This window comes from Lepidochelys olivacea (assembly GCF_965140295.1).
Source record: "Lepidochelys olivacea isolate rLepOli2 genome assembly, chromosome: 7".
NCBI lineage: Eukaryota > Metazoa > Chordata > Testudines > Cheloniidae > Lepidochelys > Lepidochelys olivacea.
The window spans coordinates 106,926,012-106,986,959 of NC_140417.1; the positions used below are offsets into that span (position 1 = coordinate 106,926,012).

At 41.9% G+C, this 60,948-nt stretch overlaps 1 protein-coding gene across 1 annotated transcript; it reads right to left on the reverse strand.

Annotated features, from left to right (window-relative positions):
* Positions 1 to 4,768: 4,768 nt before the first annotated feature.
* Positions 4,769 to 55,628, reverse strand: HTRA1 (HtrA serine peptidase 1). The gene is made up of 9 exons (XM_084634146.1): positions 54,852 to 55,628; positions 27,108 to 27,207; positions 26,510 to 26,714; positions 13,769 to 13,963; positions 13,002 to 13,034; positions 10,649 to 10,763; positions 10,449 to 10,506; positions 9,930 to 10,025; positions 4,769 to 5,914 (listed from the first exon to the last, which is right to left on the reverse strand). The coding sequence occupies exons 1-9, from the start codon at positions 55,312 to 55,314 to the stop codon at positions 5,746 to 5,748; spliced, it is 1,434 nt and encodes a 477-aa protein (XP_084490272.1). The 5' UTR covers positions 55,315 to 55,628; the 3' UTR covers positions 4,769 to 5,745.
* Positions 55,629 to 60,948: the final 5,320 nt, after the last annotated feature.

Genomic DNA, 60,948 nt, shown 5'->3' on the forward strand with positions numbered 1-60,948 from the left:
TTTAATCCAAACATTTTATAAGATATCCATAATGGAGTCAAAAAGCTTTTGACTGCAATACCACTTTCTCTTTTTAGACTTCTTAAACAAAGAACCATTCATCTATCACAATTATGAACAGGATTAAATGAATAAAATGTGTTTTTGCAAATATGATGGAACAGGATTGCTAGATGATAGACCAACCAACTTGCCACTAGGTGGAACTTATAGGATGCAGCTGCATTTAATACAGTATAGCAATCTCGTCACAGTCCATTAATTTCAATGGTGTGGGATGAAGGCCTTTGAAATGAGGTGCATTTTCCCCTCCTAGGATCCATATGCAAAGGGGACCTCCTTCCCCTGCACAGATACGCCTCATCTCATAGCAGTAACTGAAAATGGGAGACAAAGATGTGTTGTACGCTTCTTACAATTGCAAGAACATCAGGAGGGAGAATTATCTAGCAAGAAACCAAAACAGACCATGTCAAGTGATCTGCATATTAAAAGAGTGACATGGGTAAATTGCCACCAGTAATAGAATGGGGTTAACTTTGAATTTTTGAAAAATCCCTACCAGCTCTGTAAATTATTCAGCGATGTGTATGGTATCAATTGTTACATATGGAGCTCTCTGACTTTGAGACCTAGAGTTGCCAACTCTTTTGGCATTATTCAGTTTCACCAGTTTAGGGTTTTTAAAAAAATAAATTTACTAATGCTGTAACAGTAACCTCCTCTGTTCCCCAGAAATGATTACCATCTCACTATTTTTTTCTTCAGTGAGACTGAAGCCACAGGCTTCCCTCACAGTCAAGATGACTACATTTACAGATGGAAGTGAGGTTGTCTCTAGTAAAAATGGCCACCATCTCCCATTGTTCTTAGTAGGATAGAAACAAGTCTGTCCTCACTTAAGATACTTACCTCTTCACCGTATGTGGCTCCAGTCAAGAGGGTGTGGAGATCCAGAAAAGGAGTCGGAAGAGGAGAAGCGTAATAGGCATACTTGGAGGCCTAGGGAGGAATACTGCAGGGACAGGGGCTCTACATATTTTGGGGGATTCTGAGAGGTAGAAGATTGGGGGATAAAAGAACATCTAGACACTATATGGGAAGGAGAGAGGGCAGAATACTACAGGGCAGGGCTGAAAGAGGGGAAGGGAGGCAGGAAAGTGATCTGATAGGAGATGGGAATGGATTTAAGCTTCCCCACCCTAAATGCTAGGAGATGGTAAGTGGAGTGCTCCTCTGAGAAACCAGAGTTTGGGGGGGAGCCTGCATTCTTGATTGTAACTTTTCAGCCTGAAATGATCACACAAACTGATCATTGCTTCTCCTCAAAGGAAAAAATAAATATCAGGAGCCAGAGCAAAACCCATTATTTGTAATCTCCTGATTTGTAACACAAACTCATGATTTTGTGGGTCTGAATCATGATTTCTGAATTTGTATTAGGGTTGGCAATACAAAGTTCACTAAAGCCAATGTATACACAAGAGAGGAAGTGACAGTGGTTGGGGCAATTACACTCCACAAACTACAATGCTTAGTAGTTTCGTGGTACACATATAAATCTCAGCTATTGTGTGGATGATTCAAGGTTTACTTTGGAGAAAAAGGCATGGTTGGAGTTGGGGAGGAAGACAGGATATGCTAAATAGCTTTAATCATTGCTGGTCCCATATGATCTCACTCCACTTTTCATAGGACATGTACTACCTGCAAATCTCTCATCTATTACTTCAACGGGAATCCAGCGCATGGATGAATGTCAGTGTAATTATCCAGTATCAGTGGAAATAGAGTAAAATGCAAACCAGCAGGAGTAACTGCCATCTGAAATTCTTTCCACCATTGAGCTCCAGGGTGCTGCAAAGCTACGGCACATGCTTGGCATAGTTAATGATTAAGACAGATGCCTACCAAATGAGTAATTTCTGATCCACCCCAGTGACTGACAAGTCGGAGAGAGAGATAATTGGATGTTGGGTCATGTTAAGGAGCAGGCTTTTGACAGAGACACAAAAATGAGCTCTGCACCTGTGTTATCATTCTATCATGTAAGAAGATCCAATGTAATAAGTGCTGATGCAGTTTTGGGATATAAGGATTCATCCAGCAACAGGATATTCCTTACAGTTGTTTTGTCATATGCTGGCTGAAACGGAAAAGAAATACATCCACTCAGAGAAGGAACATATGTCAGAGTTGTTGGTTTCGGAGTTTCTCGTTATAGTTTCAAAGGCTGGCATTTTTCCATTTGTTTGAAAATCATAAAATTGCCAGATAAATCACTTTTTGAACATCATTGCCTCTCAATAGAGCTCTTTGAGTTCACTAAGGCAGAATATGTTTAGGGACACTGGTCATTGGATAACTATATGGTTAGACCATGAATTTAATGTTCTTCATACATAACTTGACCACGAAAATCACAATCCACTGTTTGAATCCATTGTTTGCCTCTGAATAGCACATGGTCATCTGTGGTTGGACCAAGTAATACCTTGATGGTCAACCAATTCCTAACCAATGTCCAAACTTGAACTGTAAGTGTACACATATGTAATTATTTGCAGTGTGGTAGAGCCCAGATGCCCCAGAACTAGGGCCCCATTTGTGCTAGGCATTGTACACATACAATAAAAAGATGGTTGGTACCTACCATAAAGAGCTTATAAACCATTTATATGATGAGAGACAAGAGGTGGATACAGGAACAGATGGAGGGAGCACCAGATTAGAAATAATGATATTAACTATTATTTAACAGTCTATAAGTATCTACACGGGGACCAAGTATTTGATAATGGGCTCTTCAATCTAGCAGAGACAGGCATAACTGAATCCAATGCTTGGAAGTTGAAGCTAGATAAATTCAGACTGGAAATAAGTAAATTTTTGACAGCAAGAGTAATTAACCACGGAACAACTTTTCAAGAGTTGTGGTGAATTCTCCATCACTGACAATTTTTAAAACCAAGACTGGATGTTTTTCTAAAAGATATTACTTCTGGGGGAATTCTGCATGCACAGAATTTATGTCCCCGGCAGATTTCTTTGCTTTCCTGCAGAAAAATTATTTTCTGATGGGGAAGTCAAGGGAAGCCATAACAGCAGTCATGTGACCCTCCCCAGCAGTATGTTTTGGGTGCCCAGGGCAGCTGGCAGAGAGGTAAATCACTGTGTGGTAGGGAGCAGGACTGGGGAAGAGCCAGCTGGTGGGTCTTACCCTGCACCAGGATCAGCTGCTAGTCCCGGATGGGCTGGAGAGGACGGCACTTCCTCTTCCCCACTGCAGCATCCGGGGAAGTGTCAGACCTACACCCAGATTTCTCCCCTGACTGTAGGAAGCTCTGCAAACACCCACCTCCCCGCGCTTTCTGCGCCTATCGCTCCTCAGCTGCAGGGGGAGGGATCACTGTACAGGGAGCTGCTCCCGAAACTGCCCAACCCCTGTGCATCTAGACCCTCTCATACCCAGACCCTCATGCCAAGCCTCACCCCCCCCCACCCAAAACCCCCTCCCCATGGCAAGTCCCACTCCCCCTGCAGCTGTACCTCCCTGACGAGCCACCCACTCCCAGATCCTCACCCTACCAAGCCCCAACCAGCTGCACCTGGAATCCCACCCCACTCCCTAGCATCTGGATCCCCCACACTCAGATCCCCCACCGAGCTCTATCCTCCCCCACACCCGGACCCCCCTGCGGAGTCCATTACTGTTGCACCCAGAATACTCCAACAAGCCCCTGTGCAACCAGATCCCTCCCGCACCCAAATCCCCCACTGAGCTGCCCGCAGGCAGACTGCCCCACACAGAACCCTCTCAACCCATACCTGGATCCCCCCCACACTAAGCCCCTCCACAGGTGGATCCTGCCTGCTCACACCTGGTGCTCCTGGCATCGGGGGGCAGGGCCCTTGGGTGTTTCTGAGGCAGGCCTGGTCCTTGTGCTGTGTCAGGCTTGGGGGCAGCCACACTGCTGAGTCTGTGTCCCAGGGGTAGGGGGGAGCTGCACAATGATCTCTCACCTCTGTGCAGCCAGTGGCCTGTGCTCCCCAGTGCCATGCTGGAGCCTTCACATTTATTTAACAAATAACATTTGCAGATTTTTAAAATATTGTGCACAGAATTTTTATTTTTTGGTGCAGAATGCCCTCAGGAGTAAGATATTGTGTAGGGGTTATTTTAGGGAAATCTATGGCCTGTGTCCAAACATGGAACATTATGATCAACAAGGGTGGATGATTCAAGGTCAAAACCTATTGCCTAAATAGGGGTGAACCCAGTTTAAATAATATTTTGCACCTAGTCGTATGTCAGGGGTTACAGAGAAACTTTTTAAAGTGAGGAAGGCAAACTACTGCAGGGGCAGAATGATCCCTTTATTGACCGTCAAAGAGAGAACAGTGTTCTACACAGCTCTTGTAGGCCAGTGGTTCATTTTCCTAGCTTTCTCAAGATCCATCCACAGACTGTAATGAACTCCCCCAAGTACTATGGATCATCGCAAACCTCGCCACCTTTCACTCCAAATGCAAGGTATATTTCTTTGATCTTTCCTTCTCTAACATACATACAGTAACATGTGTATGTATTAAAAAAATTCCAAAACAGTCCACTGCACACACTGGGGAGAGAAGAGAGCAAAAAGGTGACAGATATAATAACCTATACAGAATACACCACATCTTAACAGTGTCCCATAAACCACCTCTTATTCACAACCACAAGCAGCAGAAATTGCATACTTGAAAAAGCAGTATTACGAAAATATTCCATGCATTATAGCAGTCTTTTATTCAAATTCAGCATCTGGAACAAGAAGAGATAGCAAAATGAGACCACATAGCTATACCATCACTGGTCCATGACTCACAGATTAGGAACCTCTGCTGAAGGAGAAGTGTTTCAGACACTGTTTGCAGTATAATTTAATTTAAAAAGAGGAGAAAATGTGGTAAAAAATATAATTATACATGGAAGCCTGCCCTCCTAGGATAGCTGAGATACTATAGCTAAAGACTAAGCTAAGAAACCAGAGTGCAAACGCTAGGCTTTGTTTCCTTCAAATGTTTACCTTAGACTTTGGTGATAGTACATTGAAAAGTAAAAGGGATTTGGCTCAATGACAGAGGAGATAAGTACATTGAGAAATAGTTTAAGGTAGGTATTTGGTACATTTCAAAAGTAAAACATCCAACAACTTCCATGAGGCAAAATGAATGACACCAGAAAAAAAAATACTGTAGAATTATTTTAATAACACTAGGAAAAGACTGAAGTAGTAAAAATTTGGCATGGATTCTGAAAGGTTATTTTGTGTTTTTGTTTACAAGCCAACATTTTTCCAACTGTGTTTTTATCCCACAATTCTATTACAATGGCATTTTCCAGTTAAAGGAACAGCTATCCTATTTATACCTGAATACCACAACACACATTGTGTGCATGAGTTTTGTTTTGTTGAAGTCTTAGCTGAAAGAGTGACACAGAGGAAAAAAAAATGTTGACTGTTTAAGCAGTAACAGTTGTGTTAGCCAGTAAAGAATATATTGCATATATAAAATACAGAAGGAAAATATTATCATCTGGAATATCTGTGACATTACATTGGTGTTGTTGGCCAATACTATTCTTTTGAACAAGCAGAATGTTGGTCAAAAGTCTAATGTTTCCTGTACCAGCACAGACATAATGTAAGCAGTCCACTGTTGCTAAAAGAAAACATGAAATCCAGCTCATGTTTCTGATTAAGGGTCAATTTCTTCAGGAACCACTGTTATCATAATATCTTCATTGCCCCTGCGTACAACCATGTTCAGAGTATTGTCCTTTTTAATAATGTCACTGACATCACTGGCTGAGATTATTCCCTGTCCATTGATGCTTATAATCACATCGTTTTCTTTCAGACCACCACTAAAATACAAAAAAGGGATACGTTATCGCAACTGCCATTTTATCCTCCTCATAATGCGACTGAAGAAGAGAACTGAATGCTCACAATTCACCAGTACTGACATTCAAAGGACTGGATTCTAATCTGAGAGGCATAGAAGCAACAACAGGTTTTATGAGTTATGTGGTGACATGTATCAGATAGTTAAGACGAGGGAGTTTTATTTCAGCACGGAAACCTTAAAACCTTTCACTCAATTATACAATGTAAGAGCAATTCCATCGGAGCAACACTGTGTACAGTGGCAGGCACACATGGCATACATTTCAACCCACATTTCAGCCCACTCCAGTAGGGGACCTGTACCATTTAAGAGAACTGTATATTTAGCATCCCACACTGTGCTCTATACATAGCTGTCATAAATATAAAGAGAAGGGTAAACACCTTTAAATCCCTCCTAGCCAGAGGAAAAACCCTTTTAACCTCGCTGGCATCTGACCAAAATGACCAATGAGGAGACAAGATACTTTCAAAGCTGGAGGGGGGGAGAAAGAAAGGTTCTCTCAGTCTGTGAAGACTTGTGAACTACCCTGCCTTTAGGTAGAGAAAACTCCAGTTCACAAAAGACAATTCCCTTTTGTCTCTGCCCTGGCTCCCAAGCAGAGACAAAAAAACCCACTAACTGCTTTCAGCTTAAAATCTGCTTTCCAGACACCCAAAGGGAAAAAAAAATGTCCTTTTAAAATCTATGCTTCTGGTTCAAAAAATCTCAAATTGATCTCAAAATGATTTCCAGTTAATCCCACCGCTCTGCCACCATGTCAAGGTTCCTTCCCCACTCTGAACTCTAGGGTATGGATGTGAGGACTTGTATAAAAGACCCCCTAAGCTTATTCTTACCAACTTAGGTTAAAACTTCTCCAAGGTACAAAATATTTTACCTTTTGCCCCTGGACTTTATTGCTGCCACCACCAAGCGTCTAACAAATATATAACAGGGAAAGAGTCTGTTTGGAAACATCTTTCCCTCCAAAATCCTCCCAAACCCTACACCCCCTTTTTTCCTGGGGAAGGCTTGATAAAAATCCTCACCAATTTGCATAGGAGAACACAGACCCAAACCCTTGGATCTTAAGAACAATGAAAAAACAATCAGGTTCTTAAAAGAAGAATTTTAATTGAAGTAAAAGAATCACCTCTGTAAAATCAGGATGGTAAATACCTTACAGGGTAATCAGATTCAAAACACAGAGAATCCCTCTAGGCAAAACCTTAAGTTACAAAAAGACACAAAAACAGGAATATACATTCCATTCAGCACAGTTTATTTTATCAGCCATTTAAACAAAACAGAATCTAACACATATCTAACTAGATTGCTTATTAGCCCTTTACGGGAGTTCTGACCTGCATTCCTGCTCTGGTCCCAGCAAAAGCAACACACAGACAGAGAGAACCTTTGTTTCTCCCCCCCTCCAGCTTTGAAAGTATCTTGTCTCCTCATTGGTCATTTTGGTCAGGTGCCAGCGAGGTTATCCTAGCTTCTTAACCCTTTACAGGTGAAAGGGTTTTTCCTCTGGCTAGGAGGGATTTAAAGGTGTTTACCCTTCCCTTTATATTTATGATAATAGCTTAGTTGGCTCAATTACATTTCAAATGCAGCTCCATTATGACTCAAAAGTAAAGTGGAAAATAATGTAGATCTATTACACATGGACTCTGTAGGATGCAGTTTTATTCCACCCATTGTTATTATTTTTATTGCAAATAACACTTTGGAGTACCAATTATGGACCAGGACCTCTGCATCCCAGGTACTGTAAAAACACAAAACAAAAAAAGTGATCCTTGCCCCAAGAGCTTACAATGTAAAGAGACAACAGCTAGATACAGATAGGTGGGGACTAGATAAGTCAGACTGAGGCTCTTTCTACTTCAGATCCTCCACATTCTGTGCCGAGTCTCTTTCATATTTTATACACAAGAGCTGGCTAAGACTGCAGCTGGGACTGAGGAACAGGAGTGGAAAGGGAAATATTGTACATACCAGATTGGCTTGCCCAGTCATGCACAAAACTCTGGCACCAAGTCATGGAAATACTAACACAAGTAACCAGATCAGACATGATTCAACCTCTGAGCATACTCTTTACACAACCACACAGTAATCATACGCCTCTTCCAGTTACAGAGAAATGTCTTGCCCAAGTGCTTCTCTCAACTACATGCCTTGGCTAAGATTTCTGGTGCCCTACTCAGGACACCTTAAATGGGCTTTATTTTCAGAGGCCAGGTGGCTCAGCACTTTCTGAAAACAGACTCCTTTACGGTGTCTCAAGTTGGGCAACCAAAAAATCACGAATCAGACTGGAATATCTTGGTCCTTGTGGGTAGGTGCAACAGGACCCTGCTCTCAGTTAAAAAGTCTGATAGAATTTTGTGGCAGCAAGAGCTGTTTTGAGATGATATCATACACAATACAAAATGTTGGTGAAAAACCCAGCCCTAATCAAAGTTTGTACAAATTTCATCAATAAAGTTGTCTGTGGGAGGGTGTGGGTGGGTAACAATGATCAACATGTTAATATCAATGTGACTCTGAACTCCTGAAGCATTCAGATTCTGAGTGGCCTCACTTCCTAAGTGCTAAATTACATTACTTGTCTTCTACCTCTCTTCTGTCCCTTCTGTCTCTTTGCTAACTGTGTCACTCCCACACTACAGAACATCTTTTTTTGCATGGTCTCAAGATGCAGGCTCACTTTCTCATCCCAAATACAACCAAGTGTTATCCACTCAGGTCAAGAAGACAAGTACAAACCCCACACTACAGTACAAGGAACTAGATTATTCCTGCAATCATTTAAGGGGAGGCTCAGGTTGCAGGCACCTATCAGTGCTTTGAATGAGCGTTACCTTTCAAAAATGTTAGCTACAGAACAAAAAGTACCTGCAACTGCTTTCACTCCGCTCCACAGAGATGCCAGCCAGCCCTCTTCCCCTCTTCGAACAAAGATTATTAAAAGTGTGTGCCATGAAATGGTAATTTTCCAATGTGTTTTACACATACATGCCTCTTACCCTAAGTGTGCTGCACAGTAACCTTTGCTCTTTTCCTAGAAGATCTCTAATTTCATGTTTTGGATAAACTCTCTCCTCACTCACCTGAATTAAGTACTTTATGTATGTATGTATTTTAAATTAACCAAAAAGAAAAGGAGGACTTGTGGCACCTTAGAGACTAACCGATTTATTAGAGCATAAGCTTTCGTGAGCTACAGCTCACTTCCTCAGATGCATATCGTGGAAACTGCAGCAGGCTTTATATATACACAGAGAATATGAAACAATACCTATTCCCAAGACAGTGGGGTGGGAATAGGTATTGTTTCATATTCTCTGTGTATATATAAAGCCTGCTGCAGTTTCCACGATATGCATCTGAGGAAGTGAGCTGTAGCTCACGAAAGCTTATGCTCTAATAAATCGGTTAGTCTCTAAGGTGCCACAAGTCCTCCTTTTCTTTTTGCGAATACAGACTAACACGGCTGCTACTCTGAAACCTGTAAATTAACCAAGTGAATCATGGGAATTAATTGCCCATGTAAGGTGCTCGATGGACACATCCTCTGACCATGAAACACATAATCGCACAGGAAGCAGAAACACAAATTTCCCCAACCTGCCCTACCAATGTGTACCCCAATCGTGACCAGGAGAGATCATCTCTAGAAGTGAAAGGATGATTTAGCCAGCATGTCCACTCCATGCTTAACCTCTCTGCTGAGATCTGTGACAAGGGCTCCACTGTGATCATCTTTTTTGTGATACAGAGGGCTGCCCACAAGGGACTTGACTCAACCCACCAACTCCTTTCATGTAAGCAGCCAAACAGTTGTCAGATGGCAATAGTTTGGTTGATTTTAGAATAGTCAAACTTGTTGTAGGGGTGAAAGCATCTCATTTCCAATTAGTTACGCTGATGGTTGCTGTTAGAAAAAAAAATAAACGAAAAAAAGTCCTTTCACTTACGCTTCAGCTGGTGTATCTGGAATTACTTCAATAATGTAGGCCCCAGAAACAACATCAGGAAAGTCTTTATGGTGTTCCTTCAGCTCTTTAGCTTTGCTGGAAGAATTGACACCAATTTAAAATTATTTAGACAGAAGGTCATTTCACTTATAAGGAAGTTAAACTGCAAGGATTGAAAAACCTCAGTCACTTAACCTTGATTTGCTATGGTATGTTATACATACTGAGGTCACATATGGTACAATTCAGTTCAGATTCCTAAAGACTTGACAAGATTTTAACACTTTACACTTATTTTACAGCATACGGATTTCTTAATACTGATAAGTATCTTCCACTGGCAATAAATAGATGAAAACAAAAATAATGAAAAAAATCAGGCCATTATTTTTAGATCTTCAGGTGCTCCTTGAGAAGCATATTACAATAACCCATTTCAAGGTGACAGAAGCAAAATTTGTGGAAATGGCCACACCTAAATAAAATTACAGGCGGAGGAAAGAATTTATCTTTACTCACCTAGGAGTGAGTGAGAGCATTCGAATGCCAATGTATTTCTTTTTAGTTATTGCTTTTCCTGTTAGAAAGAGAAAAGAAAATCTTGACTTATTGCTCTTACCAGAAGTCCTGGTGGACTTAAACACAGAGATAACCAAATATTTTGATGTTGGTTCCCTACTGTGTGACATGCCCATTTTTTAAATAGTGCAGTACAATACCTTTAGCTTGCCGGTCATGTGATTCAGTTAAGAACTTTTTAATTTTATCAGATGGAATTGCAAACGAGATTCCAGCTGTAACTTTTAAAGTGTTAATTCCAATCACTTCACCATCCTGGAGAAATAAAAAAAGTATGTTAGTAAAGATGAAACACCATGACGAAGAAACAATGCAAGGGAAGATTTTTCTGCAGGAAGTCACAAAGAAAGTTAATAAGGTGTATGCAAAGTGTTTTTAAGCTAATTTATTAGCCACTAAACTTGGCTTAAACTCCTTTTTTCAAGGTTTTTTAACTTTATATTTTTAAGTTTAAACAAAGATTTTGCCATAATTAGAAAAGTCTGGGATATAAAGTCTGATATAAATTTCACTGCTGTAAATTTAGAGTAACTACATTAAAATCCAATATAACTACTCCAGATTTACACCCGTATAGCCAAGATCAGAATCTGGGAATGCTTCTACTTGCAATAAACAGCGCCTATTGCACAATTGGTCCCATATTTTCAATTTGCTTATTTCAGTGGCACCCTAAATTCACCATGAGTAACTTTATCGGATTCTGGGCCCTTAAATTGAAATACTAAAATATCAGACAATCATTGCTGAACTTGTACAGTGTGGTAGGCCAAAAGTAACTTTAATATTCTATCAGTCTTGTTGCATCTTTTTCAAGGCAAAATTCTCCTTTCTGATGCAGACTAAGTAGTTTCTCCATAGTGAGGACCTCCAAGCATACATTGTCTGGTGTGACAGACTCAGACTAGAAGAATATAAGAGTAGTTTTTTTGTTTTATTAGAAAAAATACTCAGGCAAGGTCTACAATCATCTGTCAATTATAGATGACTTACAAGAAACTCATGAAGCAATAAAATTAAAAAAATACAAATACAAACAATATCTGAAACACTTAGAAGGCAGGTATATCAGCTTCAGAATGAGCAGGTCGCTGTTCCCTGGATAGCCAAACAAACGCTACTCCAGGCTAATCAAGACACCTGACGCCAATTAACCAGTTAAGGTAGTTAGGCTAATGCCAGCACCTGACCTGAATTAACTGGTAAAGGGTCAGTTAAGGCCGTTAGGCTAATGGAGACAGTTGGAACCAATCAAGGTCTCACTCATACTCCTTAAAAGCTCTCCTTTCCAGCCCCCTTGGGGGAGGCCCCAGGTGAAAGGAGATGGAGGAGAGGAAGCACTGCTGAATCCTGAGGTAAAGGTGAAGCTAGGAAAAGGGGACCACGGGGAAGTGGCCCAGGGAATCAAAGAGCATCAGTGGTGATGGGAAAACCGCCAACAGCTGCTACCATTAGGGTCCCTGGGCTAGAACCTGGAGTAGAGGACGCCCAGGTTCCCTCCTTCCTCCCATGCTCTACAGAGATCCCCTTGAGAGGGGAAGCAGGCCTTGGTCCAGACAGGAGGCCAAACTGCACCTACAGAGCTCTAAGGAGCAACAGAGACTGTGGGTATTCCACCTTCTCACCTCCCATACTGGCCTATGATGAAAGTAGCTCAATAAGCTGTGACCTTTGCTGCTATACTGGGAAAGGAAGATCACACTGAGGGCTTTAGCGAGCTTCTGAAGCCACTGAATCTGCCTGGAAGTGTGGGACGCACCAATACAGGTTTGGAGCTTTGTCACACTGGCTATGCTGGAAGGAAGACAGAACTAGGCCACAACTTTATTCTTAAATATCTGGAAATGCCCACAAGACAAAATTGTACTTGAATTTGCTGGCAGTTGTTGGGCTGGGTCAGTTCAACATCTGACTGTAGAACAGACCATTGACCCATTCCTGCCCTGATCCAGAGTGGCGATTTTCTGCCGTCACAGTGACGAACGCACCATGAAGGAGAATACATATGGATACCACTGAACTTAACTTCAATTTGCAAAGAGCTTACATACTTTGACAAGTGCAATTATTTCTTAAACGTAAAATGTATGTTTAATATTACCTTTTGCATGGCATGAGCAAACATACTAGTCATTACACTCATTTTAAACTATGAAAATGGCAAACACTTGGAATACTGAACTCCTAAAGTATATCAGGTGACTGGCCAACATAAACACTGATGAGCAATTAGTAAGCACCCTGCCATGTTTATACAGCCAGCCAGCCATCAGAACTGAATCACTTTCTTTGGCAAAGTTCTTTCCGAACAATGAATTTTGTTGTTTATATTCTTTTTCCAACTTGTGCACATATGTATATGTTTTATTTCATTATATGTTTATGTTCTATATAAAAACAATAACAAGAAAGTTTAAAAATTTCTTTCAAAAAATGGTCAGGTTTAATATTAAACACAAACTTAAAGAATTTTGTTTAAAAAGAAACCCTTACCAGGTTTACTAAAGGTCCTCCAGAGTTTCCATACTGAAAATAAATTTAGACAGATTATATTTTAATATCTGTTTCCATGAAGTTACGACAAGCACAAATTTAAGTATTTTAAAAGAAATGTTGAAATATTTCTAACATTATTTTCCACCCTCTATAAACCAGTCGCAAGATAGCACCCCTCTGGAATCGGAAAATAATTCCCTGCTAACCATACCCCCTTACAGTTCAACTTTTTCAAAACTGAGTTTTTAATTCTTTTGCCAATAAAGCTTAAGAAAATACACATAGCAACACAGAGGACTTTAACAGTTTACGTAGTATTGTTAACTATCAAACCCAACTCCCAGGACCATGACAACAGCTCTTGAGGCCAAGGGTAAGAACACAGACGTCAGCATATTGCTTTGCCATGGTCCCACATAAATACAAGCTTGGATATTTGTAAAAAAATTTCTTGGTGACAGCGTGATGAATTTTTAAATGCTATTTAGCATCCAGGGAATACTCTTTACAAGTTCAAACAATTCCAAGTTAGGTCAGATATTTTATGATTAATTACTTGATATTGTCCCTTTAGGGACTTTTCAAAAATACTGTAGCCATGGCAGTTGTCCATGTTCATACCGATAAAAATCCTTTTAAACAATAAAATCCAGCAATACCCACTTTTCTTTGGGAAAACGGTTGACAAACTTCTAGCTCCAGCTAGAGTCAGAAGTCTAAATTGAATGGAACAAGGGCTATTCAGCTGTGTAGAAGTGACCTACGTTGATAATTGCATCCGTCTGAATGTAGTCCATATCAGAGTTTCGAAGCCCTAATTCCTTTCCTCCACGCTGGGTAGTACTAACAATCCCTGTAGTCACTGTGTTTTGGAGTGAAAATGGACTTCCAATGGCAACCACGAATTCTCCAGGCCTCAAGTCTGCAGATCGACCAAGCAGCAGGACTGGCAATTTACCCTATGCATAAATTATGGTCAGAATCATCATAAGATATTCCTTTGCAAATAAAATCTATACCGCTGAAACACACACAAACTGATTTCATAGAAAAAATGAAGAAACATGCTCAGCTATCACCAGGGATTTTGTGTGACTATGTAAATAATATCTCCATGAGCTTTTAAATCTAAGGGGTGTGTTCTTCAGATAACATTTCTTTTTTCCACATAGTATAGCCATTAAATCAAAAGCAATTACAAAATAAATTAATATTTGTGCTCTCCAAGGCAAATAACTGAACACACCAGGTTTGGACTTGTCTGACAGCTTCTTGAAATAAATTAGCAAAACAGCTGTAGATGTAAAATAAAATACGTGCATTGCTTAATAATACTGAAAAGTAAAATACAAAGTAGAGTTAAGGTACATAACCAGACGTGCAGGTGGATAAAAGTAATTTCTATTCTGATGAGGAGATTAAATCAGATACAGCTACTCCATCCTAGAGATTTTGGGAAATCTGGAACATAATTAACCCTATCTCCTCCTTGACATGCTGATCTCTTCTTCTGAGGGGACACTGTTAATAAAGGTTTTACAGTATTATTATTTGTATTATGGCAGCATCTAGAAGTCGCAGTCATGCACCAGCACCTCTTTGTGATAGAAGCTGTACAAACACAGAACAAAAATAAAGTCTCTGTCCAAAGATCTTACAATCTAAGATACTCACAACATGCTTTCTAACTTCTAGGCTGGTAACCCTATGCCGGAAAACCTACTATCCCTAACCGAGATTGCACTGAGCCAAAGAACACCCATTCTAACATCCAAGAGATCCAGGCATTTCCCTGAGGATTCCACTTCTGAAGAATTCATTTCACTCTTCATTGCTTTCAGTGAACCAAATCCAGGCCCAAGCAGCTTACCACGGACGCTATCAGCAGCAAATTGGCATGGCTGGTAATACACCTGCCCTGGAGACAGCGCTTCTATCCACTCAACTGACACATACGGCAGTTGGGCTGTGGAGTATGAAGGCAGTGAAGGCACGTGCAGTGCTTTTCCGATGTACTGGATTGAGAGATAAGACTGGGTTCCTTTCAGGCTAACTAACATCTAGGGAAAGACTGAATTAGCTGGCTATCTTATGGAGAGAACACAGATGGGCCCTGTCAGGATGAAGATTCCCATATGGCAACTGGAGAAGATTGGCCCCTTAGCCACCCTCACATTTATTTATATAAAAGGAAATATATGGGTCCCTTCTTGTTTCCACCCCTTTTCTCCCTCCCACAGGAGCCATATTTGGGTGACTTACTGAAATTCTAAGGCAGCAGTAACTTGCGGATTATTTTAGGTTCTCAAGAGACCCCTGTATCAGGGTTCATTTTGAAATGGTCACTCAACTTCCATATTCTTTATTCAACAGCATCCGTCTACAAAGGTGGCATGGTGGGTGGGATTTTTATCACCCCCCCCCCCCGAGTTATACCTATTATAAAAATACTTTTAATCAAACCGATATTAAGAAAGGGCTAGGCTGAGTAACTATTTCCATCTCCATTTTGTTGCTCTCCATAATTTAACTAGCTCTTTGGTTCTTGGAAGATGTTTAACATTTTGTAAACATGGCCTTGATCCTTTGAACACTTATGCGTGTGCTTAATTTAATCATCCGACAGGTCCCATTGAGGTCAATACATTACTCACTGTAGGGTTGTCACCTACCCTGGTTTTTCCAGGTTCATCTTCTCTCCCCACCCTCCTTTTATTTTATTTACTTTATTTTATTATTTTAAAAGGGTAGCTGCAGGTCCTCCTGGGACATGAACCTTCCCAGGTTTTGTTAGCTGCACCCCTGCTGCCTCGCAGCCCTGAGTGGCTGTAGCAGGGGGACCCACAAGGTAGCGGAGCCTGCACAGAGGGAGCTCTGGCTCCAGTGTGTCTAGGAACAGCAGGGACAGGATGGCGTGGGAGTAGCAAGTGGACAGAGGGAGCTCAGGGCTGGCAGTACTAGTCATCACTGCACAGTACCGGCTATGGGGGTCATAGCCAGGCGGGAATGGGGTGGATCTGGCCAGTGCCACATCCAGCTTGGTGAGATTAACGCCCGGGGAAGCTCCAGGAGCAAGAGTCCATGAGGGATAAGCCATCTCCTGGGGATGGGATGAGGAGACAGTGCCCAGGGTGGGGGGGGCAGGCAGTACCCAGGGGTGTCACACATGTCGTGGACTTTTGCGCCTCAGAGATGGCAGCCCTAGGTGGAGTCTGGAGGGCAGGCAAACAGGTAGATATCCTGTTTTTTTGTACCTAAGAGGGCAGATGTTCCTTTTTTTTGTACCTACGAGGCAGCAGCCCTAACTCAAGCACATAAAGCTGAGCACATACGTAAATGTTCATAGGCCAAGGGCCTAGATTTCTGAAATCTAGTTTAAACTACACTGATTTTGTTACAAGAGCATGATGCAGGAGTTATACTATTGATTGGTAGGATGAGGGAAAAAGGAAATCAGATAAATAAAGTAGAAGTCTCACATACACAGACCTGAAGAGAGGAGTAACCTGCTTGCTAGGCGTAACTTCCTCCTTCCTCAGTCCATTTTAAGATTCACTTCCTTGTTCTCAAGCAGCAGCCATGAAACACACCAGCCTAAATTTTCCAATCAGGCCAGTGATTCTGGATGTTTTATTTTGGGAAGCCCAGTTTGAGACACCTTAAAGGGCCTGATTTTCAGGGCTCAGCATTTCTTGAAAAACGGTCCCCTTCCAGGTATCTTTGCGTTGAGCACCCAAAACATGAGGCACCCAAAAATCACTAGTCGCTTTTGGAAATTTGGCTACAGCTAGTTTCTGGAGTCAGACCCTTAACAGTTTTCATTCATCAATCATTTCATCATAATTTCTTAGTTTGGGACTGAGAAAAAAATCCCTAGCGTAAAACAACAAAATATACAAATCTCTCAAGAATATTTTGCTTGGAATTTTTCAGTTAGGGTTTTATTTCATAAAGTATATTCCGGAAAATATTAAATATTTGTAACAAGAAAATAAAAATGGTTCCATTACTACAGTGATCAGATCCATATATGCTACAATGAAAACAGCAGTCCCAACTTTCACAGTTAAAGCTTGACTCACTATATCCTTTTATCTAACTGCATTTCAGTTCTACCAACAAAGTTTTACTGAGATGAGCATATTGTTTTAATAAAACTGAGTGCCAAACCCATAAAACAGGATAAGATACTTCATCTTCTGCAGCTTCAAGACAGCAAGAAAATAATTAACCAGCTGCTGACTAAAGAGATTCATCTGGGTAGGCAACGAAATAGGCAACACAGCAAGGGAGGATCAGTTTACTTTTGATTCATGTTTAGAAGAAACACTTTTAGTGAGTTAAAATATAGTATGATTAAACAAGCACTATCTGTGGGCCAAATAAGGGCCATGAATACAGATTAATCTGGTATTCACAGAGAACCTCACCAATACAACATGCAGGGCGGCCATAATTTGACTGGCTGCACTGAGAAGTACAAAGTGTGTGTAACGTCAGCTGTGCTAGCAGCCCCAGAGGGGTACTGTCTCGATGGTGATAGGATCATAGTCCTACCTCCTCTTTCGGCTATTAGTGCTGGAAGTGCCAGTACTGAGCACACTCCCCTAAATGGCTTATGACCTTTACAGCACAAGTTCAAGATGCTGTTGCTCTGGTAGTGTCACACCTCCCTCTCTGCCTAGTTCCTCTTTTGTAGAAGCATAAATTTGCCCTATGTTTGTATTTCAACCTACTTCAGATTTAACCAATTAGAGCACAAACTTTCAGTGGTATGTTGTAAAGTACTTTTAGAGCAGGGGGATATTTAAAAACAGATTAAAAAAGAAACTGACCAAAAAAAAAAATCTGAATCGACAGTATTCTCTTCAGTTAATTTTTTTTTTTTTTTTTTTTACATTATTCTGTTGATACTTCAGAGATTTATAAAATATTCCTATATAAACATTTTTGTAGCCAAAGTGAAATCTGGCAGTAGAAAGAAAATACATTATAAGCAATCACTGACTAGTGCAATTATTTTTTAATGGTGCTGAGTTTTCAAGCCTGGGCCCATATTAGTTAAACTTCAGTTCAGAATCTAACACTGTATGGATTGGCTGTGGATCATCTGTGTGATTCAACGTGCCTTCTGGAAAGAGTTAGACTAACCTTTCATTGGCTTAGAACAAAAAAACAAACTCAGAAAATTGCTTCCCTCTGCACACATTATGAAACATGGTTTTGAAAAGCATGTGTTCCCTATGCAGGGTGTTTCTCGATGAGACTGTTGTGTACTTTAAGAGAAAGCATTTTGAGCTTATGGTCTGTAACTACAAATTTGATTCATTATTATTATTTGTCAAAATTATTGAAGTTGCATCAGCGTACATAGTTAATTTTTACCCTTAATGAAGCTCTGTGGATGTAGGGGATGATCCATGCAGAGCTTATTGCAAGCACCCTAGACTGCAAAGAACCCTAGGTAAAGTTTTCAAAAGCACCTAAGTGGCTTAGGAGCCCAAGACTTTCAGATCACTGAAAATCAATAACACTTTTCAGAATGTTAATCCTTATCTTTCATTTCTCAGTATAGTGTCACAGACACCTACAGCATTATGCAAATGTTAATTTATAAAAAAAAAAGAGAGAGATAGCAATTGCTAAGTGTCAGTACATGTAAATGCACTCATTATAGTCCATCAATTTTGTAAGCTACCTATGGTATGCCATCTTTACGTTCCACAGCCACAGTGACAACTAACAGTATTTCACTTCTTGAAAACAAACAAGAATTTAATCCAAGTGGTAAAAATTATCAACTGGAACTAGGGAAAAATGCGACTAAAATTAGTAGACCTCGTTAGAAATGAATAATAAGATGTGTACAACACACCTGGTCCACATAAAGGATCTTGTTCCAGCCTACAAGAGGATTCTTATAAAATACAAGGCATTTTATAATTCAGTAGTTGAAACAAAACTATAAAAGGTGCCCTCCACAAGCTCCAGTTAACAATCCTTTCTCATGATGGCTGGAGTATGAAAACACCACTTAGTAATTCAAGCTTAAGCACTTGTGTCCACGGGCCTCATGAAACAATTAATAAATTGATTCATTTTTCTTTTTATCTATCACCAGCAGGTCGTAGATCAGCTTACTGTCACAAAACAGTCTATCGGAGATAATCACTTCAAATTAACTACAGATATGCCATGATGATTAATTAAAATCCAGCATTAACGCATCTGCCTTGCAGCATAATGCAGTGAATAAAGCACATGGCTGAAAGCTAAACACTCTAGTTCTAATCCCACCTCTGCCAGTGACTCACTGTGTGACCTCGGGCAACTCTGGTAACACAACAGTATAAACATGCGAGTACACAGTCTGCAAACTAACATATGACTAACCATGTAAACCCATAATTCACGATTATACCTTCTCATAGGATAAACCATCAGTTAGAAATAATATCTTAGCACTTTTCATCCCACTACTTTGCACATTTTACAGGCTATGGGTTCAACCCTACAAACTCGTGGTACACAGAACTTCCACTGAGTATAATTTGAGTTCCACAGTAGATTTACAGGACTAAGTTTATATCCCACTACTTTCATTCACCACTGAAATGCAACTCTCTCTTCTGTGGATTTCAGCAGCTGTTCAACTATGCACAGTAACACTACCCAATGGTAACTTTATCGCAAGGATGACAAACTCTGTACCCTGATAGCCAGATCCTCAGCTGGTGTAAACTGGCTATGGAGCCACACCAACTTAAGTCAATGGAATTTTGCCAAATTGTACCAGATAAGGATTGCACCCTGAAACTAAGGGCAGGGAATCTAGACAGGCAGACTGTAATAATCAGTCAGAATTTGCCTAGTACACTGGGGTTAAAAACATAAGAGATAACAGTCCAACCAGAAACATACAAGGATATTTCAGTTAGAACTTAAACCATAAGACACGTGAATGCATCTGGGTGGGGAAAAGCATGTTGACTTCTCTCTTTTTATTCTAGAATCTGCTAAATTCACAGAAGGAATGTGATGAATCTGCACTCAGTGGTTTTGGAGCTCCGTAAATCAGTGAAGACGGGACAACATTCTGATTTATGCTGAGATGTGACATATAGTCCCTTAATTTGTTTTTAAGTGGAAAAGAAACAGATGCTTGTATATTTGCATCTACAAATTCAGCTGTCACTTCAACTTTTGCAAAAAAAGATACAACTCTGAAAGTCTTGGGAACTGCCTTTCTATTATAAATATGGAATTCAATTAAACTTGCAGAATAAATTACACCAAAAAATACAAAGGCCTTACCATATTAAAACAAGAAATGTCCTTTACAATCGATGAATTCCTTGACAAAATGCCGAAGAAAACAAAATACTTCCAATTTTGGATAGTTTCACAGCTTGTAGTATTTTCACATATTTTAAAAAATTTCCATCAGATAAAATCTGATGAGCTTGCACAAAGGACAAATAATATTTCATGATGTCATTGGGATTTAGGTCATCTAACAACATATAAACATTAACCCTAAAACATATAATACAATCAATACTGAAATAGGAGCACAACTGCATCCAGTATACTCATCCTCTACGCTAGGATAACTGCAGGTTCAGCATCCGAACAAATGATTATGTTGATAAAAAAAACAAGAAAAAGGTGAAAAGGAAAGATCAAGTCTTAAGATCGGGAAGGAGAAAAAGGAAGTGAAAAAAGATGGAAAGTAGTAAGGCAAGGGGGAACTTGATAAGGCGGAAATTAAATATTGGGGGAAAGAGAGATGCTCGGATTTGAAGAAATTTGTACTTGTATTTCACTTGTTTCCTTTTAAAGAAAAGTGTTACAAGAACTGTGAAACATACAGTCCATTGGAATTTCTTATTCTTATGGGTCTCTCAGCAGAGACAGCTTAATATACTTTGTTCTTTTTGTGAACCTTTAATTGAAAGCATCTTGCTTTGTTGTTTTGGCAAACAGTGGGTCTTAGAAAGAAAGTAGCCCATGCTACATGGTTGTATTTTCATAGAAATCTTTCACATTGCGTTCAATATATTTAAAAAAACAAAACAAAAAACACCACACCCTAATTTCTACTGACAAAGGAACTGATAAAAGACATGTCCCCAGATCCATCCCCAGTGAACATACTCCTAGATTCTCATACAAATATTGCAGGAAACTCTTCTCTGTTTGATAAAGCCTAGCATGTGGTGGGTATTATTGCAATCTAAAAACAATAAATCACCAACGCTGCCACCTGAAAGCACTTCACGGATTGCCTTTGTTCCTCCCGCCGACCCCCGCCACCACCTTTCATTTGTGTGTGTCATTTAAGATCTCCTGGAACTACCATGAGGGTTTTCTAGTGGTAGACTCCTGCAAGGAAGCTTTATAGTATTCAGTTTTGTATTTCAAGTAAAATAAGCATTGATTCCACATGTTTTTAAAAGTCACTTACATCTGAAGCTCAATTAGTTTGTTTTCAAAGATGCTGGCTATTAAAATATTTATGCATAAATAGAAAAAAATTGCTTTTCTGCTTCCTCCAGTTTGTGCACACAGAGAAAGCCAAATCCCTTCTGCACACTGACAACCTGTGGTGCTCCAAGGAAAGTGAAATCTGATTGAAAGGTAGGCAAAAAGGAGAGAGAAATGAGGGCAAAAGTTCTGATTTACTTTAAAGCCCTGTAATGAGTAGGTTTGAAGGAAGTTAAAGGTCTTTCATCTGTATTTTCTTTCATAATGTAATCTACCCATTTCCTTCTGCCAATGCAGCATTGCTCCCTAGTTTATGGGCCAAATCTTGTCAATGAAGCAAAGCCCAAATGACTGGGGTGGTGCTGAGAAACGAGAACACTGAGCCCATGTAGCCATGTCATAGCTGCAATTACAGAGAATAGCGTAAGCAGACCAGTGTTGGGCTTCTCTGTGGTGGGGTTGGCTCCCAGAGTGTACACCCGCGGCCCACCCACATTGCTCCCTTGTGGAGTGAGCTGAGAAACCTGCCACAGAGTTCACTTCTAGGGCATACAGTCATCAGGGGCTCGCCTCAGTTTTGACACTGAGTAGCAAACATGCTTTTGCTTCCACTGTTTGACGGAGCACAGGATTAGTCCAACAATCCCAAGTGCTTTGCCCAGTTTGGTTTTGCTGAAGACAATCTAACCAACCCCGTCATTAGGAAACACAACTTGTTATGCAACCTTACTTTTCCTGTGCTATGCCTGTCCCAGTTACTACCCATTAGACCACCCCAAAAGCTTCTCCTTTCTTGGCATTTACAACTTCCAAATATTTGAAGGCAGCTATATGCAATCATTTAACCAAACCGTAAATATTTCTCTGAAAATACTCGACATAGTTCAGCCATCTAGCTCATAAATCATTTTGTTGCTGTTCTCAGAATGCCATCCAATTTGGCAACAATTTTGAGATGTTGCATTCGAGCTGCAGTCTCACCAGTGCACTATTGCTCCTCCAGTCTGGAACAGAATTTCTGCCTGCACAGGCTCAGAAGTGCAGCGCGGCTGCCTTTTTTTTTTTTCTGGGGCCTTATTACATCACAAGATCATATTCGGTAAGCTGTCTGCTACCACTCTTTGGGCATGTCTACATTTACCTCCAGAGCGATCAATCTAGCTGGGGTTGATTTATTGTGTCTAGTGAAAACGCGATAAATCGACCGCCAAGCGCTCTCCCATCGACTCCGATACTCCAGCGGAGGGAGACGTGCAGGCGGAGTCGACCTACCGCAGTGAAGACACCAGAGGCAAGTAGATCTAAGTATGTCGACTTCAGCTACATTATTCACGTAGCTGAAGTTGTGTAACTTAGATTGCTCGCCCCCCCGCCCCTAGTGTAGACTAGACCTTAGACCTTTTTCAGCATTACTGCTTTCCAAATCTCTCTCTTCCATTGAGTATCATGAGTTTGGAATTATTTTCCCAAATATTATATATTGTTTGGGGGCTTTTCTGGGGTTGGCTCTGATTTAATTTCCTATCTTTAATGCTTTAGTAATTTAACTGTATTTGACCACAGACATTCTTATTAATGCAAGGTTTCTTTTTTTCTAGGCCATAACATAATTAATGGGCAGAAGAAGAAAACCCCCAAAGAGATTTGTTTCTCACTGATTTCAAGTAGATTTTCAATAGAGAAATAGGTCAGTCAGTGAAAACCAGTTCCATTCTACTGGTGCCTAATATCCTATCTAATTTCCTATTCCACTCAAAAAAGCCACATTACTTCAAACCAGTCTGTCTTCAGTCAGAAGTGCATTGTTTAAAGGAAAATAGCATGCACATTGCTGCAAGAACTTAACTATTTTGGGAATACCAACTGGTAACCTGGACTCATACCTCAGGTCTATCTGTTTCTGCCACAGACACATTTTTGTGCCTTTCAGAGCCTGCCTTAACATGCTAGGGCAGAACACAGTTTATTCTTCATCTTTGATGTCGTCTTCAAATGATCTATCTAAAGGAAGGTAGGTTACCTCCGGCTTAGAAATTAAATTGTTGGATGGGTGTTTTCATGTCACATCAGGATTTGAAAGGATTATAGCAGAATCTTTAATCAAGAAATCAGTTAAAATCTGAATAAATTTGACTAAAGTAAATTTGAGATTTTTAAACGGCTTTTACGGATCTAAAGGTTGCGTGACATTTAAATGCAGAAGGATACATAAACACTAGTTGTGCGCATAAATGAAAGTGTTTCATGAATATTCAGATTGAAAGTCAATTTTTTTAGTTGACTGCATTTGTGACCTTTTTATTTTCACATTCCATCATCATTCAAGCTTCTCAGCATGAACACTGATGAAGAATGAATTTTTAGCTTGATGTTCACCAAATACAAATGTACTATTATTTGGACAACAAATGGAAGCACCTAGAGGCCTCAGTCAGGATTGGGTTCCCACTTCTGCTGTGTGTTTGTACAACTCATAGTGCAGACAGTTCGTGCCCCAAACAGCCTATAAATTAGAATATATACATTAGATTGCGAATTGTCAGTGTTACTATCTGTGCTATACGGTGTTAGCTACACAAGTCATCTAACCACCAAACAGACAATACCATGTGCCTTATGTAACTAACCAACACAGAACAATTTGGGTATATTATAATTAAATATAAAATTCAAAATGCACAATGTACTGATGAATTACATAAGTCACATGGTATTGTTTCTGTTCCCTGCTTGGACAGCGTAACATACCATGAATTTGGAATAGCAAATTGCAAGTTACCAGTTGATCAACAATTATTTGCTGGAGAAAGTTGCAAAAAATGAACTGGAATAAACTGTTTGTGGATATTGTGCAAACATTTTTTTTAAAAATGGCACTGATGAAATAATCTACTAGCTATGAATTGTAACTAAGGTGTAATAAAAATCATGGATAACCTCTGTCAGGATATCCAAACAAGTTAACTTCCTGCTGTATATAACTAGAATTATTGTGCTTTATGTTTTAGGAGCATACTGTACTCATGCATCTCTTTTTTTCCTCTTTCTAAAAACCAATGTACAAACCCCAAAGAGACCCCGGCACTTAGCTAGCAGATATGCTCATCTGCCATTTCCTTATTTATCTACTCCAAGGGACCATAAACTCATGTTCTTATGTAGCGAGACTGCCTCCCACTCTTCTTGTTTCCAGCTGCTTCTACAGCCTCCAGGCTCTTCCTTCCTAGGCAGCCCACCACCCTAGAGAGTTGTAGAAGCAGCTGGAAATAAGAACAGCCAGCCAGCTAGTTCTCCATGGACCACCATCGAACTGTTCTGCAGAGCAAGTCCTTACAACGTTTAGCATGTGTGGCTCTGCAGAGCTGAGTATTTTTCTTTTCTAAAACTACTCTAATCTCACTCCCTGCAAGTGCTAATGAAATCCAGGAGTCATATCTATTAGGTGTGGGTGGCAGTGGAAAGAACCTGTCCTGAGAAAACTCAGTCCGCCCCACCTCACATCCTGCCACTCCTCTCCATTGTCTTCTCTTTCCTTTCTTCTCCTCTTCCACCTACCTCATCATCTTCGCCACGCCTTTTTCTCACCATCCTCTTTTCCGTCTCTTACTCCTGCCCTGCCACCTTTCCCACCATTTTATAGCCTATGTTCTGCCTTTCCATTACATTATCATTCTATTTGCTCACACTTCCTCTTTTCCTGCTATCTTCTCCTTCTCCCATCTCACTCGACTTGACAGTGTCTGTTCTCACCTATAGTATCCCCTTTCCTCCTTCCCATTGCCCTGTCACTATTTCCAAAGAACAGGTTTGCATTTGATTATCTTAACCCATAAATGTACAAAGAAGAATTTAAGACTTTCAGATTAAGTTGGTAGATACGCAAATGAAGGTGAAGCCAAACTGTACCTGCAAGTATGGAGTGAAACAACGTCTGTATGTGTATGTCATAGTCATTTGATCCAGTGAAAGTCAGAAAGACACAGGAAAGAATGTTTGGGTACAGTAAAGATTTTGCAGGCAAGCTGCTGGTAAGAGCAAAAGGAACTTTTAAATGTTATAGGTAGGGAAAGCATGTTGTATCATTTCATAGGATGAATTAGACAAGAGTTCCGAGTTGACTGATGTCGGCTATTTTAATGAACTCTGGACTGAAATCCTCTGACCTTGATGTGGAATAGATTAGAACTAAAAACACTGGAGGAGCTACACATTTTTGAGTCATGTGTTTCAGATGATGCCTACTTGCCTGCTGTATTTATGTTAATATTCTTCCTAAATATGGTTTGCCTTCTTACACTGGATGTATGAAGTTCATTTAAATAGGAAGCCCAAACAAGTAAACAGTATGATAAGCATCTCAAGCAATCATCTGAATCCAGCAACATTTAAATTATACAATTAAGTTCAAATAAAATGTAGCATTTTTGCAGATAGGAAGAATAGTGTTGAAAATCTTTGCCTTTGCTTTATTCACAAGTCCACATTCAATGGAAGAGTGACTCAGTATTCTTCCCAAAGAATGCTTTTGATCTGGGTATATTTTAAGCAAATTTTTATAAAACATGGTACCAAATATAAATATTGTCCATTTTAACATTTGGTGTTAATATAGCATGTTCCATCTGAGGATGTCAACATGTTTTATAAACTCTAATTGACAATTTCACAATATGTACATGAGATATGTACTGCTATAGCCCCGTACCAGCCAGAAGACAAACTTCCTCTCCTGGCTCTAATGATTACACTAGCCTGGGTTAACCATTTAGTAAACTATACTTTTCTTTTTGGGAGGCCAAATACCCTTGCTTTTATAATGTACAGAGTTTTTGTACAGAAGAACGTAACTACCAAAATTCACTGTGACACAGCTTTTAAAAATCTATTCATCTTGTCAGATCACACAGATACATTATGGTCCATGCCATTAAGCTGTGTTTTCTGTAAACATTACAATCAACCATCACTTTTAGAAATAATATAGTGTAGCAAGAGAAACTGACAATGTCTTGACTCACCTGAGTGTCTATTTTAATTAGTGCAATATCTGCTTTTTCATCAACATCTTTAATTTTGGCTTCGTATGTTGCACCATTCTTCAGCTCCACTTTTACCCTATGTTTATTGGTAACTACATGGGCATTTGTCACTATTAGTCCATCTTCTGAGACAATAAAGCCTGAACCACTAGCAACAGGAACCTCCCTCTTTGTAAAAGGAAGCCTAGAAAATATGGGAAATAAACATTTAAGTTTGAACAACCTGAATTTTCTTCAGAGATGACAAATCATTTGTGATTACTGTTTTCGTTCCTAGACTGCCAACAAGTATTTGGCACTTTTAAAAATATTTTAGAAAATTTAGTATAATTTATTAAGTATATCCGTTAACATTTAATTGGACATGCATTAGTCTACTATCTTCAAAATATGTGGCAAAAATATTAAAAAGTGAAACATATTACTTAAATGTAACAAATATTTATTATCATGAATAAATATCTTGAAAACAGCGTCATTTTCTTTTATATATATTTATCAGTATATTAACCAATTCTGGCAAGTTTAATCCTTGAGAGCTACAGAAATATAAATCAAAACTGGATATCTTGTTTACTTGCGAAACAATTCAATATGAACCACAGCAGGGGCTATCTTCTCCACCACATCTGCAATAAAGTTGTATTTGTGCCGTAGGCTGTTCGGATCTTCCTGGCCTGAGAATAGACACAGAAAACACATGTTGTTCTTCAAATGGCAGGAGAAGAATTGTTGCAAAACACTTGTATTAAAAAACACTAGGCAGAGATGACTTTTTAAAAGGAACAAGAGTCTTGTAGTTCTGAGTCTGATTCCCGCCCTAAACCATTCCCCTAACTTTTGGGAAAAGCTTTACTGGCAACATAGCCAGTTCATAGGGCAAAGGGGGCTATGGAAAATTCTGAATAGATATGGAACCTCTTTCTATATCCAATGCACTTGCACCAGAGGGGGAGAGAGCCATTGGACAGAGTACTAGGCTGGAAGTCAGGAGACCTGGGTTCTAGTCCCAGTTCTGCCACTGACCTTCTGGGTCTCTGTAGGCAAGTCAGTTCATATTTATGTGCCTCCATTTCCCCTCTCACCCTTCTCTGTTCTATTCAGCACAACAGTGCCCCAATCTCAGTTGAGGCTGCTGTAATACAAGTAATAATATTAACTCATATTTGAGATTACCTAATTTGGCCTCTATCCTCCTGATGCCTTCATACAAGGCTTGGCTGTAACTTTATTGCCTGTAGAGCTGGGAGTATAACTGGGTTTTTGGTTCACTGACAGTGCCGATTTTTTTTTTTAAATGGTTTGGGTTGAACTGAATCTGAAAACTGCAAAAGAAAACCCTCCAGTGAATCAAAAAATCCATACTGGGTTGAATGAAACATGTAGTTGATCTGAAACATTTTCTATTAGCAAAAAGAAAAGGAGGACTTGTGGCACCTTAGAGACTAACAAATTAGTCTCTAAGGTGCCACAAGTCCTCCTTTTCTTTTTGCGAATACAGACTAACACGGCTGCTACTTTGAAATCATTTTCTATTGGGCATTTTTAAAGTGTTAGATTCACAAAATGACCAAAGGAAGTGGCTGGGGGTGTTGTCCTACTGGTAACTTTTAGTACAGGGCACTCACCTGAGATCTTAGATACCAATTCCCTGTCTGCCTGATGTGATTTGAACTTGGGTCTCCCACATTGCAGAAGGGCACCGCAGTCACTGAGGTATGGAAATCTCTTAATCACTCCTGCTGAAGTGGTTCTATTTTTAATAATTAGTCATTGGAGCCGGACATGAACTTGGGTCTCCCACATCCTAGGTAAGTGCCCTAACCACCAGGCTAGAGTCATTATCACTTACCCTCTGGCCCAGCGACTAAAGTATTTCATATAAAGTGGAATGGCTTCAACAGGAGAGACAGAGAGAATCTCACATCCCAGAATACCCTATCACCCAGTGTTTATAGCACAGTCCTTTTAGATGTGAGAGCTGGGTTCAAATCTCTGCTCTGAATCAGGCAGAGGACAGATTTGAACCCAGGTCTTCCACCTCCCAGGAGAGTGCCGTAAGCACTGGGAATTTGGGGAGCAACGTGCAGCACCATCACATCTACTCCTGCTGGCTGTCCTTTGCGTGGGATAGGTATGTTCAAAGCACACTTATAAGATCAGGTACTAGAGGTGAGAGAGGCAGGGGGATCTCCTAATTTGTGAATCTTCCCATGGCTTGGTACAAGTTAGGTGCTGAGCTGCTGAGGGTATCAGGACTGTGTGCATTCCCCTAACAGAAATACAGGTGCCTGGAGGACAGTAGGCACCTACAGGGTTAGGCAAAAGCTGAGTCATGGTTTTATGAATGCCACTGGCATCTAAACGCTAGACTTTCGAGCCTAACCGCCACTTTGTGACTAAGTTCCCCTTGTGAACGTAGCCTCTAGCAAGATATTCAAAAGCACCTGGGGCCTAACTTCCATTGGTTCCAATGGGCGTTTGTACCAAGGCACTTTTGACAGTCCTAGTAGGTGCCTCTCTGCATCTTTAGTGGCCCTTTGTGCCCCATGTGGTAAGAGCTTAGCCACCACTGTTTTAACCTCAGTCTCTTAACCACAGCTTGCTACAGTTATAGGACAAAGCCTTGTTTCTTGGTACGGAAGTGTTGGGAACAACACGTGTGTTCTCTGCATGTGCCTAGAGGCAAATACAATTGCTTTGTTTTCATCAATGTGACTGTTTTGATCTCATACACTGATCTCACATTACAAAAGCACAAAAAAGAAATGGTAAAACAGAAAAAGTAAGGGACTCTTCTTATCCTATAATGTCGTATTTCCCCTTCCTCTCTATTTGTCCTTACTGTAAGTGTTTAAAGTATTTTTACCATTTATGTTTTACGTAAGTCATTAATTTTTTTTTCAGTGCAGAAATAGTGTGTTCCCTGTAAATGCAGTGCAAGGTTCCATAAACAATTTTTTGGTTGTTCTGACCCATTTCCCCAAAACTGTTTAAATATGTCATGGTCTGAAGTAGTGAGTGTGGAGGGACTACTGAAATGTCTTAGGCTCTGCCTGTGTGACAGGGATCCCCTTCTTTTTACACGAACCACACAAAACTTAATTATTTGGGTTTTGTCCATATGTGAGAGATTTTTGCCCTAATAGAATTAAGAACATTACTTTCAAACTTGTTTTTTCACGCACATACATTTATAAAAATGTAAATTTCTAGCCAAATTTCCTTCATATTGTAATTCTTTGATCTGTCAAATAGATGAGAATAAAATGTGGTTTTATAATACTATAGGTATCTGTAAAAAGAAAAGGAGTACTCATGGCACCTTAGAGATTAACAAATTTATTTGAGCATAAGCTTTCGTGAGCTACAGCTCACTTCATCGGATGCATGCAGTGGAAAATACAGTCAGGAGATTTATATATACAGAGAACATGAAACAATGGGTGGGTGTTACCATACACACTGTAACGAGACTGATCACTTAAGGTGAGCTATTACCAGCAGGAAAGTGGGGGCGGGAGGGGGTACCTTTTGTACTGATAATCAAGGTGGGCCATTTCCAGCAGTTGACAAGAACGTCTGAGGAATGGGGGGGGGGAGGGAAATAAACAAGGGGAAATACAGTTTTACTTTGTGTAATGACCCATCCACTCCCAGTCTCTATTCAAGCCTAAGTTAATTGTATCCAGTTTGCAAATTAATTCCAATTCAGCAGTCTCTCGCTGGAGTCTGGTTTTGAAGTTTTTTTTGTTAAAGAATTGCCACTTTTAGATCTGTAATCGAGTGACCAGAGAGACTGAAGTGTTCTCCGACTGGTTTTTGAATGTTATAATTCTTGACGTCTGATTTGTGTCCATTTATTCTTTTACGTAGAGACTGTCCAGTTTGACCAATGTACATGGCAGAGGGGCATTGCTGGCACATGATGGCATATATCACATTGGTGGATGTGCAGGTGAACGAGCCTCTGATAGTGTGGCTGAGGTGATTAGGTCCTATGATGGTGTCCCCTGAATAGATATGTGGACAGCTGGCAACGGGCTTTGTTGCAAGAATAGGTTCCTGGGTTAGTGGTTCTGTTGTGTGGTTGCTCGTGAGTATTTGCTTCAGGTTGGGGGATTGTCTGTAAACAAGGACTGGCCTGTCCCAAGATCTGTGAGAGTGATGGGTCGTCCTTCAGGATAGGTTGTAGATCCCTGATGATGCGTTGAAGGGGTTTTAGTTGGGGGCTGAAGGTGATGGCTAGTGGCGTTCTGTTATTTTCTTTGTTAGGCCTGTCCTGTAGTAGGTGACTTCTGGGAACTCTTCTGGCTCTGACTGCATCCGATGACGTGAGCTGTAGCTCACAAAAGCTTATGCTCAAATAAATTTGTTAGTCGCTAAGATGCCACAAGTACTCCTTTTCTTTTTGCGAATACAGACTAACACAGCTGCTACTCTGAAACCTGTCATAGGTATCTGTGATAACTTATCAGACTCTAGAACCCTGGTGAGAGATGCAGGACTATTGTGATGACTCACCCCAGCATCATACATGGAGGAGTCTCATTAATTACAATTCAGAAGAACAAAAAGTAGATGATTTCTAAGGCAAGAGAGGGAAGCATTGCAGAGAAAATATAAAACCTAGAAGCAGTCAGTTCAAGGGGGATCTCAGGCTCAGGTTGTTCTTAAACGAAGAATAAAGGAAAGCCCCAGGAAGTCTGGTGAGTTTTAGGTTAACATCTTATATTGCAACCGGAGGTGTGATGGCAGCTCAGGTGGGAATACCCATGCTAGCTTTAATCTAAGTAGCATGGCTAAAATAGAAGTGAAGATGCAGCAGCTTGGACTCTGGCACAGATTAGCAACGCAAATCGGCATCCAAGATTCCCAGCAGGCTTGTACAGACAAGACACTATACCAACTAGTCTGCACTGCGTCCCTCATCCTTAATGTCTCATATGTTCCTCGCTTCTCCACATCACCATAATACTTGAAGCCCCCAAAGTGCTTTATATAGCAATTTGTTCACTGGACAATAGCAAGCAGTAGTAATTACGTACTGAACTACAGTGACAATTCTCAGTTTGGACATAAGAATCTGTATTACAAAGAGAATGTTGGCCAGGATACCAGAGTTATCACCACATAATCTCTTCCTCAAAGTGCAACAGGCTCCTGAACTTCATTTTAGGCAGTCATCAGAACAGGGCATAAAGGATGGCTGATTAATATCTCATCTAAATGAGATTCGTATTGCTTATTGGATAAATTCATTGCCCACTGAACCACAGCACCATCATCTGTAAAGCTCTGCTGACCAGCTGTATTACCGAGCTATTTTGGAAACTGGGTGAATAAAAATTATACTGTGGAAGTATTCATTCAAACTAAACAGAAGCTTGACAGATTGTCAGCTTGGATAACTATTTTGTTTGGCTAAAAAAAGCCATGGACACTGCCACTTAAATCAGTTTACTTTCTGTACATCACTTATAAAATGACTGGATATTAACAATGTTGTAGGCACTTCGGGCTATATATCTGGTTACTGAGACATAGCTAGAACTCGCACTGTTAGTGATGGGAACTTCACAGACAGACAGTACATAGCATTACTGAATTGTTTTCAAATTTTTTTTCATTATAACAAATGCATACATGGTAAGGATATTAAATGAGTTGTCTTCACTTTACATTTGAATCTACAATTGCAAGGAACTTTAGACCTAAGACTGTCACGGTCTAAAATTTAGGCTATTGTGCAGTCTCCAGTCAAACTGCATACACAACTGAAAGGCCAAAATTATTCATATTTTGTCTGAAAACATTAGGTAACAAAGACTGAGTCATGGCATGGTGACCTAAATAACTCAGACCCTCCTTTTCCCTTCTTACGTATTAGAGAGTCTTGTGTTGTATAATATGGTTTTGCAACAATGGTTTAAAAATGGAATGGAGGACACCTGCTGTTTTTTTTAAATACGTAAACAAAAATCAGAGTGCTATCCAGTGAAAGATTTCATTGATGAACGCTGATCAATTCTTAACAATGGGACTTGTACAAACTATGTCAAATAAGGGATCCATGGAAAGGTTATGATTTGCTGGATATGATTATGCTATTTGTATGCATGTATCATTTTTGTATTTGAAGTTATAAGCACTGGGTCTATACCTGTATTTCAAATATGTTTGCTCCTGTGGTAACGACCACAAGGTATTTAGCCTGCACATCTTGAATGGACTATTCAATTGAAAAGGTTCATCAAAGAACACTTAACTCACAATGGATCAGGGGAGATACAAGTGAGCTGTAGCTCACGAAAGCTCATGCTCAAATAAATTGGTTAGTCTCTAAGGTGCCACAAGTACTCCTTTTCTTTTTGCTATCTACACTTAATAGACTTTCCTGTGATGACCTCTACTATGACTAAGCATGCACGGACATGTGACTCCAAACACCATCTTGTTTCCTGTAATTTTTCCACGGTAAGAACAATGGGTTTCCCTTCAATTGGCAGAAGCCATAAAAAGCTGGAAACATCTCCATTTGGCCTCTTTCCTGCTCAAACCTCTGGACTATGAGCTTATACTGATGGGAGCATTCTAACCAAGGGACTGAGGACCTTCCAATGATTTGGAAGCAACCAGAGACTTAACCAGCCAGCAGTTTATTCTATCACTGCTACAAGCCTGATCCAAGAACTTTGCAATTATTTACACCGGAGGGCATTCTGTGCACAATATTCTGCAAGTTTTGTCAATAAATAAATGCAGAGGCTCCAGCATGGCAGTGGGGAGCACAGAACACTGGCTGCATGAAGGCGGGAGATCACCTTACAGCCCCCCCCACCCCTGGGACGTGGACTGAACGGTGAGGCTCCACCCGATCCTGACCCAGCACAAGGCCCGAGACTGCCCCAGAAACAACCCTCTGCGCCAGGCACACTCGGTGTGGGGAAGGCAGGCTCCAAGTGTGAAGGGACTCAGGGTGGGGGGGATCCAGGTGTGGGGTGAGAGGGTTCTGTGTAGGACAATCTGGGTACAGGCAGCTCAGTGGGAGATCTAGCTGTGGAGGAATCTGGATGCACACAGGCTCTTCGGGAGGGTCCCAGGTGCAGGGGCAATGGGTCTCTGCAGGGGCTTCCAGGTGATGGTGGTTGGGGCTCAGCGGAGGGGTCTGAGTGCTATGGGAATGGAGCTTAGTGGGGTAGGGGTCTGGGTGCAACTAGTTGGGGGGTCAGTGGCGTGGGTGTCTAGATGTGGAGGCTCAGGGTGGTGTGGGGGGACTCATCAGGGTGGGAAGTTGAGCGCAGGGAGCTCAGTGGGGGGTGGTCTGGGGTGTGGGTCCGGAGGCAGGGGGTCTGGGTGCAGGAGGCTCCAGATGCAGGGGTTGAGGTTCAGTGGAGTGGGGTTCAGGTATGGAGGGCTGGGGGGGGGGGTTCTGGATGTACTGGGTGAGGCTTGGCAGAGGTATCTGGGTATGGGAGGTCTGGATGCACGGGGTCGGAAAGATGGGGGAGCAGCTCCCCATACAGTGACCCCTCCCCTCTGCAGCTGAGGAGTGATGGGGGCAGGAAGCAGGGGAAGATGCTGAGCTTCCTGCAGCTGGGGGAAGTTTCTGGGGGTGGGTCTGACATAGCCCCAGCCACTCCTTGCAGGGGAAGAGAGAGTCCCATCCTCTCCTGCTTCCAACCCAGCTGGGAATAGCAGCTGATCCTGGCTCAGATGTCCCCAGCACCGTGGTGATTTACCTTTCTGCAGGCTTCCTGAAACGATGTACCTGCACAGCTAGGGAGTGGTGCGTGATTGGTCTTGCAGCTTCTCTTTGCTTCCCTGTGAGAAAGTCATTTTTTTGCAGGGAAGCAAAGAAATCTGCGGGGGACATGAATTCTGCACACATGCAGTGGCACAGAATTCCCCCAGGAGTAGATTATTGTATGTATTTGATTCCTTTAACCAATTTTAATTCTTACCTTTCTTTCTTTTTTTTTTTTTTAGAAATAAACATTTAGATATTAGATACTAGAGAACTGGCAACAGTGTGATTACTGGGTAAGATCTGAGTTGTATATTGACTTGGGTATGTGGCTCGTCCTTTGGGATCAGAAGAACCCTTTTGTTTGATGAAATTGGTTTTAAATAACCACTCATCTTTAAGTCTAGTGTCTTGGTGTTGAATCCAGGACTGGAATGCCTAAGGAGATTGCTTTTCTGACTTCTTGTTAGCCAGTGTGGTAAAACAGAAGTTTACTTTTCTTGCAGGTTTGGTATCTCTTATGGAAGAATAACCACCAATTTTGCAGTGTGTCTACCATATTTCTTAGGGGTTTGTCCTGAATTTGGAGTTCTCAGTTGTGACCCACAGAGGCAGGGTGACACCTACCCCAAAAAGAAAAGGAGTACGTGTGGCACCTTAGAGACTAACCAATTTATTTGAGCATAAGCTTTCGTGAGCTACAGCTCACTTCATCGGACGCATACTGTGGAAAGTATAGAAGATCTTTTTATACATACAAAGCATGAAAAAATGGGTGTTTACCACTACAAAAGGTTTTCTCTCCCCCGACCCCACTCTCCTGCTGGTAATAGCTTATCTAAAGTGATCACTCTCCTTACAATGTGTATGATAATCAAGGTGGGCCTTTTCCAGCACAAATCCCCCTCCCCCTCCCCGACGTTCTTGTTAAACCCTGGATTTGTGCTGGAAATGGCCCACCTTGATTATCATACACATTGTAAGGAGAGTGATCACTTTAGATAAGCTATTACCAGCAGGAGAGTGGGGTGGGGGGAGAGAAAACCTTTTGTAGTGGTAAACACCCATTTTTTCATGCTTTGTGTGTATAAAAAGATCTTCTATACTTTCCACAGTATGCGTCCGATGAAGTGAGCTGTAGCTCACGAAAGCTTATGCTCAAATAAATTGGTTAGTCTCTAAGGTGCCACAAGTACTCCTTTTCTTTTTGCGAATACAGACCAACACAGCTGTTACTCTGAAACCTACCCCAAAGTTTGCTTTTCCTTAAAATGCTACTTGCACAGCTATTTGTTATGTATGTAAGTATATATTTACTATTTCTTATAACAGTGGCAGTGACCATTAAGTACGTTTGTCATTGTATCTTTTATACCAAAAATAAACAGGCTAAACCAAGAGGAAAACAAATCACTAGAAGACATCCACATAGCAGTCTAAATTATCATGTAATCTCTACTCACACAACTGTATATGAACAATAGTTGCTCATAATTGAATCACAATGTAATTGCTGGAACAGCTAGAGCTGACTGGAAAACAGGGGTGAAAAATTCTCAACTTTGAGCAATTTCATTTGTTTCATTGTTGTCCAAATTTTCCAACCAGCTTTGGTGACAGCAAGGAATTCGAGAGAAAAGTGAGTGCAAAGAGTGATTTACAGGGTTTTACAAGTTCCTTTTGCAAACAAAGTATTTCCTGATTTCAAATAATGAAAGTTACTCTCTAACTGCAGCATTTTAAAACATCGTATTTTACTATGCCATGACTACCAAAACAAAAAATACAAATAGACTGGGTTACTATTTTGACTAAAGATAATGTCTCTTCCTCCAAACTCAGAGATGTTATCTAATTACTCCCACCACTTTCCACCTACTAATATAGAAAGCATCATACAGAAGCCCTTAGAGGTGTAGGTTCCTACAAATTTTAACTCCTCCTTGCGTTTCATGCTGATATGCATAAGCAGACACCTTCACCCTGCTGTTTAGGGAGCCCACTATTAGATAAGGCTTGTAATTAGAGCCCACTTTATTTCCATTTCTGTGGATCTCTCCCCACTTGTAAAGTTTTAATTAAAATCTAGATTTCTAACCTACATTTGGTATGGACACTATTGGCTCCATATTTAAAACCTTTGTGCTTGTTTTCTTATTTCTTTGTCACACCCTTATTGTTTTTCCCTTTCCACTTGGTATTTTCTTGATGGTGTCTTAGGGCTTTGTCTACACTACACTGCTTTTAGCGACACGGTTATGTCGCTAAAAGTCGGGCAGCGTAAACGCCTTTTGTTGGCACTTTTGCTGACAAAATACCATTGTCAGTAGACAACGTACACGGCTTCTTCTTTTGGGGGAGGGGCGGCTTAAGCACCTGTGAACGACAAAAGTTCAATTGGCAGTGTAGAAAAAGCCTTATACTGAGAGAGGAGTCTGAACAAAAAACTCTGACTTTGAATACTTTTGAACTTGGGGAAGTTTGGTTCTTTGCAGATTGGACCCATCTCTATTTATAGCACACTATTTATTGGGTTTTGTAATTCTTGTATTGAACTATTATACAATGCCTAGTGGTGATTAATTAATGAAGTTACAAGGATGATCATCAAGTTAGTGATGATTAATTGGTAGATGATGACTGACTAAAACACTAATAGGTTACAACATGAAAATTTCCTGAGGCAACTAATTTTCAAAGAATAATTGGAAAACATCATGGCTCTCTGCAACTGGACATAAAGAAAATCTCTATTAGCTGTCAGCATGGCGGCCATTTTCAGTGGACTAACCATTAGAGGGCAATGCACTCACACATACTTTACATGAAGTATACCTGTAGCTCTCAATCGTTCCAGACTACTGCACCCCTTTCAGGAGTTTGATTTGTCTTGCGTACCCCTAAGTTTCATCTCATTTGCTTAGAAAAATCTCACATAAAAAATCAAAAAAGTGTCACAGCACACTATTACTGAAAAATTGCTTACTTTCTCATTTTTACCATATAATTATAAAATAAATCAACTGGAATATAAATATTGTACTTACATTTCAGCACACAGAGCAGTCTGAACAAGTCATTGTCTGTATGAAATTTTAGTTTGTACTGACTTCACTAGTGTTTTTTATGTAGCATGTGGTAAAACTAGGCAAATATCTAGATGAATTGATGTACCCTATGGAAGATCTCCGCATATCCCCAGGGGTACGCATACCCCTGGTTGAGAACCATTGCTGTATACTACATTTGGGAAAGTCAAGTATTTGAAATCATTGTCCTGAGTAACTCTCCAATGACAACCTACCTTGATAAGAGATGAGCCAAAGAGCATATCTGGATCTAGATTTATGTTAGATTTAGTTTGAGACTGAATCAGGGTTCAAGGCTATAGTGTTTAGTAGAGCCAATATCTTGCAAACTGGGTTTGTTTTTTGTTTTTTAAAGATTTTGACCCAAACTGGAAGGCAACTTTGGAGGTCATTTACTCTTATGAGATTTCCATCTCGCGTGTTGGAAATCTTATGACGTGAGCTTCTCATCATCTTGGACTGACACTCAGGAGGACTCCCTCACTATCCAGACTCCCTCCCCTCCCCATCCAGTTCTGAATCCAACCTGGTACCAGAACTGTAGGGGTTGGGTTCCATTCAATACCCTGTGGGCAGGTGGCAAATTGATGTCTGAGACCACTATTATTGATCAGCCTCCTGTATCTACGAGTTGCACACCACACAGCTAATATATGGTGAAACATCCTATTACCACCCCATCTTCCCTCTCCACCTTTTACTTTGTTTATTTCACCCACATTACATAAAGTGTAAGCAGTTTGGAGCTGTGACTGTCATTTACAGTGTGTTTATACAGTAACTCCACAAACCTTACCAGGAAAAGGTCTCTATGGACTACTGCAATATGAACAACAAACATTCATACCCTAACTTCAAAAACTTGAAGGATTTAGACTAAAGGTTTATCCCATCTCTGATTTTTGCATTTCCCAGCAGAGTAACAGAGTGCTGGAACAGCAAGTGACCAGTATGGATTCTAATCAAAGACTTCAGAAAAGAAACAGAGCAGTCAAACAACACTAGCAATAAAGGGAATGGGAACATTTGGGTGAACAATTTAATTTCATCCAAGTCTCTGGACACTTCAAGAAAGGGAAAGACAAAGAAAGATGATCATGCTCCATTGTCTGGTGGTTAGGGCACTGGGCTGGGATGTAGGAAATCCAGAGTTCAAGGCCCTGCTCTGCCTGATTCAGGACATAGTTTTCATCCAGAACACTCTGAATCAGGTCAGTTAGTGTGTGGCAAAATGGGGTGTGACTCTACAGCACACTAACTGGCCATGTGGACAGTACATCATGTACTAAAAGTTCTGCAGCGTGCTTTGAAGTAATGCTGTTTCAAACAGGAGGGTAAACCAGAGACCCCTGTACCCAAAAAACCTTTCCAAACCAAAAAGCTTACGTTTCAGAAAACGGACATTTAGACACAATTCTATTTGTGTGAAAATCTTCAATGGGTTCTCTTTCATTATGGAACCTAAACAAACTTTGAAACCTCAAAAACTGCTGCAAAACAGAATTATTCTCTGGACAGCTCGATTATCAGTACTCTTATTAAAACAAAAATAAAAGATAGTGTACATGCATATACAAGCTAATTGTTCGAAGCATCCTCTTTGAAATATGATGTCTCAGTAGGGTGACCAGATAGCAACTGTGAAAAAACAGGACGGGGGTGGGGGTAATAGGTGCCTATATAAGAAAAAGTCCCCAAAACCAGGACTGTCCCTAGAAAAACGGGGCATCTGGCTGGTCTAATTGTAGTTTTGTACTTGAAAAACATTTCCTCTACCACCAACACCCTGGTGCTTTCAATGAAATAATGGGGTTTGGGTTTTTTGTTTTTCTTTATTTTGTTTAGGACTCTTTGTGAAGCAGTAGCATCCTCAATGAAAAGATTTGGTTTCAAGAGTTTTTTTCCTTCATTCATCAGAACCATTGTTAACAACAGATCTGTGTGCTCGGCAGCAGATCCCGTGGTATGCTAAAACCAGGCTGGTGCCTGGTAGCCCTTCAGAGAGTAAGAATCATATCCAAGGATTAATCTCTTTTTCCTTGTTAATGCTACAGTTATCAAAACTCTTTCCAGAAGGTCCTTGCACCATATAAAGCAGAGGTCAGCAAACTACGGGCTGTGGGCCACATCCGGCCTGCGGGCCCCTACTGCCCAGCCCCTGAGCTCCTGGCCCAGGAGGCTAGGCCCTCCCCCCCGCCTCTCCCCTGCTGTTCCCCCTCCCCCGCAGCCTCACCTCGCCGCTCTAGGTGGTGGGGCTGTGAGCTCCTGGGGCAACACAGCTGCAGAGCCCGGCCTGACCCGGTGCTCTGTGCTGCACGGTGTGTGGCTGGCTCCAGCCACCGGTGCCCAAGGCAGCGGGGTAAGGGGGCAGGGAGCGGTGGGGTTGGATCGAGGGCAGGGGAGTTTGGAGGGGTGGTGAGGTGGGATGGTCAGAGGGTGGGGAACAGGAGGGTTGATAGGGAGCAGTCGTTCTGGGGGGGCAGTCAGGAATGAGAGGAGGGGTTTGGATGGGGCGGAGGTTCGGGGGCAGTCAGGGGCGGAGGTTCGGGGGCAGTCAGGGGATAGGGAGAAGGGGTGGTTGGATGGGGCAGGGGTCCCGGGGGGCCATCAGGAAGGAGAGGAGGGGTTGGATGGGGTGGTGGGGGCAGTCAGGGGTGGGGGTTCTGGGGCCTGTCAGGGAACAGGGGGGTTTGGATGGGGCAGGAGTTCCGGGGGGGGGGAGGGGTGTCATGGGGCAAGAAGCAGGGGGGGATGGAGGCCAGGCCACACCCCAACTGGCCCTCTATATAAATTTATACCCACAGTATCCTGCTCCGGTGTCTACTGATAAACTACAAACGGTATCAATTTTGCACAAGCAAATCGACTTGCTGCCAATCGACTATTACTTCATTTACCTGCTACTTGTTTAACATTACATACACACTATGGTTATAGGTTTCAGAGTAACAGCTGTGTGTTAGTCTGTATTCGCAAAAAGAAAAGGAGTACTTGTGGCACCTTAGAGACTAACCAATTTATTTGAGCATGAGCTTTCGTGAGCTACAGCTCAGCTCATGCTCAAATAAATTGGTTAGTCTCTAAGGTGCCACAAGTACTCCTTTTCTTTTTACTATGGTTATAGTCTCCAATTCAGCAAAGTAGTTAAACACATGCTTAACTTTAGACACATGCTTAAACCCAACTGAAGTCACAATTCTCCCAGCATAAAAGAAGTCAATAGGACCTGATTTCAGAGTAGCAGCCGTGTTAGTCTGTCTTTGCAAAAAGAAAAGGAGTACTTGTGGCACCTTAGAGACTAACCAATTTATTTGAGCATGAGCTTTCGTGAGGACCTGAGGACCAATAGGACCTGAGCGCACGATTATGTGCTTTGTTTGAATAAGGATGGATTGCTGATTCGGGGCCACAGAACCTTAAAATGTTATCCATCCTGTAGGTGATTTCCAACTCTGTGGGGAAAATTCCACTGAACAATGAGTTGCAGTGTAAAATGTCTAGTCATCCAGAACAGCTGTATTTTAAAGCTCTATAACTGTAGTTGTTTTTCTTTTCTTTTCTTTTTTTCTTTGAAGTGCAGCGTATTTATTTAGCTCACAGGGAAAGGTACTTACTGCCCCATTGGAAAGTAAAGAAAAATGATATTTGAAATTTTTCTCCCCATCTCTTCCATTTTATCTTTAAAATTACATCAAACTGTAAACTGTAATATTCCATGCACTATTGAAGGATAAATATAGTGTAATTCACTATAAAGGAAAAGGATGGTATTAATAAAACAAGGAGCAGCAATTTACATGTTGTAAAAACAACCCACTTATCTAACAGCATAAAAAAAGATCAAGAGTGGGATCCAACAAAATAAACGAAGATCAAAGGAGCGGGTTTTGACATGGTCTGTCAATACTGCCAGCATTATTATGCTAACAAACTAGAGAGGACAAACTAAAGAGATTTCACTGACAATTGCTTAGGAAATAGCTATACCCATCACTTAATATCCCTAACAAAGAATATACTTGCATGACAGAGAGTACCATGGAGACATTTCAAATGTCCTAGTCAAGTGAATAATAAATTGACCAAAATCTAGTATTCACTTCATCAAACGTTTCCTGAAGCTAGAAACTCTACAGGATTAAGAGGTTTCAGAGTAGCAGCCCTGTTAGTCTGTCTTCGCAAAAAGAAAAGGAGTACTTGTGGCACCTTAGAGACTAACAAATTTATTTGAGCATAAGCTTTCGTGAGGATTTAAAGTAAAGCTTCTTGTTTGGTGTCAACAGTATGCACTGTATTCTCATCCTCATAATATTTACATGAGGATCAATTCTTTCTTGGCCAGCTGTCAGGATCTTCTTACAAGTAATGTGTCACATGGCCTGATCATGCTCCTATGAATGTCAGCCTCAAAACTCTTGCTTCCCTTGTGGATAAAAAGCACTGGTGTCTAACTGTAGTCTGTTTCATTGTTTCATGGTTAAACAAACATAGGAATCTATACCAAAGGCTATAGAACTAAATAGCTCCCACAACTTCTGACTGGAAGCAGAATGGACTGAAGGGATGAGTTGAGGGTTGGCAGCCAGGAAGTTCTAACATGAATTATACCACAGACTTGCTGTGGGGTGCTGGATAGCTCACTCTGCCACTCTGTACTTCTGTTCCTCCTCTCCCCCAAACTATAACATGGACAGTAAAGTTTGCTCACTTCAAAGGGGTCTAAAAAGGAGCAGTGCTTTGGAGACAAATTATTAAGGAACAAGCACAGGTACTGGACATTTACTAATAATCATGTTATGTAAACAATGTAACATAGGCAATGCACTTGCATATTTATAAAATTGGAGTCAAAACGTGCAAACATCTTTAGAAAATTTAATTATCCACCACAGAAACCTTCGAAGAACTTGTTATTTCAGATCCATAAATTACTCTAGGTTCTTAGTGAGGATGAAATAGACTTCTGTGGACACATACCGACTACTGACACCCAGCCCGTGCAAATATTGTATCTCCTTATCACTGAATAGAAGTGGTAAATGACCTCTCTTGGATAAAGTGCCTATGACTTTCTTATTGAGTATTATAGTGTATTCCTTATTTGGCTAGGATTTTAATGATGTATTTCAAGCAGATCTTCTCACCACTAATATGAAAGACACCACTAGTGGTTTATGAATCAGGGGAACATCCTTATGATTATGACTCTTGCTACAAAGTACTATCAGGATTGCTAGATAAACATCAACCGGAACATTTTTTGCTGAAGGAAGTGTGTCTCGTGGTTATGGCTGGGATTCAGGACTTCTCAGCTATGCTACTGACTCACTGTGCAATCATGGAAGTGCCATTTATCCTCTCTATATTACAAGTTTACCTTTAAAATGAAGTATATTCATGCTTAACTAATGCTTGGAGAACCTCAAATGAAGCTGCTACATAAATGCTCAAAGCCTCCAGAAATTCTTCTTTAAACTGTGCAGCATTAGTGTGCCATCAAAACAATCTAAAAGTTACATCAGTGGAAACATCCACATCAAACCAATTGATTTTCAAATCAATGAGGGAGACACGTTGGGATGATTAAATGGAAAGAAACTGCAGAGCACAGTGACAAACAGCTAAAATAAATCAGGAGTGAAAGACCCTCATTGTAAATGTAAGTGGTGATGGGGAGAGCTGGACTTCCATAGTGGAAAAAACAACAGAAATGGAGCTTAAACTTCCAACAGTTGTCCCACTCTCTAGCGTTTTATGTACCCCCAGAAAGTTATGCTCAACATCTGGACCAGAGCTAGGAAAAAGCTAAACAGGTAGAAGAAAGATATTCAGGACAAGAATGAGGCATATTGAACTGGAAAACATCACTGAGGAAAACCTGCCTGAAATAGAAATATTAAGACATGTCCTTCTGATAGATGTGGAAAAGGATCTGTAATAGATCCTGTAGGCAGAAGCAATGAGCACTTCAGACAACAGTATTCAAAGCAGACGTGTTATTTTCTTTTCTGCAGAATTCTGAAAACACGATGGATGAGTCAGCAATCATTCCGCCTTCTCCTTTTTCCACCCAGCTCAGTTTACAGCTTTTAAAGTTTCCAATTCAGGTCATCATCTTGTTCTCCTCCCCAGTTCCATATGCCTCAGAGAGAAAATGAATAAAATGCCCATTTAAATGGTATTAGGTAACAATCACATTGCAAGTTTACCTATTCCAAATGTAAACAACAAAAGTGTATCCAGAACATTTTGTTTAAGTATTTAAAAAAAAGATAAAGTCACATTCTGAAGGCATGAGACTTTTGCTTTTAATATTTAACAGATGTCCCTATTTTGGGGATACTGATTTTTTTTTTTTCATTTTCTAGGAATATTTGGCTATCAAGGGCAAGAAAGCAGGGAAAAAATACAAACCCAGCTTTTGCATAGCTTCCCCTAATGGCAGAAGTTAAAGACACATACAAATTACTATGCTAAAAAGCTTGATATCACAGAAGGAAGACAGGACCGTAGTCTTATCTGGAGATTTTAAAGCTACTGTGTAACAGTCACAACATATTTTTATTAATAATACCTATTCTTATACAGCACTTCTCATCCATAGGTCTATGCTACTTTACTTCCTGCAGGGCCCACATTCATTCTTTCCCCATGTTATTTTCAAACTGAAATAGTCTCTTTGCCTACCTCTAATTACTAAACCCCAGGAAAACAGGAAGTGATAGGTGCATTTATTGCAATAAAAAGGTCAGAGATAGGCATCAAATTGAAAGAAGTGAGGTGTACAGAAAAGCATATACACCTAAACCTATTTTGCAGAACTTTCAAAAAATTACGTTCTACTCTGGAAAATTATTTACTCATTTCTTTAAAAACACAAATATCCAAGTAAGGCATGATGCATGGATGCCTTAAAAATTAAAGTGTATTTACTAATTCCAACTACTATGTAAACCCTTCCTAAATTTGGCATCATCCGTGTTTCTGGTAACATCTTACAAATAGCTCATTGTGGAGAAGTTATGCAAGTCGGTAGAACTGGATTTCAAACTCTGGTGATGAAAAGAATATATTTTCAGGGATCACACCTGAACTCTGAAAAGATGAAAATACAGCATAAAGGAAGACCAATTTAGAGGAGAGGGGATAGCTCAGTGGTTTGAGCATTGGCCTGCTAAACCCACGGTTGTGAGTTCAATACTTGAGGGGGCCGTTTAGGGATCTGGGGCAAAAAGAAAAAAAAATTGGGGATTGTGCCTGCTTTGAGCAGGGGGTTGGACTAGATGATCTCCTGAGGTCCCTTCCAACTCTGATATTCTAAGTACATTATAAGCAGCCTGTTTAAAAAAAAAAAATCTATTCATGAGGAAAAATTAACAAAACAAAAAAAGTATACTAAACATGTGCTTAACCTTCCCACAAATGGGTATACATACTTTACTTAATGGGACTACTATACCCATTTGTGGGACTATTTGTGGGAAGGTTAAGCATAGGTAGGCGTGTTTTAGAACAGTGGTCACCAAACAGTCGATTGCGATCAACTGATCGATCCTAGAGGATCTCCTAGTCGATTGCGATTTGTGGTGGCACAGTGTGGCTGCCGCTAAGGCAGACTCCCTGCCTAACCTGGCCCCACACCACTCCTGGAAGTGGCCAGCGCAGCCCCGAGAACGCGGGGCAGGAGTCTCCCTCAGTGCGCTGCTTCTGCCAGCAAGCACCGCCCCCGCAGCTCCCATTGGCTGGGAAAGCTGTGGGGGAAGTGCTTGCAGAGAGGGGCAGCACGCAGAGCCACATGTCCCTTGCCCTCCCACAGGGGCGTGTTGGCCCCTTCCAGGAGCGGTGTGGGGCCAGGGTAGGGAGGGAGCCTCCCTTAGCCTCACTGCGCCCACCGTTGACTGGGAGCTGCCTGAGGTAAGTGCTGCCCGACGGGAGGCTGCACCCCAAACCCCATCCCTGAGTCCCCTCCCAGAGCCATTACCCCACACCCCATCCTGCACCATAAGCCCCAGCCCTGACCCCCCTCCCAGAGCCAGCACCCTGTACCCCCTCCTTCACTCCAACACTCTGCCCCAGCCTGGAGCCCGCTCCTGCACCCAAACTCCCACACTGCGAACCCCTCAGCCCCAGCCCAGAGCCTGCACCCCGTCCCGAATCCCAAGCCCCTGCCCAGTGAAAGTGAGTGAGGGTGGGGGAGAGCGAGTGAGAGAGAGGGGGGATGAAGTGAGCGGGTCGGGGCTTTGGGTAAGGGATGGGGCCTTCGGGAAGGGGCAGGGTAGATCCGGGGTTGCCCTTAGATTCAAAAAGTGATCCTGGGCGTAAAAAGGTTGGATTCCACTCTTAGAGGATTGAGGTGTACATTCAGAAGTCTGACTTTCCTATTTCATTTTATTTCTAGAGACAAGGTGGGTGAAGTAATAGGTTTTATTGGGCCAACTTCGCTGGTGAGAGAGATAAGCTTTCGAGCGTTCACATTGCTCTTCTTCTCCAGAGCTCTGTTGCTACAACAACACTGCATATTTTTATTTATAGGTATTTATTCAACTAATTTTCATTTATAAATGACTTTCCCCAGAAATAGAACACTTCCTTGGCAGAGCATTCATAAGGTGTTACACAACCCAAGCAGTTTAAGAGTGTCAGCTGGCCTTCAGCCTTCTACCTTTTACCACCAGCCAAGGTATGCTAGAATAATCCAGAAATGCAAAGCGTAGCATGTTTGACTGCCTAATTCATCTTCACTATGAGATTATAGCTATCGGGCACAAAAATCTTCTCACTTCATGGATTCCAAAAACTACAGCAGTAATGAACTGTGCAATTTATTACAATGTAGATTTTTTTTAATCATCTGCAGATTATATGTTAAACTTGTGTAAATCAAGGCAATACACTGTAGTGCTCCTCCAGTACAGGGAAGTCAGATTTTTTAAAGAAGTTAAACTCCTTCTCCTAAATTAAGACACATGAGCAAAGTCAGTAAACACATGCACCTGCAACCCCATAAAGAACCCTCCTTTCCTTTGCCACATTCTGAAGCCAAATCACTACAATAGTACCATGCATTCACTTTCTGACTGGACCCAATTATATATACCCTGAAACTTGTACTACCACCCAGGCAGGCCAGGGATCCCAGAGGCCCAATCAGTTTGGGGAGAGGTGGGAGGAAAGAGTGGCCCAAACTTTATTTCAACAAAATTTCAGAGAGATTTTGCATGCCATTCACAGATTCTATTTCCAACATTACCCTCCAAGCACACACAAGCTCTTATTTGCAAAAAATATTTTCCAAGATCTCCAATTTCTTGGACAGCACAACACTTTCCATGAACTGTAAGACTATAACATGCCCCACCACATTCAAATTCCACTTTTTAAAGTTCTTGCCACTTACTCTTGGTTTTTAATATATTCCTGTAAGTTACTCTTAAATTTCAAATCCAGGAGGAGAAGAGGATTAAGTCCAACCCTCCAAAGCTTTATTTGCTGATAAGGACCTGAAGAAAAGCCTAGAGTAACTCCAAAACTGCTGCCGACTCCCACCAAGGAAGGATTAGAATGGAAGGGGGGGAAAGGTGAGCTACTTCAGACAATCCACTTCACACAGCTCCCTCTCCTCTTAATCTGAATATTTGGCTTCAGAGAAGTTTCAATACCCACAGTTTGGGAATGCCTTCTGTTCTTCAGGAAATATTTTGTTGTTGTATTTCCACTACAAAAAACAACTCCCCACTGAGTAAGAAAGACCCAGACAAAAAGAGAGAGAGGGAAAAAATCAAATTCAGGCCACCTAGATAAGAGTAAGATGTAGCCACAATGGGGAGGAGAGGCGGAGAAGAAAGCTATGTCAATTATTCCATTTGCTCTAGAGCTCTACTTTGTGCACCCATTGTATTCAACCCCCCAGTCTAACACAGATCATTTTTGTGGATTTAGTGTGTAGTAAGTAACCTATGGAGTTCTCTTAAAAATCTCTCCAGAATGCGAAACATGACATGTCTATTATTATCTTCAGGAAAACAGCTGAAAGCTCAGTTCACAACAAACCGTATCAGCTTTCCCCTTGATATATATCTGGCTAAGTTCTTGACCTTCCCAGATTTCTCAGCTGAGCTTCTCTTCCTGCCCCCACTATTCCACTGCTTTCCACTGCCAAAACCATTCAGCCACTTCAGCCCTATAAGCTAAAGAATCTAAGTCGTTCCATTTACTGTTCTTTCCCATCGTTTGCTGCATAGTTCTCATTTCTCTGTTGTTTTCAAAGTACTCAGAATTCATGACAAATGGTTGGTTATTGACCTTCCATTTAAATCATTCTGTCAGATAATTATAGTGTGTTATTTGGACAAGATGTATGGCTCTAGTGCATTTCAAAATATCAAGTCAGTCAGCTTTAGTGATGAATAAACTTCTTCCATCTCTGAAACTATGAAAGGAAGATGTGCTGACTGGAGGTTATAAAACTCAGTAAACCATAAAGCTGGGCTGTGTAGGACACAGAGCCTTCTCAGGGGCTGGTCTGAGACAGAGTCCCAGAAGAACTAAGGAACATCCCAAACCTCACTACCTTCTGCTCTCAGTGCAAGGCACGCCTCTTCAATCTGCCTTTTCTCATACACACATAGGGCAGAATATACATTTCAAAAAGCCACAAAATAAAACTACCAAAACATAACCTTGCACTGCACACACAATCTCCCCCTGGGGACAGAATGAGAGAATGGAGGAACCACATGTGACACTGTTAGGCCTGGTCTACACCGTGTGTGTGTGTGTGTGTGTGTGTGTGTGGGGAGGGGGGGGACAAGGAGGGAAGAAATCGATCTAAGTTACGCAACTTGACGTACTTAGATCTACTCACCGTAATGTCTTCACTGCGGTAGGTCGACTGCTGACGTTCCCCCATCAACTCCGCCTATGCTTCATGCTCTGGTGGAGCACTGGAGTCAACAGGAGAGCGCTCAGTGGCCGATTTATCGCGTCTTCCCTAGATGCGATAAATTGACCCCTGCTAGATCGATCGCTCTCTCTGAAGGTAAGTGTAGACATGCCCATAGTCACACTGCTTAATGCACTATTGAAAGTACCCACATACTACAGTGATGAGGGCAGTATAAGAACCTATATAGAATAGAAGGCAGAGTCCTAACGTTCCAGAACAAGAGCTGTTAGAAAAGGGTTAATATTTTACAACATTCACAAGAAAGTTTCTATCCTTCCTACTAGATGCAAATGTTAAAAAAAAAAATCCAAATTTGTCCAAACTTTATGCTGTAACCCCATAAGAACATCAAGCAAGGATACAAAATTGTGTGGGATGCTGTCCTCGAATGCCTGTAAGTGTATAATGGGAGAGGAGACAGCAAAAAGAAAAATGATATTTAGGAAGTTATTTGCAAAGGATTTTCTTCCCTTTGACCTACAGGACCAGGAGGAAGTTAGAGCCACTGAAACACATCCTTGTGGAGGAAGAAGCAACAGAAAGTTTATTTCCTAGTAACTCAGGGTGATCTGCCTTAGCTATTTCTAATGCCCCCATCGCTGCAGTATCTAGATACCAAGTACTGATACTTTGTTTCACTTTCCTCATTATTTTTATAGTATAATGACATTTGCATTTATAGATAAGCTCCCCTTTACCAGGGCTGAGGGACATTACCAATATCTTTGTATGCTCTTGTACGCTACCTAACACAATGGGGTCCCAAAGCCTGATTGAAACCTCTGAACACTGCCGAAGGAAAAAGGTCTGTCTTCATAATGACTCTCTACATAGGACAAAGATTAAAATATCTTCCTGAACCCTCTAGGCTGACATTTCTCATGCTTTTCCAAAGATGGAGAATTTCTTCTGTTTTGTTAAAGTAATTTGCAATATACTGGCATGAAAATGGCATGCAATTCACAAATTAAAAGTTTGTGGATGCATTTTTTAGGGGGGAGGGGGAGATGAGGGGGTGCTTGTATATGAAAAAAGTTCAAATAGCCTGTGTGTATGTGGAATGTGGCACCCTGTACATAAGTTTCCTCAATTGGTCCATCTCATCTCATTCAAACTTATCATTGTATGAAACCCAAGGAAGGGGGTAATTTCAACAACAAACAATTCAGCTTGGGCTCTCTCACCTCCACTTTGCTGGTCCTAGGACTTCTCCCTGCGGGTCCTGGCTCTTAATTCCTTCTGTCTTCAAGAAGTTTTCAACTTTCACTCTCCCAAGCTCATCTGGCTTCCAGGACAAGTTCCAGCCTGCATCCTTAGGCAGGGTCTTAGTACCTGCCAGAGACCCTGAAGTGAACTGCCTCTTCCCTAGAGTTCACAATATTTGTAACTGAAGGCCAGGGGAAGAGAGGGGATAAGGAAGCACAAGAAAACGTTCCAGACTTACTCTGCCTTCTACAACTTTTCACCTATGACTCAAATTCCCCCTTTTGCATTCTCTGTAGAGAACACAACACTCACACACATAGCCCTAGAGTTAAATAAAATGTATTTGAATGTTTGATTTCTAGAGGAGAAAGATATCCCACAGCAGCAATCAGGCAGACAGCCAATGCAAATGTTCAGCATAGACTGGGATAGATTAAACAATGAGTAAAATGTGTGATGCCTAAGTTTAAATACTGAATAACTGATAGCTAAAGAATAAGATGTATTATCATAATGTTTGGATCCTTGCGGTCCTCTGTGTGCCATATTAAGAAAAGGACATCATGCCTGGACCTCTGTGTATGAAACAGAATATCAGAACCAAGAAAAAGGCTAGTACAGATGCAAGTTATGCAGCATTGTGATAAGACTCCTGGGACAAGTAAAGAATATTTACAACACCCAGGGAACCAAAAGATAGGCGGTACAAAGTTAAGTACATTTCATTTTTTCCTAATGCTGGTCCATGTACTGAGACCGAAAGGCAAGCAGGTTTTCTGATCTGAAGACCTTTTGTGAAGAACAAGGCAGAGGTAGTAATTCCATATCCTACAAAACTAAAGATGGGATAGAATTTCCTATATGCTTTCCTGGGAAATAACTGGAGGAGAAGTTGTTCTGTATGGTCAACAGCTGCATATCTTCAGAAAACTTCAAGAAAAAAGGGATTTTGAACATAGTACTTGACTGTTTGCACTATGGATTGTTTTATATCAGTTGTTAAAATGACCCAATATTACATAAAATGCTTTGTATTTTCTGAATTTGAAGGAAACTGTTACACATCCACTGCCCTGTTTCCTTATGCAATTCATGATATACTCAGTACATTTATTCTACAAATAAAAGACTGTTATAGGATTTCTCCCTCCTCTCCTCAATTTTATAGTCAGGAAACCCAACTTCATTGGATATGAATAAAAAAACCTTCTTGTTAGAAATAGGATTGGAAAAAAAAAAAGCCACAGCTAAAGTTTTACAAGTCATGCAGTAGGCAATGCTTGCTTTATCAGAAATTGCTAGAAGCCTCCCTCCCTTCTCGCCTGCCTACAGACTAGCCTCTGTGTCCTTGTTTTGGAATTTTTTATGTTTGAAACATTTTTGCTCACAACAACATTTGCTCTGTACCAGGGATGAGATGTCACACAACTGGTCTGCTTTTCCAGCACCTCCCTTTTGTTCTCATTGATACAGACATCAAACAAAGCACTAATCAGAGATGCTACAGGAACAGAATGATTGTCCAGACATGCTCTATTTCTGGATGTTTGATGTTTTTTTATTGAAAATTTACCCTAAAAACTAACTTTTAGGTTTTCTACTGAAAACGTAAGACTATGAACTGAATGAGTCAATTCAGACTTATGCTTTATCTGCATAACCAAGAGCAGAGTGGTATTTCCCTACCGCTCAAACACAGCCCAAATTCTGTGACCATTCTGCAAAAAGACCAAGAGACAATATTGTTTTCGTGAATTGAGATTTAAAATCAAAGGCTTATACTTTACTGAGGAAATGAAAGCTTTGAGTGTTTGCTGAAGTTAACTGGTTGAGATTGTTCTAATAGAATACAGTATAGCTTTTAAATTTTAAAAAATTTGTACCGAGAGGTACAAAACTCAGATCTCACTTTTCTGTTTGTGTACCAAATATGATGCTCCATTAAAGTAAGATTTGTATAACCACTACACTTATATCAATCACTTCTGAAACTCAAAACCTATTCCACAAAAGTTTTTCACTCAGAGCTGGAATATACATGCACTGAGCCACACAGATATTATTTTACTGAACATGAAAGAGTAAAACATTCAAACAGTTGCAGATGTTTCTGTGAAGAAAGATGATGAAAAGTTTCTGCATGCTTTTCATCAGAATGATTGACCTCAAGGGGAACAACATTTGAATCACTAAACATGACTAATATTTTAGAAACTGAGCCATATATTCTATCCTATTTTTTGTAAACAACTTCCAAAAGCGCTGGGTAGTTTGGAATGGATATAAATCATTATGATCCAGGGTTTAACAATCTCTAACTGTAAGTGATTAAGATGAAACCTTCCAGAGGAATGGGGGACAAATTATCCCACTCCTGCCTAAGGATGGGTTTGGAGGAGATACTGCATATTCCTTTGAAGCATCTGGTATTGGCCACTGTTAAGAGACTTGAAACTGGATTACACGGACTATAGGTCTGATTCAGTATGGCAATTCCACGTACAAGAGTATAACAGAGTCATGTAACTTCATTATGTGTTTCTTACCGTTATCTACATGTAGGACCCTACCAAATTCACAGCCATGAAAAACGCGTCACAGACCATGAAATCTGGTTTCCCAGGTGAAATCTGGTCTTTTGTGTGCTTTTATCCTACACTCTACAGATTTCACAGGGAAGATCAGCGTTTCTCAAATTGGGGGTCCTGACCCAAAAGGGAGGAGTCAGGGGTCAGAAGGTTATTTTAGGGGGGTCATGGTATTGCCACCCTTACTTTTGCGCTGCCTTCAGAACTGGGCAGCTGGAGAATGGCGGCTGTTAGCCGAGCGCCCAGCTCTGAAGGCAGCACCCTGGCAGCAGCAGTGCAGAAGTAAGGGTGGCAATGCCATACCATGCCACCCTTACTTCTGCACTGCTATCTTCAGAGCTGGGCCCTCCGTCAGCAGTCACCGCTCTCTGGCTGCCCAGCTCTGAAGGCAGCAGTGCAGAAGTAAGGGTGGCAATACCATATCATGCCACCCTTACTTCTGCGCTGCTGCCTTCAGATCTGGAGTCTCAGCCAGCAGCCTTCACTCTCCATCTGCCCAGCTCTGAAGGCAGCGCCATGGCCAGCAGCAGCACAGAAGTATGGACAGCAGTACCGCAACCCCCCGCTACAATAATCTTGCAACCCCCGCCACCCGACAACTCCTTTTTGGGTGAGGACCCCTACAATTACAACACAGTGACATTTCAGATTTAAATAGCTGAAATCATGATTTTTTTTTTTTAAATCCTATGACCGTGAAATTGACCAAAACAGACTTTGAATTTGGTAGGGCCTCATTTATATGAGAACAGAATGCTATTACCTTTTTTATCCTGATATAATATGTGAGGAGACTTCATTTCAATATACATGATCAATGAACCGCTCAAATTTACAGAACTCTACCTTGGAATACATTTAACTATACCTAACAAAACTAATTTAAAACCCATCATATTTTTGTTATGGGGAAAAATAATCTCATTAAACTACAAATAAATATTCACTTCCCCTAATTTGTGAGATTCAATTAGCATAACCATAAATGCTTATAAACAATACCAAAGAGAAAACATTATGCCTCTTCATTATTATGTGCACGGTTACTTGTATTGTGATGATCCTGTGTTCCTTTTGAAGAGAATTTAGAAAGTTGACCTATTGTGCTTTTAGGTTTATATCTTTCCCACTCCCACCTAAAGTATTATTACTAAACAGAACAAGATAAAACATCTGATGAGGTGGGTGGCAGCAGCTCACTGCTTGCTCTGTAGTCATGGACATACTGCATTCCTTTAGTAATACCTGGTTTTACAACAGAAGCTGCCAACTTAGTATTTTTATTTCATTTTCCATGACATCTCTTCATGAAAGAGTAGCCAGTTATAAACCCCCTCACCAGTATTTCTCAGAACCTACATCAGGCAATACAATAAATTTTATCTGAATTAAATTGTATCTAGTTTTAAGGGGGGGGGTATTTGTTTTATTTTAAGTGGAACATAAAAACAATTTTCCTTGTTACTTTGCATACTAAAAATATTGCATTCTTGCCCTAGTTTCTGACCAAACTTGAAAGCCAAATATCAGGCAAGGACAACCCTTTCCTCTGTGCATATATAATAAAATTAACTTATTTTACCACCAAGGTGGCTGCATTTCAGTGGTACAATCTTCCTGTAGAAATTATATACCAATTTATAAAGCACTTAGGGAGCCTTATTACTCAATATTGACAGTTCCCTGCATGATGATGATAATGACAATTGATAAGACTGAGATTTTGCTAGTTTGTCTCAGAGATTTCCCAACTCCTCTATACTAATTTAGTGGGAGGCCACGTGGCTAAAACTTTTTCACTCCCACTCACCCAGGTATGTAAACTACAACTGGAAGGGGAAGCCACTTCAAGCAAGAGCAGAGGATCTCCACTTCCCCTCACCCCAAAATGTTATTTAAAACTGTTTTAAATTCTAAGAGGCTGAGAATTATAGTTTATTTGCGAATGTTCGTTTTGCTACAAAACCTAGAGAAATGCATAAATGAAAAACAGTCTGCATGATCATTTTTAAAGGTGTTGAGCAGCAACCTGTTATAAATTTAGGTTTGAAGTCTCCATTAGGACCAGTACACTGTATCAGGCTGAATGGCCACTGAATGGTTTGAACTACGGATTCCCAGAAACCACAGACTAAAAAACAAAACAAAAAAAATCACCCTGGATTAACACTCTATTCTTCTTTGCAATTTACTGTGTGCCTGTGGGATGAGATTTTAAAAATCGAGCTCGACAAGGCCATTCACGAGCAAAGGGGCTTGCTCTGGAATCCTTGACCAAGTCTTGAGACTTGAACATTCGGAGTCTCGCTTATCTCCTTTACATGCGTCAGTTTAGTGGGCACCTACCCAGTCATAACTGAGATCAATGGCGAGATCACAAGTAACACAGCTAGCCGTTGTTAATGGGGTACTATAAAACGGAGACGAGATTAGGAGCAGGCACCTGGGTTGCTGGCCGAGCCCTGGGCAGGCTTTCGGGGCCGCCCGGACAGAGGTGCCCAACACAACCCCCGATCCTCACAGGGCAACCAGGTTCTTTTGCGGTCAGCGGAGCCGATTTCAGGCCCGGGGCTCACTACAAAGCTCGGCAGCGGAGCGGACATCAGCCCAGGTAATACGGCTCATTACGTGTGCGGCTGCCCATTGGATTAGCGCGGTTTAGCGCCCCAGGGAACCCCAGACCCTCGCTCCCCCCTGCCCGCCCCGCACTCCCGCGGCGGCTGGGGAGGCGCCAGCCGGCTCTTACCCTGGCCGCAGGCGCCCCGCTGGATGGCGATGACCGGCGGCTGCTGCAGGCGCTCGGAGCGCCGGCTGGCCGCCCGCAGCTGGCACAGGTTGCCGTAGGTCCTGGCGTCGCTGCCGCACACGGGCTCGCTGCTGGTGCAGACGCAGAGCCCGGCTTTGGCTCGCTTCCTCACCGTGGCCGTCGCCGCCACTCCCGCGCCGGGCGGGAGCCGGCATTGGAGCCCCTCTCCGCAGGGCGGCTCCCCGGCGGGCCCGCCGCAGGGCTCGCCCTCCTGGGCCGCGCACACCAGGCAGCAGCCGCACGCGTCCCGCGCCTCTCCGCCGGCGCAGTCGGCGGGCACGGCGGGGCAGCGCGCCCGCTCGCAGCGCTCGGGGCAGCCGGCGGCCCGCTCAGCCCCGCCGCCGCCGGGGAGCAGCAGCAGCAGCAGGCAGCAGCCGCCTGTCCAGCTCAGCCACAGCAGCATCCTGGCCCGGGGAACCGAGAGCCGGCCGGAGCGGAGACGGATGCAGCCCCCAAGATGCTCAGCGGCCAGCGAAGACCAGCAGCGCCGGGCTGCCAAGCCGCTGAAACCCGAGCCCCGCTCTGCAGCGGGGAGAGCTGGGGAGCCGTGCAAAGGGCGCCCCCCCAGGCGAGCGGTGCACGGAGGAGACTAGGCAGAGCTCACCCCCCCAGCCGGAGCTGCCCCAAGCACAAGGCAGGACGTCGCTGCTGGGCTGTGGGGAAGCGGCCAGGAGCGCGCGCCGGGCGGGGGTGTGCGGCGAGAGAGGGGCAGGGGAGGGGCCCGGCTGGGGCTGCCTTATAAAGCGTCTCGCCTGCGTCGAAAGCGGCCCATTGGTTTGCAGCGCTTGGGAGGGGATGGGGGAGGACAGCAGTTTTCGTAAGCTGGCGGGTGACGGTGGAGAAAAGGGGCAGGCGGGGTAGAGGTGAGTGAGACATAGGGCAGAAGGTAGGGGTGGGACAACACGACGAGGGGGCAAAGTACGTTGCAGATAGCAAGCCGGGAAAAGGAGGGTGGAGGGCAGAGCCTGGCCGCGTTCATTTATGACCCAGACATATTTCGGTGTAGTGCCAAGCATGACAAAGTGGCAGAGAGAAAAAGGAGTAAAAATAAATCCCCCGCCCCCAGCAGAAGGTTAACAAAAGGATGCCAAAAGGTTGCAGAGCAAGACCGTAGGATTGAAGGAGGCGACCAATAGCCAACAACATTTCTTAACAAAATTTAGATTAGATATGAATGATCTCACATTTTTTACTTGGGACCCATACTACCAGCCAGGGACTACTGCGAAGGGCAGCCTGTACAAAGGACAGCCTGTACAAAGGACAGGAGGGCCTTGGGTTGATAATGTAAAAGCACTGTACCTCTTTTACATAGAAGTTACCAGCATACACAGCAGAGAAGATAGTTAATAATTGCACATTTATTTAGCATCTTATTACAACCAAGGATCCCAAACCACTGCACAAACCATTGGAGACACCATCACTGATATGCTGCGAATTTGAAATGCAGGGGTACAGTGAAAGGAAATCTGGAGAAGCACTCTGGGACAAATCCCCATTCTTATAAAACAGAGTTATGCTGCCCTGAACACCATTTACCAGTTTGAAAAGGATGAAGGATATTTTGGCTGCCAGAATCTGAACCTGTGGTAATGTATGTAAATAATAGTGACTTAACTTAAGACCAAGCATCAGAGGGGTTGGTGTCCACAAACACAACAAGGAATGTGGTGGCACCTCAAAGACTAACAGTTTTTGGGCATAAGCTTTCGTGGGTTAAAAACCCACTTCTTCAGATCCATGGAGTGAAAATTACAGATACAGGCATTTGCTCCAATCCCTCAAACTGCTGAGCTACAATTCATTTGCAACCTTAACACCTTCAATTTGGGCTTCAATAGGGACTGGGAGTGGCTGGCTCACTACAAAAGCAATTTTCCCTCTCTTGGTATCGACACATCCTCATCAATTATTAGGAGTGGACAACATCCACCCTGACTCATTTGGCCTTCAACATTGGTTCTCCACTTGTAAGGTGACTCCCTTTTCTTCATGTGCCAATATATATTTATGCCTGTATCTGTCATTTTCTCTCCATGCATCTGAAGAGACTTTTTTACCCACGAAAGTTTATGCCCAAATAAATCTAGTCTTTAAGGTGCCACCGGACTCCTCATTGTTTTTAACCAAAGACCACTAAGTCTGTAAAAAGGCTCAAGCCAACTTCAAACAGGAGTTGGATCAGGCCCACAGCTGACTAAATGGTTGGTTAGCAGAAGACAAAAATCTACATAGAATTAATTCTTCCAGATATAAACCCAGGATAACAAGGACAATCCCTTAAAGTTGCTGTTTCCAAAATAATTTGATTTCAGGATTTGAAACAGCAGAAAATATTCACATGTACTTAAGTAGTAATTGTCAAGATATAAATTAAACACAAATTATCTTAACATTTTGTCTTAGAGCATTAAATATGTTGTTTTAAAAGTGATGGGGAATAATGCATTTTGGTAGGCTATTACTATGATAAAATGCTTCCCAATCATGCTTTAGACATCTGTTTTAAATGGTTATAGAGTGCCCCGGCTCCTCTGTCAGCTGGGAGCCATAGGGAACCCCCACCACCTGCAGCTCCGGGGACTCATGGTGGCTGGGAGCTCAGGGGAGCTTGGGGGTCCCCCCCCACGAGCTCAGGGGTTCCCCAGCCACTGCTGCCACCACCCAGAAGTTCCCCTGCCATCCCCAGGTGCCACCCACAAGCTCCAGGGTTCCCCTGCTGCCTAGGAGCTCTGTGGTTCCCGCACCACCGGGGACCTTGGGGGTTCCCTTGTAGCCAGCTGAGAGCTTGGGGTTTCCCCATGACCCACAGCAGCTGGGAGCAGTAGGGTACGCCACTGGTGGTGGCTGGGAGCTGTAGGGTACCCAACCGCTTAAGAGGTTGCCGGAAGTCACCGATTCTGTGACTTGCACGATCTCAGTGACTAAATCGTAGCCTTAACCATCACAAATCTCACCACCTTCCGCTCCAAGGGCAAAGGGCTGGCGTCTTTGACCTTGCCTTCCCTAATATAAACACACAGCAAAATATGCAACAAAAGACTGCACACACACAGAGAGTCCAGACCCATCTGAAACAAAACACTCCACTCTGTATGTAATTCTCCCGCTGGGGACAGGATGAGAAAGAACAAACCATAAGTGACAGATGTTAGTTATGTCAGTGCAATATTGAAAGGTGCTCAGATACCACCCCAATCACCATAGTATCAGGAATGGAATAGAAAAGACAAGGTGCTAAATTTTGTAAAGGATCGATTTAAAATTAATTTTAACTCATGCTAATTAATGGATTTCCTTACAAATTCTTAAAAAATTCATTCTGTATTCAAGGTGTTATAATTTTGGGGAAAGGTATGCTGTATTTTTCATACTTAAAGATATTTTAAGTGCAAAACTAGTGCAATTTAACTATAGAGTCATGACTGGTACCGTCATAATAAAGGATACATTATGCAATTGCCATACCATTACATGATACCTTCACCCATCAATACCAGACAGTTTCGGTCTCCAGATTCAGAAGAGATTGCTTAACATGTCTAAAGTAAGAAATTGAGCCAAACATTTAGGCCTCAATCCAGCAAAACAGTGGAGCTTGTGCTTAACTTTTAAGTATGAGAGTAGTCTCATGGACTTCAAATAGGATTACTCATACAACAAAACTAACACATGCTCCAGTGTTTTGCTAGATGGGAGCCTTAGATAGTTGTAAATAGATAGTGTTATAATACATATGAGTATTAAGGTATTAAATGTAGCTGGAAAGAGTCAAGGCACAAACAAAAGACTGCAATCCATAGCATCCTGTCTGGCAAGAACTCATTTATCAATAGCTGGGATGTGAAATCCTCATTTCTGTGTTGTTCTATCACTGTAGTCCCCATTTCCCTATTGTTTGTCTGTGTAATCTGTCTGGTTTTGTGATTGTTTCTGTCTGCTGTATAAGTTTGCTGGGTATAAACTAATTAAGGTGGTGGGATATAATTGGTTAAATAAGCATGTTACAATATGTTAGGATTGGTTAGTTAAATATCAGGAAAATGATTGGTTAAGGTATAGTTAAGCAGAACTCAAGTTTTACTATATAGTCTGCAGTCAATCAGGAAGTAAGGGAGGAATGGGAACAGGGAATGGGGGTGGGGAAATTGGAATAATGTTTTGCTAAGGGGGGGTGGAAATGGGAACAGGGACACAGTTAAGGCTCTGTGGTCTCAGAGCTGGGAAGGGGGGGACACTAAAGAAGGAAACTGGAATCATGCTTGCTGGAAGTTCACCCCAATAAACATCAAATTGTTTGCACCTTTGGACTTCGGGTATTGTTGCTCTCTGTTCATGCAAGAAGGACCAGGGAAGTAGATGGGTGAAGGAATAAGCCCCCTAACACCAAGGAAGACCGGAATTTATTTATTTATTAAATCTCATTTTCAGTTTTAGAAATACTACACAAAAATTTATGAATTTTTCTAGGGAATGGGATTTGCCAAAAATTACAATATAGAGAACTATTTAGCTAAGTATCACCAGAATTCCATTCCTCTCCCGCTCCCCCCACGCATGCGCACACACAAAGCAGTCCATAGGAGTAACTCTCTCTCTCTACCGCCCCCTAAAAGTCAGTCTCTTTAAAAAGACCTATCTTTCCATTGGAAAGTGAATATTTCCAGGTTGAATTCTGCTCAGGTATTTGCAGTGTTTTGGTCTTGACCTGGTTTAGAAACAAAGAATAGCCAGTTAGTTGAAGCAGTGTTTTTTTGTTTTTTGAAAGAGGTATTTATTATCTCTTGGGAGGTGAAAGAAGATAGTAGTGGTTGTATTTTAAACAAAACTCTGTTCTGGCTGCTGCTTTTTTGTAACTGCCTTCCAGAGTCTGCATTAGCTTCCTTTTCTGATACCCTTTCAGGCCATGTATATACTAGCAAAATTAATACCCATATTTACAGTAACTGCATAGTGTCACTAGTGGTGTAAACCTACTGCTATAATCATAGCTTGGGCATTTTTACCATCTTGTGTGGGATAATTATGTATTTTAGATTGTATAGAAAGTTGACAGCTAACTTTCAAATGCGAGTGGCAGATTAGCCACTGGGCCCATGGGGCCCCAGCTTCTGCTGCCTGGTGGGGGAAGTCCCTGAGCCCCCTGACCCCATCAGAAGCCATGGGACAGGGGAAGCCCATGTGGACCCCTGCCCCATCCCCATCAGAAGCCCTTGTGGCCCACCCAATCCCATCCCTGGCAGAAGCCGCAGAACAGGAGAAGCCCCCTCAGCAACACTCCCATCCCCGTCTCAAGCCACGCAATGAGGGAAGCCCCCTCAGCAACCTCCTGATTCCATCCTGGCAGAAGCCACTGGGACAGGGGAAGCACCCCCAGCAACCCACCAACCCCAACAAAAGCCGCGGGATTGGGGGAAAGCCCCCACAGCAGTAGCCCCCGGGTGGCTCCTGACCCCATCCCTGGCAGAAGCTGCAGGGCAGCAGGGAAAGCCCCCATGCCTGACCCCGCTCTCCAGCAGAAGCGCTGGGTGGGAGAAACCCCGGCACCCCAACCCTGGTCCCCCACATAAGCGCGGGGGGTGGCAGGGGAAGCGCAAGCACCTAGACCCCTACTACAGCCCTGGGACTGCGCTATGCTGGGACAGAGCTTCTCCAGTCTGGGGGCTGCCGGAGTGGGGAGGGGTAGAAAGGAACAAATGGATTGTGGGGTGGGCGGAATGGGGGGAGCGACCCTGGATAGAACAGGGGTGGGTCACAGGGAAGGGGCAGAAAGGGGTGGGGCTGTGGGCGGAGCCACGGGCAGAAGGGGTGGAACTGCAGGTGGAAGGGGTGGGAAGGCCCCTTGCTTCCCCCCCCCCCCCCCCCCCACACGCTGTGGCCCCGGGAAACCTTAATCTGCCTCTGTCAAACTTATCTTGAGTTGCTCAGTGATTTCACATGAAAGTATGGTGCTGTGAAGGATATTTGTTGCAGGATTGCAGTTTAACTAGCTGAGATGAGAGTAAATGTTTTAATTTTGCATATTTTTTAAACA

Coding starts and splice junctions, on each gene's coding strand:
- HTRA1 (XM_084634146.1), bottom strand. CDS start 55,314: ATGCTGCTGTGGCTGAGCTGGACAGGCGGCTGCTGCCTGCTGCTGCTG. Junction 13,964..26,509: donor TAATTAAAATAGACACTCAG/GTGAGTCAAGAC, acceptor ATTTATGCATAG/GGTAAATTGCCAGTCCTGCT. Junction 10,764..13,001: donor GAGGACCTTTAGTAAACCTG/GTAAGGGTTTCT, acceptor TTATTTCTCCAG/GATGGTGAAGTGATTGGAAT.